We start from the raw sequence: 72089 nt of genomic DNA on the forward strand, positions 1-72089 counted from the left end.
TTCATATCCACATTTCAGAGGGAAGTTGGTCAGTAAGAGGCACATCTATCTGGGTCTTTCCCTGGTTTAGAAATTACTACTATTACGACCTATAATGGAGGGAGGGAGAGCTTTATATTGGAACATATACCTCAGGTTCTTGGGGAAGAAGGATATCTATAATATTTAGCAGGGAGCCCATCTGCTCCAGGAGTTTTGCCCAGCTGAAATGAGGTAAGGGTGTTAAGTAACTCCACGCAGGTGACATCTGCTTCCAGGTTAGAAAATTAGGTTGGAGCGTAACATTGTCCAAATAGGACTCAAGTTCTGCTGTAGTATATGTCACTATAGAGGCATATATGGATTGATGAAACAATCTGAATTGATTAGTGATAAGCCTAGGGCACGTGATAATATGGTCACTAGAATCATATAGTCTAGGTATATACTTAGCAGCTGAATGTTTCCTGGTCAACCAGGCAAGCATTCCTTTCCCTCTGTTCATATATGCAGTGCGTTTGGTGGAGAAGGGATTTTTTTAATCAACTCTATTCAAAGTCAGGATACTTCCTAGAGAGAAAGTACGTTTATTATCATAGCAGGGTCTGGGATAGTGGCAAAGACAGTTTCCAGCGTTGTCGCTTGGGCCTCAGCTCTGACTAACTATTGCCTTGATTGTCGTCTAGCTATTAGCCTTTGATAAAAGCCTTGGAGGTATCCCACACTACCAAAGGGTCAGCAGCATCAGTGTTGGTGGGCCGGTAGTGCTGCATAGAGGCCTGCAGGTGGGGCTCAGCACAGGTATCTGATATCCAGAATCTAGAGAGTTGCCACTCACAGTCCCCTGGCCTTGAAAGGGGTTTAAATGACAGAAGGAGCGGTGTGTGATACGAAATGCCTCTAGGTAGAATGTTAATGGAAATCATTGCTGAAAGAAGGTATGTTCAAGATCAATTCTGGAGAAGGTTTTATAGGAAACAGAGTGGCAAGTGTAAGCATTGTCTGTGGGGTGCTTCCATCTTCAGAGGTCAGTGAGAGAATAAGTTTCAGCCTACATAGGTAGACCTGAGGTGTCTCTACGGGAGGGATGGAGTTTGTCCAATGATGGAGACTGTGTCATACTGATGTCGGGAACAACCAGAAACCTGTTCACAGCACTTCCAGCCACCTGGGACATAGTATTATATAACCCTTGTGTATCAGTAGGACGGGGCAAGTATAAACCCACAAGTAGAATAATTTCCTCTTGAAATATCTTAGAATGGAGGATAAAGTACCTACCTTCTGGATCCAAAATAAGTTTAAAAACCTGAAATGGGGTTGATTTGTGAATAACAGTACTCGCCCCTCTTGCATTAATAGAGAAGGTAAAGTGTTAGTAAGCAACTCAGGATTTCCTAAGTCACAATATTCAGCTGCAAAGTGTATGGGTTTCCTAAAATATGCAGATATGACAAGTATATGTCTTAAGAAAAGTTAAGTCCTTGCATGCTCCATGATACTATTTTGAGATCTCCAATTGTGCTCACATAAGTGGGAAATAACAGGGCATCGTGAGAGGGAGGATCCAGAGAAGAGATGGAGTAATCAGGTAAATATGCACATGGGCTTGGAAAATAATACTAGAGGAAGTAAGAACAGACTGCAAAATGTGGTAAATATTACAAACAAATAAAAACAATAACGGCAAGAAGCCAATCCCAAAAACAACCATGTATCCTCTGGAGAATTGGAGGATACTACAATCTCTGAGAACTGTATAACCAAAATACAAGTCCGGCTTGGGGGATGAAGAACCAGTTGTTCAAACATATAAGACAAAATAAACAATGAGGTAGGTGTATGTGTCCATACCATAGGAGATGCTCTTTGGCAACAGTAAAGGCAGAATTATAATAAAAAACATTCAGGTGGTAGCCCGAGGGCACAAAACCTATTTTTATTTGCAGTATGTTGTGAAAATTGACTTGCACTGTCATGCATTATTACAGGTGCTATTACACCGTCAATTTACACAGCTCCTTACATAAATATATATATATATATATATATATATATATATATATATTGTACATTCACATTGGTCCCTAACCCTCAAGGAGTGTACAATCTAAGGTCCCTAACTCACATTCATACACATACTAGGGCCAATTTTAACTTAACAGCATGTCTTTGGAGTGTAGGAGGAAACCCATGCAGGCACAGGGAGAACATGCAAACTCTAGGCAGGCCAGGCGGAAGTGCTAATCATTTAGCCACTGTGCTACCATGCATTATGCTTTTTAAAATCGCTATTTGAATTTAGATAAATGGCAAACTTCAGATTAATGCTTCCAGTTGCAGCAGCACACTTTACATTCACAATGCATTTAGTAGGTGTAAGCAGACAAACCGAAGACCCTAGTACTGCCAGGCAGAAGTGCTAACTATTTAGCCACTGTGCTACCTTGCATTATGCTTTTTAAAATCTCCATTTGAATTTAGTTAAATGGCAAACTTCAGGTTAATGCTTCCAGTTGCAGCAGCACACCTTTACATTCACAATGCATGTCGTAGGTGTAAGCAGACCCTGTTGAAGACAATAGATTTTCTACTGTCTTTTTTTACCTGCACTGGAAAATGCAGCAAAATGCATAGCATAACATTCTGGTGGGATTGAGCCCACAGAGCACTACAGAACATCATCTTCTCTGCTAGAAACATGACCAGCATATCTGCATATTCTATGTAGTGGCTTACATATTAATATGAAACCACTGCCGCTGAATGCTTTTAGCATTATACTACCCAATGCAAATAGTGCATTGTGCATCAAATAACTTACTCCTCAGTGTTGATTCTAAACATCTCTTGCTAAGCCATCCTGCAGTGTGGTGGATCAAAGTCACAGTTTCCTCTATAAGCCAAGCTAATTTCCTGCCCTGGGGACCAGACATTTTTCCTGATTGTTATCTTCTTGGCCACTGTTTACCACACTGCCCTTGTGAGTTCCCCTGCCTCTGCAACCTATGAGAAAGGACTTGGTCACTGGGAGTGTAGCCTCCACTACTAGGAAGTGTCCATATCATGCACATGGTGATGTGGATGCCCGGAATGACCCCAGGAAGTAAAGAAAAGAAGAGATAAGGATTGTCCCTTGACTGTGGCTTTAGGTAAGGAAAATGGGCATCTGGATAGATTTTTTTTTTCATATCAGTGGCTAGAGGGGAAAGGGAAAGGAATGAGTAAATTCCTGGAGTTAAGTTTAATTTTGTGAAAAGTTAAGTACAAATATAATTTTACAGGTCCTTTGCAAATTAATTTGACCCATGTCACTGCTTTTTATAAATATACATGCAGCTGTACCAATCACCCAATGCCAATTGGGATTCCATCCAATTTCATACCACTTTTAAATTGCAGCATATTATTAGTCTCCCTAGATTCACCAGCATTTTTCACAGGTCACTTTGAGCCATGGACCTGTGAGCAGAGAGGCTTCACTGTATTGATATGTATTTCCTTGGTATTTCATACATAGTGTTACATGGGGGATCTATTTATGTGGATTAGTATTAATTATCCAGATAAGGTCAGCCAAAACAAGGACAGAACCCTATCAGAGTTAAATTAAAGAAGTGACCAATTGAGTCCTCAAAAGGCAAGAAAGGGCTAATATTAGGCCACGGGTTTCTCCAGCATGGAAGATGAAGTACAACGTACTATAAACAGCTGGATTCTATGCACTTGTTGCAATGTCTCCTTTATGTACACTATATTGCCAAAAGTATTGGGACATCCCTCCAAATCAGTGGTGTAAAGCATGTCTCCACAGGACTAGTGCAATGGATTTGTGTTCTCTGGAGTGATGAATCACTCTTCTCTGTCTGGCAATCCAATGGACGTGTCTGGGTTTGGTGGTTGCCAGGAGAACGGTACTTGCTTGACTGCATTGTGCCAAGTGTAAAGTTTGGTGGAGGGGGGATTATGGTGTGGGGTTGTTTTTAAGGCATCAGCTTACCAAGGCATTTTGGACAATTTCATGCTCCCAACTTTGTGGGAACAGTTTGGTGATGGCCCCTTCCTGTTTTAACATGACTGCGCACAAATGCACAAAGCAAAAAAGAATGGTCAAACATTCCCATAGACACACTTCTAAACCTTGTGGACAGCCTTCCCAGAAGAGTTGAAGCTGTTATAGCTGCAAAGGGTGGGACAACACAATATTGAACCCTACAGACTAGGACTGAGATGCCATTAAAGTTCATGTGTGTGTAAAGGCAGGTAACCCAATACTTTTGGCAACATAGTGTACATTGTTTTTTTTACAATTCCAAAAGTGGCAAATTTATTAAATTAAAGCCAAATATTAACCTAGAAAACAAAAATGTAATATAGGTTGGTTTACCGATTCTAAGATATGGTGTCAGACTGTCAGCATTAGTTTTTTAAGCTTGTTTCCTTTATTTTCACCTAGTAATCTGACTGGAAAGCTTGTTATTCTTACTAGGCCAAGCTGTCCAATAAAAAGTAGCAGTTAGAGGATTGAGACAAACCATTTATAAAATGGTCAACTTTTATTCATTTATGTAAAACCTTTATTCCAAAAGGAAAAAAAACTGTTTGCGGTGACTACTTATAAAATGTTAGCTGCAGTTCAGCTTCAATTTATTCATCAAGTCCATCTAAATCTTTTAGTTTAACAACACCCTCTCCACAGAACGACAAGGCTGCTGTCCAAAAATGTCTCTGCTGCTCCTCCATAGAGTGAAGACACCCTACAGCAGTGGTGGCGAACCTATGGCATGCGTGCTGCAGTAGGCACACAGCCCTTTCTGTCGACACGCAAGCCAAGTCGCCCTTTAAGCTGAGCATCGGATAACAACGCACATAGGGGCCAGTGCGCATGCTCAGAAAGGTGTAGCAGCACCAGGCGATGACATCACGAGCCACGACTCTTTAGCCGTGACTTGTCCGAGTTTTCGCATGGCCGGTCAGTGCGCTGCCAAGGATATAATAGGAAGAAGGGCCAGCCGCACACCAGAGGATAGATGAATATAGTGCGTATTTATTGATCCATATGACACACAAAACACCAGGACATGAATACAGGACTTAACATGTTTCACACAATCTTGTGCTTAATCATAACCTTAATTATGATTAAGCATGAGATCATGTGAAACACGTTTACAAGTCCTGTATTCATGTCCTGGTGTTTTGTGTGTCCTATGGATCAATAAATACACACTATATTCATCTATCCTCCGGTGTGCGGCTGACCCTTCTTCCTATTGCATCGTGTGTGGTGGCGAGCCAGAGCGTGCACCTGTTGTGGATTGATCTGGATTGTTTGCCTGAGTGGTATACCTTTTGTTTTTTGGATTCTGCCAAGCATATATCTATTGGACTGGCTGTGAGTTTTAATACATGAGATTTTAACTTGTGCAGTTGGTCAGTGGAACTTTGCCCCCTTGTGCTGATGGTCAGTGGAACCTTGCCCTCTTGTGCAGGTGGTCAGTGGAACTTTGCCCCCTTGTGCTGGTGGTCAGTGGAACTTTGCCCCCTTGTGCTGATGGTCAGTGGAACCTTGCCCTCTTGTGCAGGTGGTCAGTGGAACTTTGCTCCCTTGTGCTGGTGGTCAGTGGAACTTTGCCCCCTTGTGCTGGTGGCCAGTGGAACTTTGCCCCCTTGTGCTGGTGGCCAGTGGAACTTTGCCCCCTTGTGCTGGTGGTCAGTGGAACTTTGCCCCCTTGTGCAGGTGGTCACTGGAACTTTGCCCCTTTGTGCAGGTGGTCAGTGGAACTTTGCCCCTTTGTGCAGGTGGTCAGTGGAACTTTACTCCATTGTGCTGGTGGTCAGTGGAACTTTGCTCCCTTGTGCTTATGGTCAGTAGAAGCTCTGGTATTGTGCTTTTCTTTTAAGACAAAAGATGTAAATATATGGGTTGTTTTTTCTAAACTAAAACCTCAGTATTCAGGTTTAATTGCAGTGTTGGCACTTTGAAATAAATAAGTGGGTTTTGGGTTGCAGTTTGGACACTCTGTCTCTAAAAGGTTAGCCATCACTGCCCTACAGCCTGGTACACACGGTAAGTTTTTTTTTCATTGAGCCCAGAAGACTAAATTAAAAAAAAAACTATGGAGCTCATGAGGCAGTCTCTGTACTAACTGCAATGTTAGTACAGTGATCTCCCCACTGAGCTGGAGAAATAGCCCTCCCCCCTCCACCAGGACACACCAGTCAGCGCTTGCAATCATTGGCTAAAAGCGCTGATAGGATGTCGATCAGGCGCTGCTTTTCCAGCATGTTCGTTCAACAGAAGTTGGCTTCTGTCAAACAAGGACCTGTACACATGGGCCTAATGTCAGCTGATGTCTACTGTACCAGCTGATTTTGGGCAATATTTGGCCCATGTGTGCGGGGCTTAAGACAGGAAGTGTGTTTTTGGTTCAATACCTCCTTACCTTTTTTCTTCTTCATTTTATTGTTTAGTTCCCTTTTCTCTTGCTATACCTAACTGGAATCCCTGGCTTGGCTATCCAAAGCATGCTTCTTTCACTATTCAAAGTATGCTTCTTTTGTTATTTGTAATACCCAGTATCTGTTTGTACGCTGCATTTATGGTCTCAACATCATATCACTTTTCTTGTTCTATACAATGGGGGTAATTTCCTTATGTCTGTTCTTATTCTGTACTGTAATGTCTGAAAGATTTTCTTGTTCTGTACAATGGGTATACAAGAGTGGGGTATGACCAAGAGTATTTTGTTTGAAGGGAGGAATCAGAAGGTTAAGGAGAAGGCAAGATGGAGGAGAGAGCAGACCTCTAGTGAGGGGTGCACATGGTAGGCATATGGCGTGGGAGGAATTGAGGGCACACAAAACTACCCCTTCTCTCTGTGACTACCCTTAGTTGGGACCAGTTAAAAACTGAGTTGTTCTTCCATAGGTGTTGGCTCCATCCATATGTGTGGGATCAATACTTTCAGAGATTTTAGAACAGTACTTTACTAGGTGAACAGAAGGTTGTACTGAAGTGATCTACTTCTTACGGATTATAGAAACTTCTACACAAAGAGTTGAAGAAAGACACTTTGCCTCCATGTAGTACTGAGTATGATCAAGTGCAACAGAGTGGGTTCAGTTGCTTGAAGGTGGCACAGGCTATATCTGCGGGGTTCCTGTGAGCAGCTGGTTTGTGGATAGGAGTGGTGGTTCAATAACACGGGCCAGTTTGAATGGGTGATCAGGAAGGTTCCCCAATGCTCCAGCTAAAATGCCTCTTCAGCTCCATCTAGTGGCCATAATGCAGTTATGTTTTATATTGAGGTATTTCAGAAAAATACAGCATTATGGCCACTGGAGGGAGCTGATGGTCATAGGAGATAATCATATTATAAACAATATAGGGTTCATTTATTATGACTGTGTGAATGCTTAAGACATCCATATGAGACACAGATATCATCAATAAGGATACAAAGCCACTTAACATGAATTTGCAGTTATAGTATTTATTGTGGTATCCAAAATACAATTATAATTTCATGTTTCTTTAAGTTCATTTTGGAAATTTAAGACTGTGCAAAATAAGCACCAATAAGACTCTCTTATATATATCTGTCATATATATATTTAAAATATTTACACTCTATTAAAATCAATATTATTTCTTCTGGAATAGATAAAATTTTAAACACAGATTAGTGCACATTATAAAATACATATCAGTGTATGTATGTACTTCATTCAAGTTTTTATCTGCATCTTAAGACATAATTCTAGAAGAATCTATAGAACACTAGTTCCCCTCTTCCATAGTAAGTGCAGCATTATTTGGAAGAAAACAAGCAGAAGCTAGGCTCCGTTAAGCTGTAAGCAGCGCTTCACATTAGAAATTATTTGCCTATGTCAGTCGACTTTCACATTTCATTAATCAGATCCTAATACTTGCCAGGGGATTAGAAATTCAGCATTGAGCAAGAAAGGACTTCCAGTTTGCACACAGTAATAGATAATTGAACATTAGCAAGCAGATTTGCAGCATGGATGGGCAGGTCTTCCCCTAATGGAATGATGCTCGAACGGGACGACCCTTCAGTGGCTGTGGTGGACGATAGTTGTCAACCATGTGGCAGGGAGTGTCATGCTCATCGTTAAAGTAAAGGCCTCGAAGTGCTGACAGCTAGACAGAGTAAGAAGAACATGAGAGATGAAATGCAATGAGATGTTATAGGAAATCTGCAACATGTATTATCAGAGTCCCAAATGTGAACAGGGCCCCTTATCACGCTATTAATAGTTTCCACATATTTGCCAAGCATAACAAATTCTGGAGTTTCAAAGTATCATCCAATTCTAAGGTTTAGGACCCCCAGACAACATCTCACAATAGGTCATTGTGGTTCCCAGATCAGTATAAATAATTTATGTTCAATTCTGCTGAAATACTTGAAATAAGGGCTCTAATAAAACAGCAGAATGATAGCTGGTGTCCTCTCAGAGAGTACACTGACATTTGGCACAATATAAAAAAGGCTAAGGGGTCTCCAAACTTTTCACTAAGAGGGTCACTTTATATTTTACAAATATTCACAGGTTGAAAGAAATCAGTTTTATAAAGCAATGCAGAATAAATTAATTATGATATAATTCAGAACAAAAGAGAAAGAACTTCAGTAAAACAAAGCCCACCTATTACATCAGAGTCCCCCCTTACATCAGTGTCCCTGTCAGAGCCCCCCTTACAATAGGGTCTGTATCAGAACCCCTCTTTCACCAGGGACACCATCAGAACCCCTGTAGCAGCAAAGTCTGACTTAGGAATCTTCCCTTACATCAGGGTCCCTCACCATCAGAGCCCCCCTAGATCAGAGCCCCTCCTTAGGTAACCTCTTCCCCCTTACATCTAAGTCCCCTTCAGAGCTCCTTGTACATCAGTGCCCCTCTCACATCAGAGTCTATTTTTGAAGTCACCTCTTAAATCAGAGGCGCCATCAGAATCCCCCCTTACATAAAAGGTCCCCATCAGTGCTCCCCTTACATTCAGAGTTCATGTTAGGAGTCCCCCCTCCCCACCTCACATCAGGGTCCCCATCAGAGATCCCTTTACATCAAAGACCACTGTAGGAATCCATGCTCATACATCACATACATCAGAGTCTTTTGGAAGTGCTCATGCTCTTTTCCGGATTTAATGGCTGGGACTTGCAGAACAGTTAACGTTAGGCACATATGTGGTACTTCTTGGTGTTGTCAAAACGTGCATGACCATTCCCATAAATTCCTATTATCCAGGATGTCAGTCCATCATAGTGTAGGCCAATAGGAATGAGTGGAGCGAGGGAGTGGGCAAGCTTCAACACTACTAGGATGTGTTGGAGCTCTCTCCAATTTGGATGGCATACCATATGGTCCCCGAGGGGGCACGGAATGCTGCTATGGTCTGATCATATGCAGGCAAAAACCCTTTTTCATTTCCCTTTACCACTGTACTAAAGGACTCTAATTTAACATAAAATGGTAGAGAATCCAGCAGACTTAACAGGCTGTACCTGGGGCACTGACAAATGTGACACTTTAAAATATTACGAAAGCTCTGTAATCTGCATTGATGGAAGAGAAAAATGTACACTGTAATCAGACTATACTGGTGGTTAAAAAACACTGATGTCTCTATAAGATAAGGGAGGCCCCTCTGCATGAAAACTGACAGTCATGGCAGATGTCAGAATCTGAACTTGCACACTGTTATATAAGTGGATTAATGGCTAAAACTCCGGTTTACCTTACTGCACCCGGTAGGTGGGCCAGGGCAGATATGGATCAGTTTTGTTTTTCTCCAAAGGTTTTGCAGCGTTCTCAAGTAATCCTTATTACATTGGATAGACCTCTCTAGGATGTAACCACAATGCATAAGCATATGTATTTTTCTGTATATGTCCTATTTGAATTGCCTCAGTTTGAGGTTCCACCCTATTACAATTTCAGCCATATATGCTGTACAAACAGCTGCAGATCTAGAAAACCAATTTTGATGCATTTGAAATTCTCTGATCATTGTTCTGCATTGTGATAGCTTTAAACTCAAAAATTCCAGTCTAGACATACCTGTTCACTGCTCACAGTGATGGGCTCCCTTAGGACGTTCCAGACTACACACTGCAGTAGTGGTGGAGTCGTCAGAGATCCTTGATAAGTCCAAAAATCCAGAGAATTTGGAAGCAACCCTGAAGGATCAAAGTTGTGGAAAGGAGCCTCTTTTCCCTGAAATAAAACAACATTATATTGGTGTTATTGGTGTTATGTTGTTTTTAACATAAACATCTAATTGGTGTCAGACCAATACATTCTAGAGGTGGAAGCCATGTCTGCATTTTAAGCAATTTGCCAATGAGGGGACCAAACAATATTACTGGAGCAGCTAACAATGATGTTCATACATAAACTTCTCTTTGCAGATCAGAATACTGGTTTGGTGACCTGTCAGAAGTTTGAGTTGTACTAATAGTGGCCTTCAAACAATGGTCTTTATTCTGAAGGCACCAACATGGCGGGAGTGGGCACTGGGCATCTTTAATTTCACAGATGAGACTGGCATTTAGTAAGTAAACAGACATCATTCACTGCCCACATTTTAGATATTGGTCTCTTTAAGGTTTACATCAGTGGGGGTTTTTTTTCTAGGTTGGATGTGCATCTAAAGCCCATGTCAAGCACACATCAACAGATTCCCAATGGTGCAGTGTTCATTAAATCTGACTGATACTGTGTTTCATTTGCATTGTTGTGTGCTATATTTGCTGCACATTGCAGTTCCTATTCAGAAGCATTTGTAATACAGGCAAATGAGAGAAAATATAGTCTCTCTGCCACTATTGCACACAAATCCATATTCGTGAGCACCACTACAAAATGTTGCATTCAATAACAATGTCCATGTACACGACTCATACACTGTTTCCTTAAGCATTGCTCCACAAGTTGGTATATGGTTTCCTAATTTTTTGATATAGTACAATCTAAGTAAATACAAACAATTAACCCTTACAACACACATTCACCAAACTGGGCTGCCTATGAAATTTTGTTCACATGATGATCACAAAACCTCTGGTTGCTAAAGTGGAAGCACATCCCAAGCACATATAAAAAGTAAGCAAACATTTTATAAATGTGCTGCAATGATGTAAGGGCTAAGCCCAAACCCTTGTGGTAAGTGTTTCATGGTTGTCGCCTAAACTGTACAATCACAATCGCAGGAAAGATGCAGGCAGTTGTTTTCTTCACAGGCAAGAAAGGACCCTTCATAATTGACTCAGCTTAATGGGAGATTCTTAAATTGGTTGTATGCATTAAGGTAAAAAACATTCTGTGATAGAAGATCCCCCCCCCCACATTCCTCTTATACTAACCTGAGCCTGATCTCGATCCAGCAATGAGCAAGACAGCAGAGGCCATCGCTGCTCTCTCCCTTCTCACTGGGCAGATTTATAGCAGTAGGAACCATTGGCTCCCGCTGATGTCAAATTCTATGACAAGGGAGCAAAGGGCAAGGCTGAGCAACCCTGTCTGTGTCAATAGATGCTGACAGGGAGGCTCAGGAGAAAGCCCTCATGAGTGCTCCCATAAAAATCAGCTTTCTGGTATACCATTGCACAAAGCAGGTAAAATGACATGTTTATTATTTTAATATAAGTAAATGAAAGTTTAATTTTACTTTAATGATTGGACTCTTATACTGGTAGCTTAACACAAGTGACTCTTGATACACTGGTGAATCAGGAAATCTAAATGCATAATTACAGACTGGAAAGCATTGTCTTTGTTTAGAATCTGTCAATAGACATTAAACCTATACTTCCATTCAATTTGCAATGACTATGAATAGTTCATATAGCAGTATAAGATAAGCTAATATAAGTCACCATGGAGCTCTGTGAATTCACTTGGCTTGTTGTCTTAAACAATATTTGAAAAGCTCAGTAGATGTTACCTTTGTTGGAATTAATTTTAAGGCATCAATCACTGGTTGCAACTGTGGCCTGGCCTCTCCCACCTGAATATAGAAGAAACAAATGAGGATTGGGGTAATAAACCAGATATAGAGTTTACAGTATACTCATTTTATGAACTATTTGTTAAAGTAATAATTAGAATGTCTTTGCACATGGGTGAAACAGTTTGCATAGCGTTGAAAATAATATTAATTTGATTAACATAAGAAATATTAGCTGAACAAAATCATTGGTATCCTTGTTAGATCATCATAAATGTTGGTTGGTTGAACTTGTGTCTTTTTTCAACCAGATTAACTATGTAACTTTGTAAATGAATGTGCTATAGGAATAAAGCTCCCCACCATGTGCACTGTTCTACACAGCTGCTGAATTTCCACTTTTCTTTTGGTCTTTAGACACCTTTTGGTCACAGGAACACACAGTATGTGTATCATGTGTATGTGTATGTACAGTAAGAGGCATACCTGCTGGGAATGCTACAGAAGTACAGCAACTACATTACCACCAATTATACAGAGACTGTACATGCATCACCAAAACCTGCTTCCTACTACTACGCTAACACAAGCCCTATAGTGGTAGTGCATGCACCACTACCATCTGCTGTTTTGAGGGTGTGCATGTATAGTGAAAGTAGTGAGAGCAACACCAACAACTGCTATAACAAGCTGTACATGTACAACCAGCATCTGCTATTAAGAGGTTGTGCATGCACCACCAATACCTGCTAGAAAGAGGTTAAGCATGCACTACAAACACCTGCTAACAGAGGGTGTGCATGCCCCACTAACACTTGTTATAAGGACATTGAACAAGCAGCATGCTATAATGAGAGTGTACACGCATCTCCAACACCTTCTATGAATACATTGCAAATGCACCATCAATGCCTTCTATACAGAAAGTATACAATCACCACCAACACTTGCCATATAAGCATCAGCAACGCCATCTATGCATAGAGTGCACAAGCTCTACCAACACCTTTTGTACAGAGATTGTGCCATTAACACCTGCTATATGGAAAGTGTACATGTACTAGCTTCTGACCACTGAAATGCACATGGCAGTATGGGTGTCTGTGTACATTGGGACACACACCTGCTGTAAAAAGGCTTCTACAGAAGTACAACCACACCAGAAGCAAAAGGAGGATGTACATTCACCAGAATCTATAGAATTCCCACTACTACACCAACGTCTGCTATACAGAGTGTATCAAACAACCAACACCTGCTATACAGAGAGAGAGCATGTACACCACAAACAACTGCAATATATGTGTACTACAATGTACACACACGCCATCAACACCCGCTATACATACAGGCCATCAACACCTACTATACATAGGGTGTACATACACAGCACCAACACCTGCTATACAGAGGTTGAACATGTACCACCAACAGGGCCGGTGCTTCCACTAAGCAAACTAGGCAGCTGCCTAGGGTGCATTGCCACTTAGGGGCGCCAGCTCCACATCATGAATGATCATCCAGCTGTGTCTGGTGACAGTGTAGCAGCTGAGCTGCCGTTCCTTTCAGTGTTCCTCTCAGACTCAGTCCCTTACTGCAAGCCAGCTGGTGGCTGCTGATGATTACCGTGGAGTTCCAGCCCTTCTTCCCATTCATCAGTGAAGGCGGAGCTGTGCCTGCAGAGGAAGGTAATGTCTGACTCTGATAGCTCGTATCTGTGTGAGTGTGACCCGGCTGTCCATCCATCACATGTGCAATGTGTCAGTGAGTGATGACATCATCATGATCCCAAAGCCTGCTCTTCTAGTGCCTGCTGGGCCTGTTGATGTGTCAATGTTGGTGGTGTGTTGTGTCGGCTCTGTCACTGTGTGGGAGCGCTCAGTTCAAGTGATCTCTCTGTGTGTGGGGGCTGGGCTGCCTTCTGTCATAGCGTTTAATCTCCCCCTATTGCCTGGGAAATTCCAGCCTGGGATCTGTCAGAGTGTGGATCCATCATCCTCCACTCACTGCAACTGTCACCCTGCCACTGCCAGACACAGATACAGTTCATTCGTAACACTGATTTTGTCTTTAATATTGGTGCTGGTGGCATCTTATGGCACTTATTTTTGCAAATTAAAAAAATTTAGCAGTTTCATGTTTTGTTGATTTAATACTTTCTACAGTTTTATTTATGTATTGCAGGTACTTATATAGAGCTGTCAATTTACACAGTGCTTTACATATATATTGTACAGTCACATCAGTTCCTAACCCTCAAGGGGTGTACAATCTAAGGTCCTTAACTCGCATTCATACATGCACATATTAGGGCCAATTTAGACAGGATCCAAGTAACCTACCAGCATGTCTTTGGAGTGTGGGAGGAAACCAGAGTACCCAGAGGAAACCCACGCAGGCTCAGGGAGAACATGCAAACTCCAGGCAGGTGGTGCAGTGGTTGGGATTTGAACCAATGAGCCTAGTATTGCCAGGTGGAAGTGCTAACCACTGTGCTGCCCTAGTTTTTAACATTTTTCATTTATTTATTTGGGGGGGCAGGCACAAGTAACTGGTCTTGCCTAGGGTGCAAAATAGTCTAGCACCAGTCCTGACTACCAACACCTGCTCCACACAGGCTGTATATGAGCCCCAACTTCTGCTATGCAGAGGTTAAGCACACACCACCAACACCTGCTATACAGAGGGTGTACACGCACCCCTACCAAGAATAGAAAGATCTCTCCCTAACCAGCATTCTTAGGTAGCAATCTGTTCATCTATGGCTAGACATTCTACATATTTGCAGGTATCTCCACAGTAATTGCTAATGTCTTACTAACAATAAAAAGCAGAACTGAACAAAAAGGTAAAAATAGCTACTTAAGCATTCATAGAAAGTTAATGCATTTCTCCCATGGCGAGAACAGATAAGGAGTGGCATGGTTTGCTGGACATGTTTAGTCTACAAATACCAGGAAAGGTGACAGCAATTTATACTATACAAGAAAATCAAGATCTGCTCACACACTTCTCAGTAGAATGGCTCACTGCTTACACTGTACACATACTGCACAGTGAAAAGGGAAGGTCATGGCAAAAGCAAAGGGGCTCCTGCAGGCTTTATGTCAGGAGGAACAGTACACTTGCATTTTTATTATACAGAGTCCATAAAAGGCAAACAGTAAAAATGTACCAAGTGATACTAGAAGTATAAATATTCGATTTTTTATTAGAGTGACAATGTACCTTTCCCCAGATACTATGGCATTTATATTTTAAATTAACCTGTCTCAAACCTGGGCAATTCAATCTGAGAATAGAATTTAAAAAGACAAACAGAGGTTTACCCTTCAGTAGAACAGTAGAAATTGCATGTCAAAATGACCTATAGATCCAGAGATCTAAGAAACCGAAGCTATAAGCAAAGCTTACATTTTCCTTTAAAAGTCCCTTCAAAGCTCACATACTGCTCCTTTAGTGTAAGGAACAGATCCAAACTAACCAATAAATGAGCAAAAGGATCGGTGTAAGCACAAGAAAAGTTAGAAACTAGATACAACTTCATGGGGGAAGGTTGTGGTGTTGCGCTAATCAAATGCAATCTAACGAAATAAGTGAAAAAATATAATAAAAGAGGGGAAAAAAGGTAGATAACCACCAAATCAATAGTAAATGAGAAACCACAGCATAAACAGCACAAACACCACAGGTGCACTGTCGTATATAAAGCAACATAAAAACAGAGAACACGTCCTCAAATGAAGGTGGTGGATAAAGTGATGTGCTAGGGTTGTACTATAGGTGAACTGGAAAAAAAAATTGAGTCAATGGAATATAAGTGAAAAAATGAATAAATATATAAACCCGTATGGTGAAAAACAGCACATGGGTCCACAACAACAAATAGTGATGTGCGACTGTGAATATTTATTCAAAAATAAATATGGATGACATGAATGTCAGAAATGAATAATGAGTGAACAGGTGAACCCAACAAACAAACAAATCACTATAAATAAACACAACAATGTGTATAAACACAAATAAGGTGTAAAAGTCCTCGATCAGCTAATGCGTGTAAAGTCTGATAATAAATTCCCAGGTAAATTTGATAGGTGATAGTGAGAGTGATCAGCTTGACAAAAATCCTCCACTGGCTAAATTGCCTCCTCACCTCCACGCTGTAACCCCTAAGGGCCAACACACTTCAAAGGTGTTCACCTCCAGAGGATCAGCACCTGGGAATTTATTATCGGACTTCACACGCATTAGCTGATCCTGGACTGTTACACCTTATTTGTGTTTATACACATTGTTGTGTTATTTATAGTGATTTGTTTGTTCTTGGGTTCACCTGTTCACTCATTACTCATTTCTGGCATTCATGTCATCCATATTTATTTACTTTTGAATATTCACAGTTGCACATCACTATTTGTTCTTGTGGACCCATGTGCTGTTTTTCACCATAGGGGTTTATATATTTATTAATTTATTAACTTTGTCACTTATATTCCATTGACTCAATTTTTTTTTTGTTTTAGTTCCCCAATAGTACAACCCTAGCACATCACTGTATCCACCACCTTTATTTGAGGACGTATTCTCTGTTTTTATGTTGCTTTATATATGACAGTGCACCTGTGTTTGTGCTGTATATGCTGTGTTTTCTCATTTATTATTGATTTGGTGGTTATTCACTTTTTTTTCCCTCTATTATATTTTTCACTTATTTAGATTCCATTTGATTAGCGCAGCACCACCCCTCCCTCCATGTACTCTTATTATTTGGTTATATAGTTGGGTGCTAGCCGCTTTTTCTGTTGAGGGTTTCAGTTTAGTGTGGTTAGGGTTTTAGTGGCAGCGCGGGAGGTTCTTTTCCATTTTACTAGATACAACTTCAGCTACCTTTATCAACGGATCTGTCAATCAAGTAGTATTCACTGAATGTAAACTCTAGTTATGTATTTTTAACATCATTTGCTGTTTGCATTGCTCATGTCTGTGACAAATTTACTTTAAAAAGGACATTTGGTTATGGCCAATACAAAAAATAACTAACTATGTAATATCCCTTTTCACCTCTATTTATTAATATGCCAGATTTGCCAGAGTAACACTAGCTGACACATGTTCAGAATTTTAACTTATATTATGCAGCTAGAATACTTGATTAGCCCCAGACCACATGGATGGAGCTTATTTGTTGCTTTCCCTGACATTTTCTGAGAGTTTTGGATGAAGCCAGTACTGGGAACAAAGAAATATTGGCGAAATCAAATGTCACATGACCAACAAACCATGGCTTGTTTTATCATTTCAGCCTAATGGCATGCCAAGTTGCAATTAACGTTCAGTGGCTGGGACTAGGCTTTAGTGCATGGTACAAAACTGATTGAGAACAGTAGATTATTCTATTAGAACATCATTAATTTCAGGCAAAATCTGCTGAGACTGCTTACTTTCTTGTTATGAACCAATTATACTCACTAAATTAGTCCATTTAACCCATATAAACTAACTTGAATGTTGAAAAAGAAGACCACAGGTAAAAACGTAAAATGGAAAACGTGTGTAATGTACAAAACCTTATAAATACCAATAAAAAATATAACAGATCATGAATTAAGATTGTTGGCAGCCCCAATTCGTTGCCAGTTCCCACCAAGCTGGCCATGGGCACCACCCCTCTTCTTTTTCAGACACATCTGTAAAGAAGAAGCTCCATAGTGTTGTACTCAAATGTTCCTGGTCCACCTTCTTGAATAAAAGGATATCAACACTGATGGCTCTTTAAGAGTTATTTTACTGTAGTTTCTTCACATCTTACATCTTGAGTACAAAGTAAAATGGAACACAAAACACAAACTCGGAAAGTCCAGCCATCGTCCCATTCTGTCCACTGAGTCCCCCCACTATAGGACTCAACCCTGAGTCTCTCTCTCTGATCCCAGGCTTGAAAGCCCCTCTCCTCTTCGGGTTACAAACCTACATGGTGTAAGTCAGATGTAACCTGCCCCCATGTGCCTTCTACCCAGGACTCCACCCACACCAGGTTATAAATGGGTACAGATGCAACCCACAACTACACCTATGGGGGGGGGGGGGTCTCTCTAAAAGAGGTATTAATACCTGCTTATAAGATGATCATAGGTATCAGCAATGGTCCTACGCTTGGATGTTCCTTCCTTTCTCTACCATGAACATTTGCTTTCAGCACACATTGTGTGATAACCCTGAGTGATCACAACTCTTATCAGCCGTCACATTATGTTGGCTAAAAAAAACAAAAAAAAACAAAAACAGTAAACCTCTGAAACCGTGGTACTGAACACTGATGCCTAGAGAATACTAAGTATGGGCCTAAATGGCAAATTATTAAAGGCAAGATGACATGGGTAGATTCCAAGGGTCAGCCCAGTCAATGAAAGAGATATTCTCCTGGCTGCTACACTCAGTGCTCAGATTTGTTGGTCTCTCAGTAACTATCATCCATGAACTCTTCAGGAGCTATGACTGCAGTATGACAAAGGAAAAGTGGCTATAGATTAGTCCCTAACAGATAATTTAGAGCATCAATGTCAAACTGGAGGTTTATGCGCCACATGGTGCCCCTTTGCTCCTGCTCCGTGGCCTGCAGTGGCTTAAGGATAGAAATTTCAGAAAGTGAATGATTTATGGAAATTACATTAAATTTCCCAAAGATGTGCATATTTCACACTATATTATAGTACTGTCATTCCATTCAGAAAGAAATTATCCACAAGTCAACCAACACAGGAGTCAAAGGACCAATGGATATCCAAGGTGCTCATCTGCAAACGTCATGCTCCTGGTATAAACCACGGGGATAGTGTATCTGGTCACAGCTGTGCACCTGCTCAACATTTTACAAGGCAGGATACATTTGTAGCCAGATGGTATCTGAAATTGCCATGCCAGTGCAGGCAATGCAAGTGAGCGACTTTTCTGTGCCTACTGCAATCTTTAGCAATGTCAGCCTTGCCTGGGGCCCCATTCTGTCTTAATGCATCTTTCATTCCCTTTCCTATAAATGCTTGTAGAAGGACATGAAGTCAATATAGGAAATATTGCAAGACTTCATGATAACTGTATGCAAACAATTCTCTTCAAAACCAGAAACTTCTAGGTAAATATCATGTTTATATAGCAGAAAATTAATGTCTCACCCACTGGATTTTTAAAATATTTGCACCTTTACCTGATGCCTGTTTTTGCCCTTCAACATGTTTATTAACATATTATATGCAATACCTGATGTATGTATTTATGCAATAATCTATTTACAATACAAATACTGTGTATGCCTACATTAACTGGAGTGTATTGTAAACTGTTATGCAGCAGTGAATTGGCATAGAACTGCTTTTTACAACTATGATTTCCTCCACTAGTGTGTTTATACAATACATATTACACAAACTCAACTCAGTGATGTTATCATGGCAGAAATCGGTCGGAAATAAAACCACATTCCTTACATGACTCACAATATCACAGTTAAAAGACACCCTCTTACATTAACATAATATTTGTATATATTGTGAAGCTGGGACTAAAAATACATAAATCTTTATATGTATGGCCAGTTTAAGACATACAGTGGGGCAAGAGAAAGCCATGGGCACCTATTCAAGTAAGTCAAATGCAGTGTTAAATAAATAAATCTGAGCTGATTACTTACCCTTAGAAAGACACCAACTACTGCAAGACCATCGCAATGCTTTACGGCTTCACCAAAACTGCCATATTTAGTATTCCAGTGTACCAAGTGCAGCTGCCAGCAAGGGATAAATAAATGTGAAACCATTTTACAAAACCATTAGCACTAATACAGATAAGAGAGTAAATTGTGAATGGGCAAACTGTAGACTAACAAACTATGTTTTTTGTTTTTTTTTACTAAAATTGGAGAGTGCAAAATCTGGTGCAACTCTGCATAGAAACCAATCAGCTTCCAGGTTTTGTCAAAGCTTAATTGAGCAAGCTGAAGTTAGGCCCCTTTAACACGGGGTGGACCCATCAGTGGTTCTGCTTACTTAATGGGGGATTTCTCCACCGATCACTGCTGCAGAGCAGACACACACGCAGCCTGCTGTCCTCTATGGGTGGTCGGATGGAAACAGACTGACTGTGTTTACATCCAACTGTCATCCAATCTGATCCGCCAGACGGAAGGGGAATGGATCCCCATCCATCTCTTTTTGGCGGATCGGATTAGATGTCAGCGGGTGTAAATGGACACATGTTGGTTTACAACCGCCGCTCTAAAGAGGAGAATAGGGATTCCAATCAGGTCCCCCTGAAAAATGGGCAGGCGGACCCGATCGGAAAGTCCATGTGAAAGGAAAGGGGCCTTTGATGTTGATTGGCTACCATACACAACTGCACCAGATTCTCAGTGCACCAGTTTAATAAATCTCCCCCTATATTTCCCAGACTCATATATAATAGCTAGAGGGCCTCCTGTGAGCTCTAGTTCATTAGCACCTAAAATTCTAAATCTTACCTTGCTAAATCTGGACTGGGCAGTTCACAGAAATTATTCCCTAGTCCTTTATTTAACATGACATGCACACAATTTGTAAGTACCATTTTAATATGAAGAGGCATTTGCAAACTATAAAAAAACAAGACAAAGGCCCACCAGAGAACACAACTAAAAAGCTGAATCAAATTATGGTTTCTGATTTCTCTTTGATCAGAGTGGTGAGAAAGCTGTTGCCTACCTAATCCTGAAATATTAGTTTGGGCTGAAGTGGGCTTGACAAACAAATAGAAATACAATTCTGTGGAATTTACTATTTATATCTATCCCAAGTTTGGGTGTACTTTTTGGGTTAAGTACACCCAAATCCTAACTCCAGCCAAAACATATTATTCTAGTTTTAGAGTAGAGTAGTGAATGGCTATAACCTCTGTCAGGTTGACATTGCCATCTATACCTTTTATTGGGAGATTTTACCTCCTACTTTTTGCTTTGGTGTCACAACAGGAAACAAGGAGATCTCCACAACGGGGACACACAGAGCAAAGGAACCTGACAGAGGTTCTCACCTTTCCCCACACTACTTTAAAGGCATAGTCAAACATTTAATACATGCACTCACATTTATAAAACGTGCATTTATTCAATTTATGTACTGAAGCGACCATGATCAGTGCATCGTAGGCACAGTACTGTTCCCCATGCAAATAAAAAATGGCCACCGCCCAAGTCTATAACTGGCTTATATAGCAAGGACACAAACAGGCATCACAGTACTGTTCCTCATCCTCAGGTCTGTAGGGCAGTACAGATGATTTGTTATGGGGCTAGAAGATGCAGACAATGGACTACAACTGTTGTGATGTCACATTTGTGGTTTAACGATCTGTGAGTCCCTCTACTATGGTGGCAGATAAGACTTGTAGTCTTCCCATTATCAGATCCCTGTGAATGGATCTGTGACTTGATGACATGGCTATGCAGGTGGAGGTACACACAGACACGTTAATTAAAACTACAACAGGATGCACCAAGGAGGAGCACCCCACAATTCAGGAGGGGGTAGGAGGTTGGGGAATGTGAGATTCATATTATATCCTTTTTATAACCTGAGGCGTAACATGAAACAGTCTAAAAGGTGGGCAATGCCTTTACAATGCTTTACTACACTCTGTGCCCTGTTGGATAGATCTGTTAGAGCCCAACTCTGTGCAAAAAAGAGTCTAGGGGTAAAGAGAAAGCTTAAGCGGGCCATAGAGAGTTCAAATCTCAGCTTGTTCAGCAGGAACCGACAGAGATGCAAACCATGTATGGGCAGGCTGAATGAACGATTGATAAACTTGGGTACAACCAGCCTGCTGGATTTTACATGTGATTATTGCTAGTGGCTATTATAGCCACTAGCAGTAATCACTGTATTTTCCCAGTGGGGATGGCTCCCAGAGAACACAATGGCTCCGCATGAGGGATTGTGTTGACTGCGTTAATGGGGGAATCAAGATATTTTCTTTTCTGCGAATGCAGTTGCAGGAAATAAAATCGGTCCATCTATGGTTGGCTTTATACTCACCAAATACTCTGCTCCACGGGAAAACGGCCCCCCCACAGTATAGCGGTGGACTGTTCCTGGTCTGTGGAGCCTGCTCTGAGCTTGACAATGTCAGGAACACTCCACAACTCAAGACCACTGGAGCACAGGGGTACTGCACCACGGCATGAGAAAAGTTTTTTTTTTTTGGAGATGGGTGCTAAACTTCCCATTTCAGTGATTACAGTGAGGGAAAATCTTCACAAAGAAATAAAAATCTAATGGGGGTTCTAGGCAATCCCCATGTTGTCTAAAACTAAAACCTTTGGATGGAGGCACCTTTTAAATATGATCTTAACTTTCATTTTGAACTTCTGTATTCTGTAAGCTACAATATATACTGTGCTTCAACTGCACTAGACACAGTTTGATGTGGGGGGGGCTTAGGAGGGGAGATAGTGACATTTTGTCTGCACCTCTTTCAGTCACAGAACACCTTGCTTTCTGTGAAAAGAATGCAAGGCTTTTTTGAAATAGAGGATGGGTACAGTGAGTGACCCACTGTGATCAGTGTACTAGTGCTGGAACTACAAGTCTCAGCGCCAGATGTTCACTGCCAACAGGAGACTGCAAGGCTGTGTAGTAACACAAGCCATATGAATCGATTTTCTTTCCTTCCACCACAGTCAATGTTGATGGGGGGAAAGTCTCCTGCAACACTATTGTGTTCTGCCAGCAGGGGGGGCGTGGGGAGCCTTTCAGGCTGGCAGAACGCAATGATTATTCCTAGGGGCTATAACTGCTGGCAGTAATTATGCGTAAAAAAATCGGAAATGCTGGTGGTGCCCAGGTTGATTGATGGATCGACTGATCAGTACAATCAGACTGCCCATACATGGATCAAATCTTGACCCGTCCCTGCTGAACAGGCTGTATGGTCAGATTAAGATAATTAAACACTGCAGCAGCCAGAGTAAACTTCATTAAAAGGAACCTATTTTTACTGTGCAAATATACAAATATATATGGCCATACTTCAGCTTTGAAAGGATACACGGTATGTGTTTCATCACATTTATGCTAAAGCATTCCCATCATTCACTAACAGTTTGCAACCAGCTGAGAAATGACAATGCTAGCTTACCTCTGACTCATATTTCACTCCATCCACGGTGTGCTCGGAGCCTTGCCCTTCGCAGGATCCCCAGTGAAAGTGGAATTGTTTCAGTCTGTAGGTGCCTTGCAGAGCCCCACCTTTCAGCACTGTGATTCCAGAACAAACAGATTAGTGCCTACTTATCTGTGCCAAAGGAAATCCATATCCTCAAGTTCTTTTAATAAACACTTAAGAGACCATTGACCTATTAAGCATCTATACCTTCCAAGTTGACTGCTGGCTAATGAGTCACTCTCAATTAGTCAAATGAATTGTGACATGAATCTCAAGGCAATCTTCTTAAAGACATTCTTAGGGTTTTACATTGGTGAGGAGGTGAAGAGTCAGCCTGTGCTTCCAAAGTCACATACCCAGCAATACCCAGAACATTTCTCTTTACCTTCTGCATATCATAGACAGGTCATTATAATGTACAATCAACAAATAGACATGAACGTTTTGGGGCCAGCGTAGGTCAGGGCACTAAATAAATGTGAACCAGAACCATTAAGAATAATAGCAAAGCACTTGATTTAATGTGTTACATCGCATTTAATAAAGCACATAGGTGTAAATGTGCCCCTAAATGTTTGTACAATGTAAATATTATTAGGGGTCCAAGCACAGAGTATACCTTTCATAAATTCTTATTTGGTTGCTCATTTCCCATTTCTGGAACATAAATAGGTGTAAAGCCCTCCAGGTTAGTTAGGAAGTTTTTTTTTTGGCAGAAGCCGAGTAGCAGCCTGGGGATGAGTCAGCCTGGGGAGTGAGGTAGTGAGGTTACCTCAGAGCAGGCTGGGAGGCTCTATCAGGACAGGACTTTTGGTCAGCCCTCCGTCCTTTCCAGAAACCTGAGAGCCTTCTAGAAAAGGGGTGGAGGAGGGGAGGAGGCCCAGATCTGCAGCACAGTGACTAAATGGTTAGCACTTCTGCCTGGCAGTACTAGAGTTGTTGGTTTGAATCCTAACCACAGCACCACCTGCCTGGAGTTTGCATGTTCTCCCTGTGCCTGCATGGGTTTCCTCCCACATTCCAAAGATATGCTGGTAGGTTAATTGGATCCTGTCTAAATTGGCCCTAGTATGTGTTTGTGTGAATGTGAGCTAGGGACCTTAGATTGTACGCCCCTTGAGGGTTAGGGATTGATGTGAATGCACAATATATATGTAAAGCGCTGGGAGGAGATGTGCAGTGTCATGTGGAAGATGGCATGAGGAAGGCTGGATTGTGTAGCCTGGGAGAGGCTCCAGGGAGGAGGCCTACCTACAGGCTGGTTGTTGGAGAAGAGGACCTCCACTGTGCCACTGTCTCCTGGGGAGGACATCCTGAACAACATGGAAGGAGCCAGCAAAATGCCTGAAGGCAGCCACTAACCTATTAGGCTAACAGGAGAGAACAGTGTGAGTACTCTTACACCCCCTGGGCCAGATAAGGAGAGAGGGCAGTCAGGTGCAAGACCCAACTAGCTTCTTATCTGGGGCTGTTCCAAATTGACAGCTCTTGGGCCCTCTTACCCAGGGATACCCTCAGTGCAGCTGGGTGAAGAGGAGGAATCATCTGGGGTCTGAGGAGGTACACTAAAAGGGCATTGGTGCTTCTTGAGAAGAAACTGCTACTATACACATGATTGTACATAGTTGCTAAAGAGTTTGTCCTCGGTTTCTGCAGTTCCTCAGGCATCCCATATACCCTTAGACCCCATCCAAGTTCTTAAACCGTTAATAAAATCACAAAAACAAGCTCAAGTACTGTTCTTTGACTCCAGTGTGGAAAGTGTGGAAATTGTGTGTTGCTGGCCATGCATAGCTTAGGGTAACCCAACCTCCTACAATATAGTGCTGCATGGGGAAGGCCCAACAAAGTAAAAGTGATAAATTAAAACTGAGGATATGGATGAAGTTCTGGTGGACCAGGCATTCAGCATAAATGTAATTTTGGATAATAGGGGTCCATGCAGTCGGGTGATGAGAACATGCTGTCCACAGCAGCTATTCACGATTGTCTGCACAGCCAGTGAGGACCTGTGAGGATCATGGCTGGATACAAACAAAATACATTCAGCCACAATCACTACAGGAAAATGCTGGCTGCTGCCACTGCATTGTATGTGCTGAATCCCTATTTACACACACCTGTCATTCCAGATGCAGGAGTCGGCAGATTCTTTCCACTAGAAATCTCAGAATGTTTATCACCTGTGTGAGCAGACCCTTATAATCCAAAATTATATTTATGCCGTATCACTGGTCTATCAAAACTTTATCCATATCTTCAGTTTTGAATACAGCACGCTAGCTATTTGGAGAAGTTGGGAGAGAAACAAACATACTAACCACCTAAATATACTGCGAAGAGTCGGCAAGGAACCGGCGCAGTCACGTACATATATACGTGATGACTGCCTTTTTTTGCATTTGGGGTACTCATGCGCACACCCCCTGCTGACCCGTGCTGTGATTGGACACAGCTCAAGTTTGGCAGCAGACTTCAGCCAATGATTTCAGCTGAAACCTGCTGATCGGCTGTGTCCAATCACACACAGAGTTCTGTGTTTACAAACAGAAAAACATTGTGTATGTAGGAACAGTGATCGGTCTGTTTCTTCTCCCTGAAAAGTGGGGAGAAAAAAAACAGCCAGGCACTAAGTTAAAGCAGCACACATTACACAAATTACACTTGTTAGGCACACAGTTAACCCCTTCTCAGCCAGTTTCATTAGTGTCAGTGTACAGTATTTTTACTGTAGTAGTGTCACTAGCAATGTCAGTGTTAGTGACCCTCCCAGTCATTGTCTTTTAGTTCCAGGTTCTCCATCACTCCCCCACAGTCTCACTATAAGTCTCTGATTGCTGTCATTACAATATAGCATCTATAGCTGCGTAAATTCCAGTATATATACCATAGTTTGTAGATGCTATAACTTTCACACTAAATTTATGAAAATTTTTGATTTTTATATTTTTTCATTGGATACTTTTTATAACAGAAAGTAGAAAATATAAATTTTTAAAAAAATTTTTGGTCTTTTTTCATTTAACCGCCTCCCGCCCACCATATAAGGAAATGACGGGCGCAAGGCTGTTCTCTCGTTCAAACCGTGCGTGCGATCGGTGGTACGCTGAGTCCCTGGGACACAGCGGATCACCAATCAACGGAAAGAGCCAAAAGACATTTGCTCTGTCATGTGATCAGCTCTGTCCAATCACAGCTGATCACATGTAAATAAGGTTATCAGCATTTGTCTCCTCATGAGCGGTCACGCTGACATCTCGTGAGGAGAGGAGAGCTGGTAATCTGCATTCCTCAGAGGGGACATGTACACTGATCATCATGGCACTGATTATTAGTGTAGCCCCATCAGTGCCACATCAATGCCACATATCAGTGCCAGCCAGTGCCCATCTGAGCTGCCTTTCAGTGCCAACTATCAATGCCAGTCAGTGCCGCCTATCAGTGCCAGTCAGTGATGCCTGTCAATGCCCATCAGTGCCACCTATCAGTGCCCATTACTGCAGCCTCATTAGTGCACATCAGTGAAGGAGAAAAATCACTTTACTAAATTTTATAACAAACTAAGAAAACTTTTTTTTCAAAATTTTCAGTTTTTGATTTGTTTAGCAAAAAAATAAAAAAAAATGCAGAGGTGATTAAATACCACCAAAAGAAAGCTGTCTCAAAAAAAAATGCTGAAAATTTCATATGGGTACAGTTTTGCATGACCGCGCAATTGTCATTCAAAATGCGACAGCACTGAAAGCTGAAAATTGGCCTGGTCAGGAAGGGGTATAAGTGCCCTGTAGGCAAGTGGTTAAATAAAATAATTAAAAAAAACCCAGTGGTGCTCAAATACCACCAAAAGAAAGCTCTATTTGTGAGAAAAAAAATTATATAAATTTAATTTGGGTACAGTGTTGCATGACCGAGCAGTTGCCAATTCAATTTGCACAGTACTGAATGGCAAAAAAAATGTCGGCCATAAAAGGGGGTAAAACCTTCCAGAGGTAAAGTGATTAAATATCTGTTCAAGAGGAACTTAAAAACAATTTTTGCTGCAAAGTTGTTTCAAAGATGTGACAATACTTAAACACAATCAACATGGAAGACATCTTATTAATCTCCATGTTCCATATCACTAATATGGTATGATTTCTTTAATAATTTGTTGCAACAATACTGCAGCTCCATACAGTAAAGGTGTTGCAAATAAGATATATGAATTTTTCACACTTGTTGGTCTTACAATGACAATGTTGCAAGGTTTTCAATTATTTGGCGCAAAGTTATTATTATTACTGAATCCTCCTCATTGTGTATTCACAGTTGCCCACACACCAGGGGATAGCCATTTTGGTAACAACAGACTGTCCATTCAGTACACAGCTAGGAGAGGAGAGCTAAGAGAAATAATGTACAGAATTTCAGAAATGGTGCTTTTGTGTTTCTTGAACTCCAATATATATTTGAATCAGGCCTTTCCAGAGAGCTTTCCATAGATTACTTAAGACAATCCTATCCTACCCTGACAACTGTTTTATATTGCGATTTACAGGCCTTTTCTAATCCTTGGTTTACACTGCTGTGACCCCATTGTCATGCAATTTCCAGTGTGACTATGCAGTGCAGCTTGTTTACAGCTTTCATGCGACTTCTGAGTCTATGGGGTTCTAAGTTGCATCAAAATAGTGCAGGAACCATTTTCACATGAGTCGCATTGATTGTAACACCCGCCATTGAAATGAATGTGTTTTCAATTGTCATGTGACTATGTGTCGCAAATCACACGCCAAGTTGCACTAGTGTGAACTGGAGCTTATGGTTTTGTGATTTATTAAAAAAATGCTCTAACCTGCCAGTAAAGTATAAGGTTTCTGTGAACACTGATGGATATATCTTATAGTATATGGCAAAGGACTGCTATTTAATGTAAACAGGAATGCTGTTTTCACAAGACAGACCTGGAATTCCTAATAATCCCTTCAGGAATTGGTTTCTCCAAAGAAAATTGTACATCAAAAAGGTCATTAGTGGAATAATATCCTCCTGTCTCTTGCGACAAATGGAAGCCCTTTATTATACAATACGTGATCACCAGCCTAAAAGACATTTCATCTATGTGAAATGATACAGAGACTGTTTGAATGAAGTATGTCTATGTCAGTTTCACTGTACATCCAATTTAAATGACATAACAAGCTCGGCACTTCAAAGAATAGAGCTAAATTAGCCACTTAAGACTGTCCACGATACATCATTCTTTCACCAGTTACTATGAAACTTTTAAGCCCCATAAACACGATGAGAATATCGGACGAATGATTATCCATTTTTTTTGCATGCTAGTCTCCTTATTGAAAATGAAGAGGTTACTCAACAAATGCAAATTCTCAGGCGACAGAATATAATTTTGGATGTGGTGTAATGTATTATATTGTATTTTCAGAAGAAAAACTCTACTGATTAAACGAAAATCATACGATTTGGTATCATACAAGAAAATTTTTCGTGTTTGTCCCTTTGGATAATTTTGGATGAACTGTTGCGATCGGCTCTTCAAAGCTGTGTAGTAACGATCAGATTATCATACGATCACATAGAAAACTATTTTTTGTACTATTTTCTGATCATGTGTTCAAGGCAGTGTAGATCAGACTATATCTATAATAGACAAATAAATAATTACAACCTTGAAGAGAACTGGGACTACTAATAGGCTTTAGATTTTTAAGTATTGTGTCCATTTAATATAAATGGATTTACTGCTTAGAAGAACAGAGCTGAAAACATTCAGTAATACTTATGGTAAAGTAAGGTAAAACGAACTTGGACTACCCTTTAAAATCGAGTTTAGGTTTTCTAGTGAGGGTTCTTTCGATGCCACAGCATACAAAGTACCCTCCTCCTGTGCGCTTCCAACCTTTTAGTGACAGTTCAGAGAAGGCCCTATTTATGGTCCAACATAACTGTGCTCCAGCGTAGTTAGCTGGCTCTATAAAGACATGGTTTTACCAGTTTGGTGTGGAGGAACTCTACAGAACCCTCACCTCAAAACTACTGAACACCTTTAGGATGAATTGGAACACTAATTGTAATCCAGATGTTCTTGTCCAACATCCATACCTGAGCTCACAAATGCTCTTTTGGCTGAATAGGCTCAAATTCTCACATACTCCAAAATCTTGTGGAACGCCTTCTCACTTGAGTGGAGGTTGCTACAGCTGCAGGCTTACTCCCAAGAACTGCCCATGGTTTGGGAATGGGATGTCCAACAAACTCACATAAATTTAATGGTCAGTTGTCCCCAAATATTTGGCTGAATAGTATAGTAACCCAGAACAAACTGTTACAATAATTTGCAAACTGCCATGATTCACGACGTTCCTATAGTTTATTGAAAGCAAGTTAGGTGAGTGCTGATTGGTTGCTATGAATACATAAGACAAAAATGCAGAGGGCAATGAAACAAGAATATATTGTACCTCTTGTATTCTACAGAGTAAGCTGCTTGTTTATGGCATAGGTTGCTACTCCCAGCAATAAGCAGTGAATATTTAAAAAAATTATCTATGTAGCACATGAAACTAGCCCTACCCAGCCATACCAAGAAAACAGCATATCAGCATGGAACACACATTTTAAGATTACATCAATTTATTTCAACACGCTACTAGAGTAAGCAAAAGTATTAAAATATTGTTTCTTAAAACGGCACAGCTTATATTTTACTTAAAGCGATGCTAAACTGCTAACCAAAAATGTAATATATTGCAGCTTACCAATCATTAAATAGCTGCATTCATTTTCTTCTTTTAGGCCTTTTTCCCCTCAGGTTTCACCTGGTGATCTGGCCAGTAATGCACCTCCTGTATTAGCGTACCCTCACTCTGCATGAAGGAGCACAGGGGGCACATTTGGACAGCAGCATTGTCAGTCTGGGGAGAGGGAACAGTTAGATGTTCTAGCAGATTTAAATACACTAGCAAATTGAAGTAAAAACTCCAGTTAACACTTTATAAGAAGTTCCAGTAAAAGTATTTTTTCCCCTTTTGGGATAAATGTTTACATAAATAAAAGCTGATCATTGTAAGCACCCCTGTCAGCATTAAATGGATTGTCTCATCCCTGTAACGGATACATCTGCAAGAAAGCTTGTTATTTTGAAAAACAGCAGACTTACTAGCTGGGTCACCAGATGAAAATAGAACAAAGAAAGCCTAAAAAGAAAGCTAATACAAGCCATCACATCTAAGAAATGCAGGCTGCAATATAATAACTGTTTGATTATAGGTTTATTACCGCTTTAACTACATTTTGTTATGTTTAAATCTAAAGGCAGACCTACCAATTCAATTTGTCTTCAAACCTCAGAGTATAAAATAAATGTTCCCAACATGCCACACACCACTGGTGCAGAACTCTGATATTACTGTTCTGCCACCACCTAGGTTGACTTAGCAGAATAAACACCATTAAATATGCATGTATAAACTGCAATGCCAATTTCAGCTGTGCTACAAGTTTATTCTCTTGACAAAGAAGTGGGATGTCATGGGTGAGACATAACAGTAGACCCTTGTGATGGAATCTCATGGGATGAGAAGACTAGTTTTTGGTGCAAAAGATCCTGGCACAGAAGTGAATGCAATGTAAGGATTAGGAATACAAAGGGGCTTGTGGTGAGAATAATAGGGAAGGATAATATGAGCAATTACAATGAAATTATAATAAAATAAAATAGTAATAAACAAACTAGTAATTACAATAAAATTTAGTGTGAAGGTTAAGCTAGCCATACATGGGTCAAATTTTGGTTGATTCACAAGAAATTCATCCCATGTGTGGACCTACTGAGACCACATGGCTGTTGGTCAGCCAATCAGCTGCAGTCACTGTTCATGCATTCTGGCAGCCCAAGGTACCAGATGTCAGCAGCAGGAGAGTTGTTCATCCACTATGGAATGGAATCTATGGATGAAATCTTGATGTGCACAGCTAGCTTACAAGAAGATGTCAGATGGGCCATTCTGCCAATAGTGATAAATGCCAGCGGCACGATCACTAAAAAGGCTGCCTGTTTACTCCTAAGGAATTGCTCCCTATGTAACCAGATGCAGCGACATGACACTCAGTCAAACACTGTTAAATCTAAATTTCTACCAATGGGAGTGACATATTGCTGTCTAAGCCAGCCTCTCTCAACCAGGGTGCCCAAGCACCCTGGGGTGCCTTGAGGATTTTCAGGGGTGCCTTAGCAAAATGTCTATAAACTGCCCAAAACTTGTAAAAAAAAAGTCAGCGGGTGGAACAAGCCTGCCTTTTAGTTACACAAAGCCACAGGTTTTCATTGTGCACCATTACGACGACCTATCCGCCGGCATCCTGACAACCAATGACATCATCAGCTGATAAGGATATCGGCTGCCTGCACAGAATCCTAACTTGACCCTCCCCTGCCCCTCTCCGTCAGTGCTGGTGTCACATTAGCTCAGTGATGGAGAAAAACTGAGGGAGAAGAGAAACACTTGCATACTAGTCAGTGCCAGGGTGCAAAAGTGTATTAGCTTTGGAAGAATAAATCACTTCTAATGTTGGGTGCCCTACATGTGCGGTGCCCTTTTAAAACTATGGACAGTCTAGAGGAACCCCATTTTAGAATGGGGTGCCTCAAGACTGTCCATGGTTTTAAAGGGTGCCTTGACTGAAAATAGGTTGGGAAACACTGGTCTAAACTGCAGAGGGAGTAACATCTTAGAAACAAATAGCCAGCCTCTTAGTGATTCTCTCACTGGGGATTTCAACAAATGGCTAGCAGCAAGATTATTAGCGGCAGAGTCACATGTCCGAGATCAGCTTTAGTGTTAGATTGAGATTATATGAAGGTTATTTGAAGGGTTACAGGAAGGATAAGTGTTAGACCTGGGATTTCAAGAGGGGTTAGTGCAGGGGTGGGCAAACTTTTTGACTTGAGGGCCGCAATGGGTTCATATATTGGACCCAGGGGCCGGACCAAGAGTAGATGAATGATGTGTATGTGTCATCCATAGTAAGTATAGTAATATTCCCCCATAGTAAGCATAGTAATTAATCCCCCATATAGTAATTCATCCCCCCTATAGTAATTCATCCCCCCTATAGTAATTCATCCCCCATAGAGTAATTCATCCCCCATAGTAATTCATCCCCCATATAGTAATTCAACCCCCATAGTAATTCATCCCCCATATAGTAATTCATCCCCCATATAGTAATTCATCCCCCATAGTAATTCATCCCCCATATAGTAATTCATCCCCCCTATAGTAATTCATCCCCCATATAGTAATTCATCCCCCATAGTAATTCATCCCCCATATAGTAATTCATCCCTCATATAGTAATTCATCCCCCCTATAGTAATTCATCCCCCCTATAGTAATTCATCCCCCATAGTAATTCATCCCCCCTATAGTAATTCATCCCCCATAGTAATTCATCCCCCATAGTAATTCATCCCCCATATAGTAATTCATCCCCCATATAGTAATTCATCCCCCATATAGTAATTCATCCCTCATATAGTAATTCATCCCCCCTATAGTAATTCATCCCTCATATAGTAATTCATCCCCCATATTAGTAATTCATCCCCCATATAGTAATTCATCCCCATATAGTAATTCATCCCCATATAGTAATTCATCCCCCATAGTAATTCATCCCCCCTATAAATTCATCCCCCATATTAAGTCCCCAAGTCCGACCTGTGTCAATTCACTTACCTTTGCTCCGCGCGTTCCTCTCGCCGTGGTCCCGCTTCGTTCCGGTGTAGCATGAAAATCTGTCTCCTATGAGGATCTGTCCCCCTCGACGTATCTGCGCATGTGCCAGTTTCAGGCATTAGCAGCCGATCGGCGATCTCCGGCACATGCGCAGATACGTCGAGGGGGACAGATCCTCACAGGAGACAGATTTTCATGCTGCACCGGTCTTCAGGGCGGACTGTGAGAGGAGCCTAGCGGAAGCCTAGCTCCGCGGGCCGGATTAAAAGGTCCGCCGGGCCGTAGTTTGCCCATTGCTGGGTTAGTGTAATATCCTGTACACATAAGAAAATCAGACGAACATATTCTTACGATGAACAATCAAGCAATTTTCTGATGGTGTGTACATAATTTTCGACAGCCGAATCAGACCTTCCAAAAGAAAACTACCCAAGGGACAAACTGCTACATTTTTGTTGTACAGGAACAGAATGAACGATTTTAGTTTAATGTGTACTGTCTTCATAGGAGAAAAATTAGATACGAAAGACCACGCATAATCGAAAGATGCTTATGACCCAGAAGAAACTGAAAAAAATAAACACCACAGAATAATCGTAAGCATAATAGCCATTAATATCAGTAAACAGTGGTGTTCAAACCCCCCCCCCCCCAAAAAAAAAAGTACATATGCCACTGTATCACAATGAATAAGTGTGTTTGCATGTTGTAAAAAAAAAAAACATAAATTAAAATTGTATCTTTTCAACAATAAATGTTATTAACTATATACCATATTAAAAATATAACCATCAAACTAGATGCATAACGGCAATTGCTGCAGTTTAATAACATTTGGAAATGGTATCCATAACTATTTCGACAATTCGTCACAAAAGATCCGTCAATGGGGAGATAATTATGGCACTGAAAAGTGTGGCTACAGAGTCGCACGTACATTACATCACTTCCGTAGCTACGCTACGACGTTTGTATGCAATGCCTTTTTTGTATGATATTTTTCATGCAGCAAAAGCACACCGCTTTCGACCACCTGCGAACAATTGAGAAAACTTAAGCAATCGTCCAATTTTCTTATAGTATGTACGAGGCATAAGGTTTGGGTTACAGGGAGGAATAGTGGTAGGGTCACAGGGAATTGGAGTGTTAGGGTCACAGAGGAGGTTAGCTTTTAGGTTACAGAGAGGGTTAATACAAAGAAACTTTTAAAAAAGTATTTTTTTTTTAAAAAAAAGGTTCCTTACAAACCCTTCACGATATAATCCAACCCATGCTCCTTCTCTTCCACTGAATACTTACCTTTGGGTTCCCTGGGGTTACACCCCAATGTTTTGGGTTCCCTTGAGGTTCCATCCCAATGTTTAGATATGGCTGTCTGTCCTCTTCATCCTCTGCCCGCACATAAACATTAGAAAGACAATCACTTCTATGGGGCAGGGAGATGGGATCCAATGGCAGAACTTAGTAAGATTCAGTTGGGGAGGGAGTAGGTAAGGTAGGGAAACTTTCAAAAAATTCTATTTGAAAATTTCCTTACACTTTAAGATTTGGAGCCTAGGTCAGGGCATCGTTGTCTGCACCACAAACTACTAGTGTTGGTTTTGGCTGCTCATCTTCAGTAATATTTGTTATTATGGTGAGATATCTGCTCCTTTATGCTTATCCTTGGGTGCATATACTGTACATGTCAATTACATAATTAAACAAGCCCAACACTTTGAATTACCGTATTGCTCCTTGGTGTAATAACCAGGATCTCCATTCTAAAGCCCAACCTGTGACCAAAAGCCTTCACTTACAGATGACTGGCAACCACAAATAACATGCCTTTTACTTTCTTGCCCTCTGTCAGTCAACAAAGTATAAACTATGTGTAGTCGTGATCTATGATGTACAATATATTCTATGACAGCTTTATTATAGCTATTGGAAATTATCTATTCTAAATGTAAAATCATCTTTTTTTCCCAAGCTTATGTAAAGCACTAAGATGGTTTTGACAATAAATGTGTCTGTCTGGTGATAGCCCAACAACTGAACTATTATTTGTGTCAGTGCACCGCCTGTACCAGCAGATAACACCAAATTGTTTGAATAAGCTGCTCCGATACTGGCAGTCACGTACAAGCTTGTACCTATTGTTCCTTGTAATGCAAACATACCAGGTGAAAATAATTTTCTTCTAAAATCAAATATGGCCCATCCACGTTTCAGAATCCATGATCCTAAATTTCATATTTACTACTAGGTCTATAGTTTATTTTCGATAACATACTGTATTTTAATAAAAGAAAACAAAAATATATAAATAGCATTATTAATTAGTTTTCATATGGTTCTCTGCACATGGAATGGAAGTGAAGATTCTAGTATTGACAACATACTCGAGCCTGCCAAAGGTTCTTCAAGTATAATATGCATCTAGCAAGTATCTTAGGGATAATACACTTTGAACTTTCAATTAGTGGACAAGTGCTCTGATAAAAAGAAATAGGTAGAATTTTCCTGTGCAGCCTGCAATCCACAGTTTGAGATTTGCATTTTTGAGAGTTTTGTTGCAGAAAAAAAACACTAAAACGCTCCTAAATGCTGCTAAACACCTGCACAAAAATGCTCAATATCAGTGTTTTGTTCTGCCAAAAGAAGTGGTTTTTTTAAGCCCAGTGCGTATGGACCCTAAAGCTGACCTACAAGCAGATATACACAACACAAATGAATGCAGTGTTTTATTCAATACATAATTAAGGTTTTTTTTAGATTTAAGTGGTGTTAGTACCTAAATCTGACTTGGTATTAACCTCTACAGATTGGGAGAGGAAGAAACTGCCCAAAGCGCCAGTCAGTTGTGCTGAAGTAGTCTTGTGATACCAAGGGGCATGCTGATAGGAGAAGAGTGCAGAACGACGGAAGGGTGAGCTAATTCTGCTGCTTCTCTTCCACTGTGCAGTTACTGGCTTGGGAAGGGACAAGACTTGAAAGTGACCATGTAAGTCACTCCAAAAAAAGAAATGAAATAATTGTTGCCTGTAAAATGAACAGTTGTTATGCTCACCTCTCTGAAGGCTCAAAGCTCCTACCTTCTCTGCGTTCCAGCACTACAAACTCTGGTAAAGTCTTCAGAATTTGACACCTTCAGGAGTGTCTTCTGCCTGTGTCCCCTGCTGTGCTCTATAGTCCATTTTCTGACCCGTACATGACTACAGAACACAGCAGAGGAGGGCAGTACAACGTGTGGTAGGGGACCAGACCATCCTGTCCCTGAAGAGACTAATGAAGGCTGCAGTGCTGGAATAACTATTTTATGTTTTTAAAAGGGACTGCCATTGCTTCAGAAAAGCAGAGAAAAATCAGGTCTCTTGCCCAGCCAGGTAGGACATGTTTTTCTCAGAAAAAACAAGATGGACACAAATACAAATCCTTTGGCAGATTTATTTATCTGTTTGCCTACAGTTCAGGTTTAACCAATGTAACATGTACAAAATGTTGTGCAACTACTTAAAAACTAGAAATTATATGGCAGATTAGGTAAGCATATTTTTAAATAGTTTTTTTTTTATCTATACCACAAACCAGTTCTTTGAAATACTTAATTATATGAATACTCATAATCTATAGAGAGATTAACCGAGAAATAAATTGTGTTCTGCCTTTATTGTGTAGATCTACTTATGATTCATTTCAATCAAACGTTAACTGTAATGACTGGATTATTAAAAATAATGTAAAAATATAGAATGACAATGTAAGTAGGTACTGCTGAGGCTTATGGTGGTCATACAATGGTTAATATTCTGATCAGTTGACTATTTACGGTGATCAGATTATTCTAATCACTAACGTCCCATGAAAATATCGGTTGAAAAAGTTAGTTACTTGCTGGAGAAACAATTGAGTACTGACCGTGATACTTTCATTTTGGTAATGGTTTAGCAATTTTGGAATCTTATTATAATTGACCCATTGAGGGCCCACCTTACAGTGGGGAAAACAATTATTTGATTCCCTGCAGATTTTGTAAGTTTTCCCGCTTACAAAGAAATGAAGGGTCTATAATTTTTATCATAGGTGTATTTTAAATGATAGACACAGAATATTAACCAAAAATCCAGAAAAAACACATATACAAAAAGGTTACAAACTGAGTTTCAGTTCAGTGAGTAAAGTAAGTAAGTATTTGATTCCCTGCCAACCAATAATTCTGACTCCCACAGACTGGCTATGTGCTCATGTGGTACACAGATTAGTCCTGTCAATTTAAGAAAATTGCAGGCCTGCACAAGGCTGGAATGGGCTACATGACCATCAGCAAGAAACTTGGTGAGAAGGAGACAACTGTTGGAGCAATTATTTGCAAATGGAAGAAATACAGAATAACCATCAATTGCCCTTGGTCTGGAGCTTCATGAAAAATATCTCCTCATGGGGAAAGGATGATCATGAGAAAAGTGAGGGATCTGCCCAGAACTACACAAGAGGAGCTTGTGAATGATCTCAAGGCAGTTGATACCACAGTCACCAAACAATCCACTGGTAACACAATGCGCCATCATGGATTGAAATCCTGCAGTGCCTGCAAGGTCCCCTTCCTCAAGAAGGCACATCTACAGGCTTGTCTGAAGTTTGCCAAACATCTAAATGATTCAGAGAAGGATTGGGAGAAAGTGCTGTGGTCAGATGAGACCAACATTTACAGTAGCTCTTTGGTATTAACTTGACTTGCTGTGTTTGGAGGAAGAAAAATTCTGAGTATAACCCTAAGAACACCATCCTTACAGTCAAGATAGAGGTGGAAACATTATGCTTTGGGGCTATTTCTCTGCTAAAATGGTACAGGCTGACTTTGCCACATTGAGGGGCCAATGGAAGGGGCCATGTATTGTAAAATCTTGGAAGAGAACCGTCTTCCCTCAGCCAGAACACTCAAGATGGGTCATGGATGGGTCTTCCAGCATGACAATGACCCAAAACATACCACCGAAGCAAAAAAGGAGTGGCTCAAGGAGAAGCACATTAAGGTTATGGAGTGGCTTAGCCACTTACAGAGATCTGTAAAGACGAGTGGACCAAATCCCTCCTGAGATGTGTGCAAACCTGGTAACCAACTACAAGAAACGTTTTTCCTTTGTGCTTGCCAACAAGGGTTTCTCCAAAGTACAAGTCATGTTTTACTTGGGGATCAAATACTTATTTTACTCACTGAACTGCAACTCAATTTATTACATTTGTATCATGTGTTGCGGTGGGTATGTGGTTGATATTCTATCTCTATAATTTTTTTAATACACCTATGGTAAAATTATAGACCCTTCATTTCTTTGTAAGTGGGCAAACTTGCAAAATCTGCAGGGAATCAAATAATTATTTTCCCAATTGTATAGAGGCATTACAGTAATAGTGTACAGGAGCAGATACAGCAAGGGAATGAATTTCACAGCCAGGTAAATAAGCCATCTTTTTCTTTGTTTTTCCCATACAGTGACATTGTAGAATTCAGGCTGCAGCCAGGATTATTCCTGATGAATATCTGCTAATAGCAGGACTTTGAAGAACAATGTTTTGGCCATCTGACAAAATAGATGTTAAACAGGTTATGCAACAGCATAATACACTGATATTGTTAGAGAGCACCAAGTAATCCTGTCTACCGAGGCACAGTTCTCCCTGTCTGGCCCATTTAAAAATGAAAAGATTAATGTGCAAAGTGTTATACTTGTTCTAAATAATCAAATATTTTACTGACCTAATTACTACTAACTAAATTTTGATTGGTTGTTCTGGGTTGCTAAGGATTCCACACTTTGGTGTTCTTTGGACATTCTTATTCATGTCTAGTCACCAACCCTGGATGTCATATCGTATATGCAATGGACCCTTAGTTGATGATTGAATGTGTATTAAATAGATGCATATTTACTAAGAAACAGAGACTGTTCACTTTTTAAAGTGCAAATGTATGAACCCTAGAAGAGAAGGGTAGCCGTGTGCAGATGATGTGGCATATTAAGAGAAATCTATTTTGTTGCAAGTGTTATCTTTTCTTGTTGCTGTTTATACACATCAATCTGCCATGAAAAAAGGGAAGCAGATCCCCATAAATCACTGATCACCATTGGGACACAATAACACCATTGGAACATTACTTCAATAAAGTATACAACATAATTAAAGAGAGATAAGGTGAACGGCCACTATGGGGTATTGTACATAGGAGCATTAAAAGTAGAGTTGAAAGTTTGGGAATCAAAGAAAACATTACCTCAATTAACATTGTGATTAATACTGAATTTTCCTGCTGCCATTTATAGAATACCCTACATTAGCTGGAAAACTATCAAGTTTTTTTAGTTTTTAAGTTTAAAGTAAGTCCATGCATACACAGACTTCATTTGTTTGATTGATAACATTCTTATAAAAAAACTGTTTTTGCCTGATCATGCTAATCCTTTCTAGGTAACTATGAAGAGACCAGCAGCGGTAGTCTACGCAGATTACTAAGCAAAGATTCCCTTTAACATAACTGACTTCTAAGGATTTCTAGATCTCTAATGTTGGCCTAACACCTGTAGAATTTCATTTGAAAGATGCCATTTTCAGAGCATTCATTTGATTAAGAGTTAAAGGGGACGATCCAAGAATTGGTTTCGATCAGATAGAGCTAAAAATGTAGGACATGGATGGAAAGTTTTCACTTAATTTAATGGAAATTAACAAATTTCTAATTATTGAAAAACCAAGAAAAACCATGAATAGTCTTATGTGCATGCATTTATCAAAGATATTCCAAAAGTAAAACATTTTAGGAAAATCGATCAATTAACATGGTTCTCAATTGGAATGTCATTTGAAATTAGTCAAGTCACCAAAGAGTGGTTGTATGAGCGATTTTTTATGCTTTCTCGTCTGAATGTATGAATGAAACTCTATGGATGTAAGGCCAGCCACACCATCAACCAAAGAGTGATTGTACTATACCCCACTGGGAAACATAAGAACTATCACAATCATTTATATTAAATACCATGCAAACAATAGGGCAGTAAGAAAACAGTTAAACATGATAAATATAATCTAATTGGAGTAATACTACAAAGTACATCTTCAATATTATTTTCCATTGTATGCAGCAGGAACCCTGTCTCTCTACAGATTCCATTAGTCCGTTCAATGATAGTACTAAGGAACAATAATTCAATTTTCTAGTTTCAGTTAAGCTCAGTTGAGGTAAAATTATATTATGTGGTCCAGTAAGTTAACTACCTTCCACCCAAGACTGGTCTTAGGCCATGTGTGCTTGTACGGCTGCACAAGGGACATCAGATTGTTAGCTCTTTTGGAGGTCAATGGTGACAGCCTGAGACTGATGTGATTAGCTCAATCTCTGGTGCCATGTCAGCAATTCATTATTCAATAAAGTATTATGAACCATTTAAGAAAAAAAATTGTGTGCAATCCTGCTATCTAGAAATGTGCTTGTCCACCATCTTAATTCAAAGACTACAATCATAAATAGAATAACTGCAGTCACTTTTTGTAATAAACTGGAAAGGTATTTTCAGTAAACGTGCATTTGCACCATTAGCAGAAAAATATACTGTCAGCAAAGCACCCAATAAATAACTTACTAGTATGTTGTTGATTATTTACAGCAAGTAGTCAAAATGAATGACCAGAATACTCTTGTACTAGAAGGCATCAGAACTTCACAGTCAGTCGTTCCCAAGAGCACTGTTCAGTAGCTTCAATAGTCAATTAGACAATTCATTGCGCATATGCAAATGATATCAAACCTTTGGGCACCTCCAGTTAAATCTAGCAGCAGTACTAAAGATGCATCTCTAGGATTCTAAAATAACTCTGGGATAAAACATCAGGAATGAATGGCCTTCTGCCATGGAAAACCATTGATTGTGTTTTAAGGGGCGTATTGCCCCCCCTACCAACAAAAACATATAAACCCCCAGTTACCCCACATGAGCAGCAGAATATAAAAGCACAGTTACTACAAGTTATCTCTAACCTAAGGCAGAAAGATTACCCACAATTTTACTGATACTAGAATATCCCTTTAATTCATGCATGCAATTGCAAAAGTGCAGTTACTCTCTTTTGGATTTCTTTTCTTTGATCAGTTTGTTCAGCCCAAGTCAATGAAATAAAAAAATAATGGTAAAGTCAGAAATGGAGTTTTTTCATATTATCACAAGGAGACAGCCACTGCTTGATATTTATGATGTATGTGACGTCACTGGTATGCTCAGAGCATCGACATAGCAACTAATGGAAAAAAAATGAGATACTATAAATCATCAGCCAAAAAAACAACAAAAATGTCATATCAGACTGTATGAATTATTCACAGACATTTGTCCTAGCCTTGTGACTTGACAAATCGAGTTCTGACAGCTGATTAACAATGTTCTACATGTAAAGAGACACAATGGATGGTTAAATAAACACAGACAAGGTCCCCATTGTTATGAGCTGAAAGTCACAGGCAAACACAAAAAGGGGAGAAGAGGAGGAAATCAGAGGAAGCCGCACAGTGGAAGCCATACACAAATTGTATTTTTGTTTTCTTATAAACTAGGAAATGAGCACACTGGCTGAACCTTCATAAAAGTTGTCAAAAATAAAATATTATGAGCAAGTGAAAAACAAAAAACTGCCTGCAACACCAATAACTAGAAATATGTTTGTTTTCTATCTTAAAGTGGTATTAAATCCAAAACCAAAAAGGTAATATATTGCAGTTTACCATTCATTAAATGTGGTAGCTGTATTAGCTTTTTTTCCCCTCTGTTTTCACATGGTGATCTGGCCAGTAACACACCTCCTTTATTAGAGTGCTCCCACTCTGGATGAAGGAGCACAGGGGCACCTTTGAACAGCAGATTTAGAAACACCATTAAACAGAAGCTAGCTAACACTTTTTAAACAGTTGCAGCAAACAGTTATTTTTACTTTTAGGATAAAGGTATTACATAAAGAAAAGCTGATTTTTCTAAGCACTCCTTGTCGGTGTTACATGGTTTGCCTCATCCCCGTAACTGCAAAAGAGCTTTTCTGTAGAAAAACAACAGACTTACTGGCTGGATCACCAGATGAAAATAGAAGAAAGAAGGCCTAAAAAAGAAAACTAATACAGCCATCACATCTAAGAATTCGTAAGCTGCAATATAATAAAATGTTTGCTTTGGGGTTTAATACTGCTTTAATATGTAAATCAGGAGCCTTCTACATGGATATTAAAAAAGGCAAGAGCTGCCATAGAGTGATCACACCTGGGAAGTATACAAGTCAAGGTCAAATACCTAAATTAGGACCCCACCACAGGATTCTACAACCCAAGGAGGTGCTGTATTAGCCCTGGTTCACACTGATGGGATTTCTGATGCATTTCAGAATGCATGGAATCGCATGACAAGTGAAATAACATACGTTTCTATGGAGGCCATTCACATATATGCAGTGCGATTCCGATGCGTTTCTTAAAAGGGTCTGATGCAAGTTTAGTGCAGTGCAGTGTGGTGTGATTCACATCTGCATAGACTTGAATGAAAATAGCTTATCTGTGCTAAGATAATACAACTCCAGTACGTTTTCTGTGAGCCTTTGCTTTGTTCCTTATCGCCCATCCTTGGTCCATGTCAGGAGAGAGAGAGAGTGAGAGTGACCGAGAACACTGCCAAATCACACCAGAATCACACCTGAATCACTGAACTACCCCTTGAAAATCGCACTGAAACTGGCAGAAAAATCACACCGCATCTATGTGAACCTAGCCTTAGGAGGCTGCTTGGGCTGTGCAGGGTGACAAGGTAATGAGACTGTAGGGGGCGCTGTGTGAAGGGATTCATAATACAGCTTTGCCTTGGGATTACTGATACTGCAGTGCAATTAAATCATTTACTGTATCTACATCTTGATTAAAAATGTATCAAGACACTGCTAAAAGTATTCCAACACTTATAAGTTCAGTTTCTGGACATCTTTTCTACTCATTTCAGAAATTATATAGCTTAATGCAAACTAAACACACGGTTGGAATAAAAAGGTAAAAAGGTAATAAAGGTAAAAGCGGTCTAATTTACAAAATAATTTGTAATTCTCTCCAATTACTTTCGTGATCAATACACCTTTGTCAGGAGATTAACAGCTCTTTTTCTGGAACAGAGGGAATAAAGTGGTGTTACCCCCTCACCCTATCCTAGCCACTGGTTAATGACACAGAACAAGACATTAAGGTTTCATGCACTCTAGAAGCTAAAAACTGCTTTAAAAAAATGCTGGTTAAAAAAAGCTAATATTTTTGTGTTTTTTTGCTGGCATTTAGAATTGTTTAGCACAGTTAAAAAGCTACGTTTAGTAGTGTTAAGAAGTGGGGCTGCCTGTGTCCTTAACTACCAGTGAATGGCTGGTTGTTAAGGAGCAGGTCAGCAAGCTAGCCACAGCTTCCTTAACAAGAGATGATCATCAGCTGTCTGCGGGGTTTCCCACTGACAGCTGCATGTAAATTAAACAATTGCCGGCAATAAAAAATTTAGAAAAAAAACAGTGTGGGGGTCCCCCCCAATCCTTAAACTCATAGCAGACATGGAGGACCTGTTAAGGGGAACTCCATTCCAAATATTTTTTTTTAAATATTGTGGGCATCCCCCCCAAAATCCATATCCGAGCATGCAGCCTGGCAACCGAGGAAAGGGTGGGAACAAGCAATCGTCCCTCCTCCCGAACCATACCAGGCTACATGCCTTAAATATGGGGGGGGGGGTGCTGTGGGGCAGGGGAGCTTTGGGGGGGGGGGGGCTCGCTTGTCCTTTCCTTTCCTGCCAGGTTGCATGCTGGAATAAGGGTTTGGTATGGATTTTTGTGGGGGACCCCAAGCCTTTTATTTTGGAATGGGGTTCCACTTAAAACCATACCAGACTAAAAAGGACCCCCATGATGTCTTTTTTTTTCAATTAGTTATTGCCAGTAATTGTTTTGTTTACATTCAGCTGTTAGCTGGGAACCCCACAGACAGCTGAACACTCATCCATTGTCAAGGATTTGGCAGCTGGCTTGCCATTCACTGGTTAAGGACGCCGGCAGGCCCCACTTATTTAAAAAAAAAAAAAAAAAAAAAAAAAAAACAGCTGGGCACAAGTATTTAGCAGAGTTTAGAAGCGTTTAGGAGCTGTCAGCATTTTTTTTTTCTACCAAAAAAATACTACTCAGTGGGCTTTTCTCTGCCACTAAACTCTCCTGCCACAAAAAGCTGCTAAAAGCCTATGGGGTTGATTTACTAAAACTGGAGAGTGCAAAATCTGGTGCACCTGTACATGGTAGCCAATCAGCTGTATCTTCAGCTTGTTCAATTAGGCTTTAGCAAAATTACCTGGAAGCTGATTGGTTTTAATGCAGAGCTGCACCAGATTTAGCATTTTCTAGTTTTGTTAAAATCAACCCCAGTGTGTTCATGAACACATAGGATAACATGCAGGGGAGTTTGGAGGCTGTAAAAAAAATCTGACATCCCTAACAGTGGCGTCAAAAATGCCCAGTGTGCATGAAGCATAATACATATGTGAATGCATTATATATAAACACAAATATTTTTAAAAGAATACACAACTGCATAATTTCATTCTTCTTGATACCTGCCTGAAGTTCAGCCTTTTCTCTTTATTTACATTGACTCTCATATTCATTAATCTAAATGAGTATGCAATAAATTCAGGTGCATAGAACTGAAACATGACATCTTACGCAAACCAATCCAGATACAGTATATAAGAGCTTTATATGCAATATTCATTTTCAAAGACATTTCAGCTAAATTGATAGAAACAATTGATTACTGTCCGTGATACATTTTTTATTTGCACGAACATACAATTTTGAGGACAATACGGCTACAATCACCTCCGCTAAATTGATGTAATACATAACTCTTCCTTGATACCTTATCAATGTAACCCAGATAATTCACTATAAAATACATGCCCCTGGCAGTCATCATAGCCTAGTTACTCATTTACAGAATGCACATCGCTTGGCCACAATACTCTTCATAATCCATCATCTGGTATATTTCCCATGATAAATTAGCCAGCCTGAGAAATGCAAACTTTACAGACAGGAGTATTGCTTTGATTTATTGTAAAAATTGCTTCAATGTAAAATAAATCTTATAGCCAGGTGACAAATGAGGAGCATATTATGGAAAGGCAAGCAAGTGATGAGTACACTGGTGCCTTATGACTTGTTATATGACCGCATTTCAGTAGAATTAGAGGGCAGCCAATGACTTTATACAGTATTAGCTACCATGTACGCGATCGGTGATGGCTATGGGTTTTTTAGTTTTCTTCTGTGACAAGAAATTATTTGGGTACAGACATATATTGCACCCCCCCCACTATACAAATGAATTTATTACCTTAATATAATCTGAAATATCTAAATTTTCCTACATGAATGCTATTGAAATCATCATACACAATCTGTTTAGTGGTCATTAAAACATGGATAATTTCAGGTATGGCTATAATATACATAGTTAAATTGGCCCAACTTGGTCCTATGTAACTAAGTACACTTACCGGCCACTTTATTAGGTACACCTTGCTAGTACCGGGTTGGACCCCCTTTTGCCTTCAGAACTGCCTTAATTCATCAAAGCATAGATTCAAAAAGGTGTTTAAAACATTCCTCAGAGATTTTGGTCTATAGTAACATAAGTTGCTGTTGCCTTTTTATCTTGAACCAGTCTGCCTATTCTCCTCTGATATCAACAAGGCATTTTCATCCCGCATAACGGCTGCTCACTGGATGTTTTCTCTTTTTTGGACCATTCTCTGTAAACTCTAAAGATGGTTGTGCGTGAAAATCCCAGTAGATCAATAGTTTTTTAAATACTCAGACCTGCCCATCTGGCACCAACAATCATTCCACTTTCAAAGTCACTTAAATCCCCTTTTTTCCCCCATTCTGATGTTTGGTTTGAACGTCACCAAGTCATCTTCAACACGTCTAGATGCCTAAATGTATTGAGTTGTTGCCATGTGATTGGCTGATTAGCAATTTGTGTTACCAAGCAATGGAACAGGTGTACCTAATAAAGTGGCCGGTGAGTGTATATACCATACCTGGCCCATGCTCCTGAAAGCTGGAAATTACAGAACTAGACACAGCTACTTCAGTGATCTCCACTTGCTTCCGGGTCCTGTGCCAAGCAGCTGCATTCCTGCTTACTAAACAAAAGGTCGGCCACTTGGCACAGGTAACATTCAGAGCATTCTCTGATTAGACAATGCATAGAGGTGGGACAGTGACATCATTCTTCACCTAGTCCAGAGAACGGTTTGCATTCAATCAGAATGTGGAAAGCTGTCTCTGAATGGTGCCTGTTCTGAGTGGCCGACCTCCTGCATTCACAATACATCAGGTCAACCACTATGTACAAGACCTGAAGGCAAGTGGAGATCACTGGAGTAACAGTGTCTACTTTAGTTGTTTCCAGCTTTCAGGGTCACCGACCAGGTATGGATATACATAATTACATTGGTTCAAGCTGGACCAATGTAATTTTGTATAATATAGCCAGAATTCAGAACTGTCATATCTCAATTACCAAAAGCAAAAAGTCTTTGGTTTGGTAAATTCTCCACATCATATCCTCTTGCATACTCGCCAGCCATCAAAGGAGATAAACAGAGGAACTGCAGGTTGCTGGTCTCCCACTCTAACTTTGGGACTAAGTCTTGAAATCAGAACAATTACCCAGAATATAAAGTCAGAACTGCACATCTGCATAATCATTCCAGATCAGTGCTTCAGAAAGCCTTGTAGGCTCTGGATCTGCATAACAACCTAAAAAGTAGCATTTTAAGAAGAAGTGATCAGAAATAACAGCCTCAATATTCTCTCCATTCTGGTTTCCCTTAAGCTGCACGTAACACCTGCAGAGAAGGTTCTCTTTCATGAATATAAATTTCACTGTCTTATATATACTCTCATTTTGTTCCAGCAGACTACACTTGTTTTAGGGATTGTGCCAACAGACTATTTAGGTCACACCAAACATGTTCTGCATTCAAATGCAAGTCTATGGGAACTCAAAACCTGCTTGAAGCTGGTCAGCCTCAGGTAAATGCACATTTCAATGAATTGTGAATGATCTCAAACTGACACCAATGCCACAAGTCCAAAGCTTATCAACACAGGTATCCAGGGGACAACTGATCCCATTGTTCCCTGAATGATATGGACCATTAACATCCATTAAAACCTTTCCTATCAGTAAAGCTGCCCATAGATGGATCTCCCAGATGGATCAATCTAACAACTGACTTTTGCTGAACAGGATGTTGGAAAATTTTTAGCCGATCAGTGTATTCTGACAGTGAAGGAGTCCCTGCTGTCAGAATACAATAGCACCTGGATTGTGTGGATGGGGGAATATGTTTGTTTTTTCAGTCTAGCTGACCCAAAAAATACAACCCATCTATAGCCAGCTTAAGATCTGACCCTGACTGAGCATGCACAGATCCACTGCAGAGCATGTCATGTAGATGGACATTATTTACTGCATTTTCAAAGCATGTCAAAAGCAGGTAAGCAGTGTCCCATATACTTCAATAGTGTAGTCTGGATGAAAGTTCTGAGGACAAGGAAAGTTCTCTGTTAGACCTGCCTTGCGTTGCACTTCTTTGGATGAAGTAGATCCTGTTGAAATGCCTTTGAAAGATGGTCAAATGCAGCCCTTTGCGACAATTTGCATTTGAATGCATGCATCTGAGCAGCTTTGCATTTGAATGCAAAAAGGCAGAGTTTGACAAACATCCATCTACACAGGCCCATAAAATGGACATTTCAGATAAAATAAACTACATTGGCAAGATCGCTTGTTAACTAACATAGGCAACATCACTCATGGCAAACTCTCTTCTTCTGACATGTTTTTATTGAATCTCTCAGCAGGAGCGTACTCTGTACAGCGAACATAACTAACTGTAATAAGCTGTGTAATGAAACACTCTGATGGTTGGTTTTATTGCAGCACCTTTCTTTACCATCCAGAAGCTTGTGTGGGGGTACTGTGATCTGACACAGGGGGGTTTCCTACTCACTCACAATTTTTTTTACACTTGCCCAGGTTTAAATTCCCCTCAACCTTAGAGAAATCAATTAGCACAATCATTTATTGTTCGCTTTATTGCATTCACTATCAGCTGTGCATCTATCTGGGGAACTAGCAAGCTGTTATGAAAGCCGCATTACAAAAGCTTCACATACCGAGAGCATTCAGCGAGAAATACACCGTTTTTATTATAATTACAGTTTTGTCTATCACTGATGTGTAAAGCTGAAATATTCTGAGAAACACATTCACCAATCTAGCTACACGGTTGTTTTTATCCTCTGCAATTAGGAAACACAACTCAAGTCCCAGCATCTTGGAATGGCATTTCCAATATTCAGTTCCCAAAAGGGGAGGACTATTGCACCATTGTTGGTGTCAGCAGGGGGAATGGTGACCTATTGATGGTGTCAGTGGGAGGAATAGTGTTCCATTGTTGATGTCAGTGGGAGGAATAGTATCCTATCAGTGACTTCAGTGGGAGGAATAGTGCTCCATTGTTGGTGTCATTAAGTGCAATAGTGCCCCATTGTTGGTGTCAGCGGGTGCAATAGTGCCCCATTGTTGGTGTCAGTGGGTGCAATAGTGCCCCATTGTTGGTGTCAGTGGGTGCAATAGTGCCCCATTGTTGGTGTCAGTGGGTGCAATAGTGCCCCATTGTTGGTGTCAGTGGGTGCAATAGTGCCCCATTGTTGGTGTCAGTGGGTGCAATAGTGCCCCATTGTTGGTGTCAGTGGGTGCAACAGTGCCCCATTGTTGGTGTCAGTGGGTGCAATAGTGCCCCATTGTTGGTGTCAGTGGGTGCAATAGTGCCCCATTGTTGGTGTCAGTGGGTGCAATAGTGCTCTATGCTTGGTGTCAATAGGAGAAATAGTGCCCCATTGTTGGTCTCAGTGGGAGCAGTAGTGTCTCATTGGTGATCAGCATATGATTTCAGCATATTGTGTGGCACATTTTGCTGTTGCTATTTAATTTGTTCTCATTAAACATACATTCTAGTTCCATATAGGTTACATTTGTAATGTACCACAAGCAGCAGGGCATGTAGAAGCTGCTACCAGGTCAATGACCTTTGAACCCTGACCTTGCATCACAAATCCTTGTGTCTTTCCCCATAACTGATGCAGTGGAGTGGAGGAGACAGCATGAATGATATAATGAAATAATTCATCATAGGAAGAAGGCTGAGCTTCCCAGGAACTGTACAATTTCATTTGTGTGCTGGGGAGTCCATCTCCACTACTGCAGCCCAAAGTAGCTGTACAAAGACTCTGGCCTGCTGCCACCCAGTAAATTGATAATTTATTAGATCTAGCACCTTCGCACATAATATAAAGAGTTTTCTAGTATTTAAGAGTACTATATTGAGTTCGGCATTGTGCCTACATTTTCCTCCAGAGTCCAGGGAAGTTTAGCTATGCCCTGGCAATAAATGATATAACCTGAAGCAAAGTATTTATGTGTTCCCTGGAGAACAAAACTCCATCTACAAACCTGGAGACAGATATTTTGCCCATTGTCAGGGCCAGCTGTTCATTTCATTCCATCTTTTACATCCAATAAACTGAATTTCATCTCAAACTGTAAAAATTACCAGTACTGGAGAACTATTTTCTAATAGCCATAGATATCGTAGGGCTATATTATTGCTAATGATACATAGTCAACTGGGCTGATACAAGGCATGATCTTTACCTACCATGTACTCTACACAATAAAAATGATACCTATGTTGTTATTCACACACCCTCCCAAAGTAGTCCATCAAGGCTCTGATATATCAAGCTGTCAGGTAACTATATAATAACTATGACTACATAAAGCTAGCAACTTCACCCTTAGTCAATATATATTAATGACAATGTAGCCAAACAATGTAGCCTTCCTGTCACTTCCTCCTGCTGAACAGTGATACCCACTACAGTATAATTGTCCTATTTAGACACACCACACATATAATAGATACATATTAAACACCACAATTTGCATGTATCACAAATGTATACAAATACAACATTCCGTGAAAAGATTTGTACAGGCTTAATGTATCTAAAGCCAAAACATTTAAAGTTTTGAATAGAGTAGGGAGTAGTAAAACTGCTGCAATTTTTCTTTTTTGGAAAGTATCTCACTGGGGAGATTACCCAATCACTACCTGTCAAGGAGACAGTTATATAGTTAGTCTGGATGAAAAACCACAAGAGGCCATCTAGTTCAACTATAAAAATTAAAGAAAAAAATAAATCTATACCCACAGCTGATCCAGAGGAAGGCAAAAAAACTCCAGCAAAGTATGATCCAATTTGCTCCTGCAGGAGGAAATAATTCCTTCCTGATCCCCCTAGAGGTAATCAGATATTCCCTGGATCAAATTTACCTATAAATGTTAGTATCCAGTTATATTCTGTGTATCTGAGAAAGAATCCAGGCCTTTTTTTAAAGCAATCCACTGAGCTGGCCAGAACAAACTCTTGAGGGAGTCCTTTCCACATTTTCACAGCTCTTACTGTGAAGAAACCTTTCTGTATTTGGAGATTAAATCTGTTTTCCTCCAGACGTAAAGAGAGCCCCCTTGTCCTCTGATGACAGTAAGGCGAATATCTCTACACCAAGTTCACTATATGGACCACTAATACATGTTGATCATGTCCTCTAACCTTCTCTTCTCAAGAGAGAATACATTCAGTTCCTCTAATCTTTCCTCATCACTGAGCTCCTACATGCCTCTTATCAGTTTTGTTGCCCTTCTCTGCACTGTCTCCAGATCCCTGTTTATTCTTTTTGAATGAATTGGTGCCCAAACTGAACTGCATATTCCAGATGAGTTATTACTAATAATTTGTACCGGGGTAATAGGATCTCTCTCTCTCTGGAGTCTACACCTCTTTTAATACAAGAGAGGATTTTGCTCACTTTAGAAACTGCAGTTTGGCATTGCATGCCATTATTAAGCTTGTGATCTACCAGAACTCCCAGATCCTTCTCCACCATTGATTCCCCCAGTTGTACCCCCCTAGTATGTATGATGCATGCATATTCTTAGCCCCCAAGTGCAGAACCTTACATTTATCAACATTAAACCTCATTTGCCGCATAGTTGCCCAATTAAACAGTGCATTGAGGTCGGCTTGTAAATTGGAGACATCCGGTAAGGACGTTATTCCACTGCACAGCTTGGTGTCATCTGCAAAGACTGATATTGTTCTTTTACTCTCAGACCCTATATTGTTTATAAATATATTAAAAAGTAAGGGTCCCAACACTGAACCTCGGGGTACACCACAGGAGACACTACAAGAAGTAAAAGGAAGTTGCTTTAAGGCTGGGTTCACACCTGAGTGTAGCAGGAACTCATGTTCCCGCTTGCATGAGGTTTTTTGGCGCATTTTAGAGCATTTCCATTCATCATGTATAGGCAGCCCATTCACTTGAATTGCATGCAACAATTACCCCTAAAGAAGCTCCAAAATCTTTTTTGGGGTGGAACATGGCATGTTTTTTCACTGTGCATTTTGGTGTGTTTGTAGCGTGTTTTCTGCATGGCAAAATGCACAGCAAATGCGTGCCTGTACCCATGCTTCAGGTGCGAGTAACAATAATGGCATTGCAAACAATGTGCATTTGCATTGCGTCTTCAAAACACACAGCAAAATGCACATTTTCTCTGCGCTATGTCACACATCCTAGAAAAGCCAAATGTGAATGAAGCCTTAGGTGAGGAAAATTGCCTCTTAGACAGTTTTCACTGGAACAAAATGTCCCCACTGGAAGATTTCCCCTCAATCCTTGTTCTGGTGACAGTCGTAAAATATTGATTTTTATCATGAGCTTGTATCTAAGCTGGAAGGAGCAGGAGGGACGCAAATATCAATAAAAACCTGACAAGGGTTTTAACACTTAACTACTGACACTGGCTGCAAGCTCACTGAGTTACTATAATTATACATTGATATATTACTCTGGCAACTTGAAATCAAATTGCGCATCAGTTGGGGGGTCTCATTCTCTCATTTATTTTACATTAGCAGAGTGAGGGTGGCAGATCCAAGCAACACCAATGCAGAGATCTCTGAAAGATAGAGCCCAGTAGAGAGGGATGAAATAGGAACCTTTGGCCTAGACGGCAAACACAACTAATTAGCTCTTTAATACTTGGGACAGATTTTTGTAAGCTAAAGAAAGTTTACCACACAATGATCGGTGAGTGTGATAAAAGGGTATGGTTTATTGTGACTAGGAATGGGCTTGATCAGAACCTATGGTCAGAAGTTGTCAGTGCCAGGCCTATCATTTGTGGGTAGGGGATTCACCACCCCTCAGCTGCACATAAACAAAGGTGTGTGGATACTCCTGATATTATTGACCTAAGATGGCCTTGTGGCCATATTGGGTCAATGTTGACCCAATATGGTCATATTAGGGCAATTGTGTCACACATCTCTACGTACCTTTGTGCATGTGCAGCTTAGGGTGTGGGAATCCCCACCTGTATCCGATTGACCCAGAACTGACAACTTCCAACAGGGTTTGGACCAAACCCGAACTCATCCCTAATTGTGACACACCATTTTATCTCTTCCAACATCAGCTCTCTTTGCTGCTGTGGTCTCCAGTCCGATGACATCTCAGAGACGCAAAAGAGGTTGGCGCAGGAGGATTTCCCTATACCAGAAGATGTTTCTAAAATGGGACAAGTATCTATAACATCCAGCAGCTTTGACTGTGAAACCTACTCTGGTCCATATCTACATGGCAAAGCATCTCCACAAAGGGCCACCAGCCCCACAAATCTTACTAGTACTGGCCCAGTCCTCCACAGCCAATATGTGATTTAGTCTAACAGTATCCACCCATAAATGAATAAAGTTCCTGTCAAATACACATTATGAGCAACTAGCTTAATCATTGTTCAGCCTGTAAATTCTCTGGGTACTAAAAACACACAATGAATGAATAGGATGTATTCATTAAAACCTCAGTAAAGCCCCAAAACAGCCACCTGTAATATGTTTGACAGGTACACTTTAACAGTTTTCTCTGCTAGAGCCTGCATTGAGTAGGGGAGTATAGAAAGTCATTTGGGGTGTCAGGTTTTGTCTCCCTACAGGTAGTGTAAACTATTACAGTAGCAGGCTACAGATTTGAATGACTTTTGTGTACACATCATATCTATTACAGATAAGCCAGCAGTAACCTTGAAAAAGGTGTGCACCTGTAAACTTCATAATCCAGCCTTGACAGGTAGAACAGGTATAAGCATGAATCATTCACAATATTCTGCATAGCCCACGCTAGCTCAAATCGATGATACAACACAGACCCTGCATGTTTTTTTTTTGTTGTTTTTGTTCCTTTTGTAGCAAAAGATCCGCAGATATAGCAAGCTGTTCGGCTTATTAACACACCAGTCTACCCAGATATTTTACTGCTTACCAGACACTTAAAAAATCAAATCACTCACTGGTATTTTTTACTTAAAGTGGTTGTAAAAAACAGGGCCTCTTTAAGCAAAACGGAATGGTCAGCTATCGGTCCTCAGCCTATGAGTGGACAATAAAGTAGATGCAGCACACTGATAAGGTCATCACTCTGTTCTCTCCTCCAGTTAGCATGTTTACTGATAGAATGTGTAAAGCTATAGAGCCCTGATTGACTCAGAGTCCTGCCCCTTTCCCAACTGTCAGTGCTGCAGTGCAGTGGATTGCAGAAGACTGATCTAAATCATAACAATTCTGCTAGTTCTAAGTAAAAATACCTAACTGGGTGAAATGTCATTTTTCAGATCTACCTAGAGCTTAGCAGTAAATAAGTCTCTTAATTTGTGTATATTTAGTGCATGCTAAAAACCTAAATATCATATGTAGAACTTCAGAACTACCATCATCACAATTTCCTGCTAACCATTATAATCTCAAGAAAGGTCAATGATCCAAACCATTCCCACTGTATGATAATAAAACTGACCTGATCTGTCGTCAGAATCCTCAAACTCCACGTTGAAGGAATGGCCATTATTTATGATGAGTTTGGCAGTTGATGGATCATACTTAATGCTCAAAGAATGAAGTGAATGGTCATGTTTGGCTTCACTTGTGATAATGTCAATTGGGGACTGGTGATCACCCTGAGCAATAGGGAAGGACATATGCCAATTGTCGGGTCCTAAGACCAAAAAAAAGGAAGAACAAAAGTAAACTGAAATGTTATTTCATATTCAGTACATCGAACCTGTCATTCTTTCTTAGTGCACAAATCAAAAAAAGAATAAAATCATTTGAATTAGTATGATACAAATCTGGGTTTATATTGTAAACCTGTTACGTGCCGTAACAGCAGATTTACAATATAAATTCATATATTTGTATCATACTACTTTAAATGACTATTTTATACAATTTTCGTAGAAATGGTCCTCTGTCTATCAGCATGGGGACTGAATGGCCATGAGAGGTCAGAAATGTCCTATAAAAACTGAAAAGGTTTCTCAAGGTCATAATTCAATGAAAACTAGCATGTTGCAATAGGCTTCAAAGTTTAATCAGTACCTGTTTAGTTAATATTGTATTTGCGCGAGTCTACACTGGACAGTCCACACTATTATTAACTCATTCAAAAGACATTTCTGTACTTTGTAACCTGGGAAAAAGATCCTCAATGGGGAAGCCTTGTTCTAGTATAACATTACAATTGTTAATACCAATTGTCCCAAAATAGGTCAGTTTCATGCTATCAATAGGACATTTTGGTAATAAATTTTTGTTTGTAAAAGAACTTGTAATTGTACCAGTGATGAGATGTCAAGGTCAAACATGATGAAACACTGGACTCTTTTTCTTTATTTATTTTAATGGTGATGTATATTTTTAGAAAACATGGAAAATACTCTACATGAAAGATAAATATTTTCCGCTTAATATGATAATATAGGGAAGTGATGAGAAATTCTGTCTAGTGTCATGTTTTTTGTAGGAGGACACACTTCCAGCCCAAGTATCAGATAAACTGATCTTTATTATTGAAAGATTTCCAGATGCAATTAGTTAAATTTTTATTGCTGCTGCTGCAGTCCAGAGGGGATTCTACAAGTTAATGAAAAGGCAATCCAGTGTAATGAATAAATCAGGGCACTCTATTTCTGGCAAGGAGGCTGCCTGAGAAACTGATACTGCCATATATACCATACTGAAGGTGCAACATTTAAAAATAGAGCCTTGGTTGATCTCTTCAGTAATCATTAATGCTCTTTATGGATCTTTAAATAAGTGACTATGACACCAGTTAGCATACCAAGACCATTTCAGAAGAGCTTTTAAGTAGGTATCAAGGAATGGGGGGGCACCTGTCCTCATCACTCACCATTGTCAGGACCATATCCCCAGGAGTGTGCCATGATCAGAGGCTCTCTGCTGCTCCTGCTGGTCAAGTCCTTCTTCTGGATGCCGGTGAGTCAGTGTCAGCCACCAGGCTTCTTCTTGTGGGCTTTTATAGGGTCCCACCAGCTCCATCTCACACAGACCACAGCAGGTGGGTTTGGCTCTCAGAGATCAGCCTGTTTAAGGGCGGAGAGAACAAAAAATAACCCCTTCTTCATCCTCAGGGTGAGTATGATGCTGTACTCCACTGACAGTTCCTTCCTCAGCACTCCTCCCATTTTTGATCTTTAACTTCTGTATACACAGTACACATGCACACCACACAAAGTCAGCAAGGCCATTCACCAGCACCCATAACAACGTGAGCCTTCTCCTGACCTGGCAAGTTTATCCTGTCAACAGCAACACATAAAACTACAACCAGCAGAACTATTATCATGAAGGACAATGATTTCACCTTGCATACTGCAGCAAGTCAAGAAGACTATCAACAACCACAAATCCCAACCATACACACAGGGTACCTACTAGGCTGGAGAACACAGATCTAAAATGTAAAGCCCCATTCAAGACATCATCCTGTAATTGCTAGACTTGGTCCTTTGATCCCATTTACCTTGGCACTGCCCAGTCTTCCATGCATGTGGAGTTTGGGAGATGCAGAAACACTTCTTCCCCTCTTCACAACATAAAGTAGCATGTTCAAGGTCAAGTGTAGGTTTATTATGAAGATGTCCCTTGTAGTTCAATGTGGTCTCCTTGAAAACTTGCCAACCTTGTCTGATCACCCTCCCCCCAAACAAAGCTTCAATGAACCTCAATGGTCAACTTGGGGGCTTCAAGAGCTACAGAAGTCTGTGTTTAAAGGACACTTGCAGGAATCCAAAGCATTCCATTCGAAGAAGAGGGGCTTGTAAGGTACCCTAAGCACTGCATCCAAGGAGCAGAGGTTCTCTCTTATTCTTAAGCATTCCATCCAAATAAGAGGGGGTTAGAAGGTGTTTCAGGCATTGCATTCCGAAAAGCAGGGGGTTATATAGTAAGCTAAGCATATGCATCCAAAGAAGAGAGGGTACCAAGGTGTCCTATACATGGCATCCAAAGAAGAGAGGGTATCAAGGTGTCCTAAGCATGGCATCCAAAGAAGAGGGGGCAATACGGTATCCTAAGCTTGGCATTCAGTGAGCAGGGGTTATAAGGCATCCTAGGCATTGCATCGAGAGTTGGAAGATCCTGTGAGCAACACAAATGCATGCAACATCCAGGCACTAGAATGAACACAGCAATGGCATCTGACAGCTCGTGTCTCATCCACTGTCTAAACCTGCGCTCCTCCTCTCAGCATCCATCTCACAGTAACTGCAAGAACGTGTAACATCACATCACATTAGCATTGGGAAGCCTTTCAGACACTTGCATGAAATCGTCATCCTCAAGCAGCTAAAGAATCCAGCCCCCCCTCCTGCCCCGAAACGACCCCTGCTTCTCCCATGCACCTACCTTGACTCCCATGGCTTGACATGATCCAAAAATAATCCGTAATCTCACGCATTGCCATAAATCATACATTGACCTTGCTGCTCTGAGACGTGGAACTGCGTTTGTGTGATCTGTTTTATTAATTAGGATGGGATTACACTCCATCGATGGTCGTCTGCTGCCCCCTGCTGGGCGAATTGTAGAATAGCGACCTTCTTGTTCTGTTCGGAGATGTCATCTATATGTAGCTCAGCATCTACATCTACCGTCTATAGAGAGTCACTTCATGGATACCACACTACACAGCTCATTCGTTTCATAGCTTCTGTGTGTTCACATATCAGAACACTAAAATCAGTCTGTTATTTTTCTCACAATATACTCCATGGCCTCTACTCCATGGCCTCTAATCGACTTTTCTGCGGCTTTTGATACTGTTGACCATCACCTCCTCCTAAAAAAATCCACACTCTTGGCCTCCGAGACTCTGCTCTCCTGGAAATTCTGAAGGTCCTCTGCACACTGGTATATAGCTTTTCCAGCAGACTTTGCTATAGATATTTGGTTCATACATATTGCAATACATGTTCAAGCTGGCCAACTGCATCAAAGTAATCCCTCTATGGCCAGACCTACTCTGCTCTGCCTACGCAAATGCTACTGTGGACACAATGCCAATATAGGGGAAAAGAAAGTGGGGGACAACTACCAGGTTTAGGTCTGGCTACTGACCCACAATGCAACAAACAAGATATACCTGTGCTCAAATCCAAATCGCTAGTACATGCATCTATCAGGTGCTAAAGGGGTGTAACCACATATTAACACTGCTATGGTTCTCCTCCTACCTACCGCAGCGTTCCGAGCTCCTCCTCTCCTCTCCCCCTTTCTGTAGGGGTCTCTCAAGGTTCTGCCATTGGACCCCTTCTCTTCTCCATCTACACCTCCTCCCTTGGTCACTTGATAAACTCCCATGGATTTAACTACATCTCTATGCTGATGAAACACAAATCTATCTTTCTACTCCTCACCTCACCCCTTCAGTCTCCTTGCGCATTACTAACCTAAGTGACATATCGGAATAGATGTCACTCCACTTCCTCAAATGAAATCTTTCCAAAACCAAGTTCATACTATTGCCTCCAGCCCGTGCCCCCCCCCCCCCCAACTTCTTCATCAAGATCAATAACACAATCATCAGTCCCTCCCCTCATGCCAGGGTGCTAGGTGTAATCCTAGACTCCCATCTGTCCTTTCAGCCCCAAATCCAATCACTGTCCAAATCTTGTAGACTCCACCTCCGCAACATCTCCAAGATACGCCTGTTCCTAACTTCTGAAACTACTAAGAAACTTATTCACTCCCTTGTTATCTCTCGCCTTGACTCATCCACCTTACTAACCATTTCATATCTGCCACCCCTCTCTGCCAATCCCTCCACTGGCTTCACATTGCCCAACGGATAAAACTCAAAACACTAACAATAACTTATAAAGCCATTTGTAACTCTGCCCCAAATTACATCACCAGTCTTGTCTCCAAATATCACCCAAACCGTACTCTCCGCTCCTCACATGACCTCCTGCTCTCTAGCTCCCTTGTCTCCTCCTCCCATGCTCATCTCCAGGACTTCTCCAGAGCTTCTTCCATCCTCTGGAACTCTCTACCCCAATCTATCTGACTATTGCTTACTCTGCTCACTTTTAGGCAATCTCTGAAAACCTCTCTCTTCAGGGAAGAAGCTCTAGCCATGTATAAAACCAAAAAATTAGTTTTGTTTCTAAATCTACCAAATTTCATGTAGTTTGATTCAGTAAATTTGTTCAATTAATTTTCGGGATTCGTTTTGGTAATTCGTATTCGAATTCAATTCGAAAACATTTTGACCAAATTCAAAAAGTCGTTCACATTCGAAATTGGTGCAACCAAATACAAAAAGATTTCAACTGAATTAAAAAAAAGTCGACCAAATCCGAAAAGTAAAACTGGCAATACACGTGTAGATTTTTGTCTGAGAATATTTGTGTGATTTCCTGTTTGTGGGGTTAAATTGATGTTTGTTTTCGATGGCAGTGACGGAAAAATTTGAAGGGACAGGAAGGAAAACGTTTCTTGATCAAAATAATTGGCGAATGTATTTGGTAATCGTTCAGAAATTACATTCATTTTAAAATCGAATGTTAAAAGCAAAAAGACAATTTTCAAACAACCTTCGTCCAATCAGCAAATGTGCAAAGAATTTTCGTATTACTTTTTTGGCCAAAAATCTTCATGTCCATGGCCAGCTTAATGCCCCGTACACGCGATAAGAAAATCGTATGAAAATTTTCATACAAGGACTGAACGTCCGATAATTGGACACAGATTTCGAGAGCTGATCATGACAATTCATGCGACAATATCCGAAGGGACAAGCGTGAAAATTTTTCTCGTACTATACCAGATCATACGATTTTTGTTTATTCAGTACAGTAGTCATCTGAAAATACAATACAAATACATGACATCACTTTCAAAATTATTTTCTTTCATATGACAATTTTCTTATCTTTAATAACCTTTTCTCTTTTGCTGTGAGACTAGCAGGCGAATTCTGATCCATCCGAATCGCCCAATAATGAAAAAAATTGTCTGAAATTAACTTTGGAATGAAATAAACCGCACATGTCTAGTAAGCTCCAAGGAACAGGGCCCTCCTAACCTTCTTGTATTGAACTCTATCGTTGCTGTATTGTCTCCCTTTATATTGTAAAGCACTGAGCAAATTGTTGGCGCTATATAAATCCTGTATAATAATAATAAATTATTATAATTATGAATATTATTATTATTATTTGGGATTTATACAGTGCCAACAGTTTGCACAGCACTTTAAACAGCTAAATATGCAGATATATTGGGGGCTGTATTACCTGGTCTGTCCATCCAGTCCTGGTTGAACTATAAAAGGAGACCATAAAAGATTGATGAAGTCCTCTTTCTGATCTCTCCTCCTGTCAGCATGTTCCTTGTGAATGGAGGACACGTTTAAGGATTTATAAGAGTTTGAAATTATGTAAAATTCAGGTATTTATATTAGTGGCATTTAAAACATATGTAGTGCTATCCCCTTGAGGACTGCTGGATTTTAATGGGTCCTAATCTCTGCACAGCCAGGCAACACGCATTTTCCCCACTTTTTCTCACAGAGTCAGTAAAACTGTCCTTCAGCTTGGTTTTGATGTTTTATTAGGGATTAACAACTTGGATGAGGTCTAGGGGTATATGGGATGTCCAAATAACTGTAAAACATGACGACAACTCAGCAAACACTATACACTGTACGAAAACGTGGACCATAAAATAGCAACTGTCTCTTTAAGGAGCACTGATGTCCCCTTGGTGTACCTCCTTTAAGGACCCCAGATGAATCCTTCCTCTGTCACCTGGCTTTCCTGAGGTTATCCATGGGCAAGGGATTCCAAGATCTGCAGTTAAGTAGTCCGGAATGATAACTAGTTGGGTATTGCACCTGACCGCTCTCCCTTTTCTAGCCCAGGGGGTGAAGAAGTACTCACACCAGGGGCGGACTGACCATTTTGAAACTCGGGCACTACCCAGGGTCAGTAGAGGGCCCCATGAGATGCCCCTGGTACCTTTTTCATAGGCTTTTTTGAGTTTGGGCAAGGACACAAGGGCCCCACGATCCCCTATTGCCCAGGGGTCCCATGAGTTGTCAGTCTGCCCCTGACTCACACTGTCCTGTAGCTTGGTGGGTTGCAGCTGCTTTCAGGCCTTACGCTGAGCTGGCTTCTTCCTTGCTGACAGGATGTCCTCCCTAGAAGATGGTGATACAATGGAGACCCTTCCATCCAGCACCAACCTGAAAGGTAGGCTCCCTCCCTGGGGCCCCCTCTGAGGTTACCCACTCCAGCACCTTCTCTCAATCCATCTTCCAGCCGACTCCAAAAACCCTGCTGCACAGGCTCCCTCACATTTACGGGTTGCTCTTAACCACCATGCCAGGTCTCTTGCCTGGGGATTTTATCTAGCTAAACCTAGAAGTCATTACACACGACATTGTTTTTAAATACATAAATACATTTATTTTTACATAAATGCATAACTGCATTAATAGTTTTTGTTTTGTTTGTTTTTTTTGCCCAGAGGCAAGCTTTAAACTAATCCATACATGCAGTTAGAAGTGATCCTATGTTAGCATTGTGGAATTGCAGTACTGGTGTCCTGGCTTAGTAGGGGCCAATGAATCTTCTTATGGTATTTACTGTATAGAGCAGTGATTAAAGGTGATCAGCACACAAGATCTAAGCCAGTCTATGAAAATTGTCAGCCCTTCTGCTAGTTATGTTGTCAGGGTCACCTTTCCTTGTCAGGCTTGTGATGCTTAATAATGTAAATCAGTTGTAATATAATGGTTATTATTAATTACATGATCTTGAGTAGGAATGAGGTCTGTGATAGTAAATGTCTATAAAGAGAGTTTACTTTAAAAAATGCTGCTGGCATAAAGAAAAGCAGTCTCCAAAACCCCACCATGATGCTCGAATGCCCATTGCTTCTGGAAGACTAGCTCTTTAGGGTTGGAGACCACGCTGGATTGACTCAACCAGTCACTGGTCATGGGTGAGTGGTGGAGTAAGCGATTGAGAAGGTTTCCCTTGCAATGATTTGTGCCAAACTTGGAAGAGGGTGATGGTAAGCCCTTTTTGGGGCCTGGACTGCTACCTTTGGATGTGGCCTTAAGGTTGTTTCCACATGTAAACTAGGAAGAGTATAGAAAGGAGTGCAAGTGATGGTAGGGAGGTGGAGGAGGGCAGTCTAGGGAAATGGTAGCTGGGCTGATTTGTGCAGGATGAGGGGAAAGGGGTGAGCCACTCTGGGAGAAGGAGTGATGCTGGCGGGGAGAGAGGGGAAAAGAGAAGGGGGAGATATCACTGGGGAACTTGACGGCGAAGGGGGAGTCAACATTTCTGGTGGATGGATGGGTAGTTGGTGGCAGGAAAGGTAGTGAGGGGGAAACATGGAGAGAAATAGTACTGACCAGATGGAGTTTCGGCTGTGCTCGCTGAGGCAGGGTTGAGAGAGGCAAAATTGGCGCCATGGGATTTAAAATTACCAGGTGTGGAGGCAGTTTGTGTGCCTATATGGAGGATATCAGATAGATCGCAGGGATATGTGGAAGGGGTATGTTCCTTGACGGGGGGAAACTACCAATGAGACCCACAAGAGGATGTATGTGAAGAGGCTAGAAACTGGGAATAAAGGATGACAAATGAAAGTGTGTGTGTGTGTGGTGTACAAAATGAAAAAAATCATACATATAACATCCACATATAAGACCAGTGATTAGAGGTACAAAACAAGATAGAAAATACTAGCAACAAGAAAGAGAAACACAAATATACAAAAGAGATGAGTAAAAAAGAGTAATGGTGACTGGAAGTGAAAGAATGAGAATAAATACTACTACTACTAAAAATAGAGAAAAATAAAGATCTAACATAAGTAGGTAGATAAGCCCCCCTTTAATTGCCCCTAACCATCCTACCCCCCCCCCCCCAACCTTCCTTACCCTTACTTGTCATCCCCCCATACCTCTATCATTATGCACAGAACCATTTTTCAGCTCCTGAATTTTTTACTCTTACAGATCTTTTCACTATAGACACACCTGTTTAGGATTCTTCCCCATTTATTAGCATACAGGAACAGGTCAGTCACAAACCAATATTAACATTGTTCTGTTAAGCTAAGGTACTTATAATATGCCTATACATTTTATATTTTATAACAGGTACTTACATAGTGCCATCAATTTACATAGTGCTTTACATATATACTGTACATTCACAGTCCTTAACCCTCAAGGAGCGTATAATCTAAGGTCCCATCTCACATTCATACATACACATATGAGGGGCAGTTTATACAGGAACCAATTAAGTTACCAGCATGTCTTTGTTGCAGTGGAAGAAACCAGAGCTCAACCATGCAGCCACAAGAACAAGCAAACTCCATGCAGGTAGTTCCATGGTTGGGATTCAAACCCAAAATCCTAGTGCCTGACAGGCAGACGTGCTAGCCACTGTTAATTTATTTTTTTTATTTTTTTACTTCTATTACATCATGATTCCATATTAATATCCAATTGTACCATCTAATTTTTATGATATATTTTACACAATCTATTTGAATGATTTCCAAATGATGCTTTTAGTTATCTTTTTTTCCATTTCTATGTATTTATAGATTTTTTTTTATATTTTTGTACACCTTTGTGTTTGTTAAATAGCCTTGAAAAAGGGGGAGTCTTTGTTCCCCTGAAACACATTAACTTGTCAAACTTGTTGCAGTTTCTATTAAACGCCTTCAAACTCACTTCCCAGCTTGTATTACTGGACGATGGAAGCTCCTTTCTATACTCTTCCTGGAAGACTAGCTCTGGTATTGATGAAGATGAAGCTTGGCAGCCCCTAACTGCCTCCTGTATATTCCTGCTGGTCAGTGAGGCAGCCCATCATCATAATGGATGAGCAGGAGGAAAGAGGCCCGACAAGATGGTGGAGTAAAATGAAGTAGAGGAATGGAATGCAAGGTGGTATACAAAGTAAATTAGATTGTTTATAGCAGTCTTTCTGAAGGTTTCAACAACAGAGGAACCCTTAAAAATAATTTGCAGGTCTCAGGGAACCATAGAAAAAAAAATGTTAACGGCTTACGGTACATAAGCACAATCAGTAAGTTGTAGATAAGAACGTTTATAAATAATAAATGAATAAAACATTTGGCATATCGTTAACACCCCCTGCTCCCTCAGATTTGGAGGAAGACCCCTTTAGTAATACAGATATTTATATAGTGCTGTCAATTTATGCAGTGCTTTACATATATATTTGGTACATTCACATCAGTCCCTAACCCTCAAGGAGTGTACAATCTAAGGTCGCTAACTCACATTCATACATACACATACTAGGGCCAACTTTAGACAGGAGCTAATTAAACTACCAGCATGTTTTTGGAGTGTAGGAGGAAACTGGAGTACACGGAGGAAACTCACACAGGCACAGGGAGGACATGCAAACTCCAGGCAGGCGGTGCCATGGTTGGGATTCAAATTGATGACCCTAGTACTGACAGCAGAAGTTCTAACCATTTAGCCACTGTGTTGCCCATTGCTGGTCAATGGAAGAAGGGCTCCTTGAACTGGTAGTCAGTAGAATGGTTCCCTTCCATTAGTGGTTAGTGAAGAAGTAGTTCCTTACACTGGGTGTCAGTTTAGTGCTTCTTTGCATGGATGGACTGTGGTAACAATGCCCCTTACATACAAATAAGAAAAAAAAAATATCGGTTGAACCAGTGGATACTTACCTGAGGTATGAGAGGAGAGGCTCCACTGATCCCATGCTCATGAATCTAACGAGTGACATTGGTGTAGGAACTACGCCAGCACTATCACGTAGGAGATGCACAGCACAAGGAAACATTAGTAACGTCTGTAGGAACCCCAGGTTTCCATGGAACCTTGGTTGAGAAAGGCTTGTTTAAAGGTTCAAATATGCGAACAACACTTTTCATGATTACAGGGGTGCTGTTTTTAAGGTTTTTAATTTCTCCGTACCTTTATAGTCAAAGAAGCTGCCATCTTAGCATCTGTTTGATCTGCAGTTGCAGTGGTGCTGCACGTGATCATTTATGACACCAGTTGTTTTATGGCTTGACAGTTCAGTTGACAGCACAAGCTACTGTGACAGTTATTCACAGCATGCCTTGAATGTAACTGTTTTTGTAAATATTTAAAGTGGTTGTAAACCTCAGACATGAAATATGAACAAAGCATATTCCTCTATAGTGTGTACTTGTCTCAATCCAGAACACGAAGGCTCCATGCACACTGAACGTTTTAATAACGCTGGTAAAGTTAGCTATGTAAAGTTTTTCAGTGGTTTTTAGTGTTTTTGTATTTGCATTTTGCCGCTTCTTTTTGCGTTTGCGGTTTTTAGAGGTTTTTCTTTTTTGCCACAAACTTTTTTTGGTCCAAAAACACTGGTTTGCCGCAATTTACCACGCTTTATTGCATTTTTCAGTGTTAGATCTTTTTTACAGCTAAAAAACTCCTTGAGAAACCCACTAGGTCTGGATTTTTTTTCCAGCGAAAAAACTCCCCTGCCAAAAACCGTTGATTACAGTCTGTGTGCATAGACACATAGGATAACATGCTGGGGAGTTTAACGGCTGTAGAAAAAACCTCAAAAGCCAAAAACCAGCAGCTGTAAAAATGTCCAGTGTGCACAAGGACGAAGTGTAATATCTGTCTGTTCATTCCTCTGCTATCAGCATAAATCACTTCTGACAAATTCTCCTGACACCAAGAAAAAAAAAAAACGGTGAAAGGGTAACAGGGGCGGACTGACAACTCATGGGGCTCCCGGGCAATAGGGGATCATGGGGCCCCTGTGTCCTTGCCCAAACTCAAAAAAGCCTATGAAAAAGGTACCAGGGGCATCTCATGGGGCCCTCTACTGACCCCGGGCCCACGGGCAGTTGCCGAGTTTCCAAATGGTCAGTCCGCCCCTGCAGGGTAAGGGACCTCCAGCAGATTGACAGCCTCAGCTGTTTCTGTATGCTGTGTGAAGGGGTTGTGTGTTTTCTCTACAATCAGTTCTCAGAGCTCTCCTCACTGAGCTCTGCAGTGTGTAATTTCAGCTCTCCATCCCCTTTTTTTCTGAACCCTAAAACAAGCTTTATAAATTCTGGACTTTAAACAGCTGTAGAGAAGAGAATACTGCAGATAGACAGGTACAACTTATGTAGGAGGCCAGTCACTTCACTGGGTATATGTGAGGGTTTACAACCACTTTAAAATGATGGGTTTAGATCCAATTTAGGATAATATTTCTGCTTTAACTGTTTTTTCCTAATAGGAATGCCTGTTGCAGATTAGTATTACAGCCAGACACAGCCAGACAGCTAGTATTCGGAGTTCATTAGTGTTGGCCTTTATATTTCTCTAAATAAAATATCACTGTTTTTTTCCAAGATAGAATATGGACAAAGATTTGAATATATTTTTCTATAGACTTGTGAACAGATTTCAAAGGTCAGATGGTTGTAATTGAAAATTCAGCTACTGTGTTGTATCTGATTACAGTGTAATCCCTTTTGTGTACTTACAAGGTGGTTCTGATCATTAAAGACTTTTACTCTAAATAAAGTTCATAATCACGAGCTGTAGAAGAGCCAATATTTGAGCAGCTCCTGCACAGAAGGTGTGGCGGTAAGGACAATTATGACCTGTGATTTCGACAGGACTGTATAATTCCCAGATAACTACAGGCTTTATTTCTTGACATTTCCTGTTTTATATCAGTCCAGCTTCACATGGTTTTATTTTTTTTCTTCAAGAAAGGTTTTTTATTAACAATAGGCATATATAAACAGAGCCAAATAACTGAGAAACCAGAAAGAAGTATACAATATAATACAGACTACAGCATCAAATCCTGACAATAAGAGAAATAAAAATGAGCCAGGGAAGGCCAACAAAGACTGGACCTGGACATGGAAGTGATTTTCTGATATTTGTAGAATTCAAAACAGGAAAGCCAGTAACAACTTAAATATTTACATGGATTTTTTGTCCAAGTAAAAGGTTCTTTAATTTAAACTTGGTTATATTGCAGAGGAAATAATTGCATTGAATTGCTTAGTTTACTGTTGAACCCACCTTGGCAATAAAATAGAGGAAAGTTTTAACAAGCCATTTCTACTGTATATAGTCTACACATTTAAAGGGAGAGCCCAAGCATAAATTAACTTTTGCACAACAGGGAATTCTAAAATATAGTGTTGATTCCTATGTGCTTATAAAATTACTTATATATCCTTTTAAAGTGAACTTTGTTATTATTGTTGCTGTTCCTTACTACTGTTATTCTTTAGAGCAGACCTTCACCTCCTTTTTTTCTCCCACCCTCCTTATATAAAATCACAATTATATTTTTTAGGTGGGGAATACATTTTTCAGTGTTCAGACAGCACTTCTAGTTTTCTTTCCTTGGAGCGAATGATGTCTCCTGCTGCCCGGTGCATCCATCCAAGAGCTGTGGCGCATCTTCAGGGAACCAGACAGTATCTAGAACACTATGGAGCAGGGTCGGACTGACCATTTGGAAACTCAAGGGCCCGGGGTCAGTAGGGGGCCCCATGAGATGCCCCTGGTATCTTTTTCATAGGCTTTGAGTTTGGGCAAGGACACAGGGGCCCCATGATCCCCTATTGCCCGGGGCCCCATGAGGTGTCAGTCCGCCCCTGCTATGGAGTTGATTTACTAAAACTGGTGCACTCGGAATGCAGCTGTGCATGGTAGCCAATCAGGTTCTAAAGTCAGCTTGTTCAATTAAGCTTTGGCAATAAAACATGGAAGCTGATTGGCTTCTATGCAACAGATTTTGTACATTCCAGTTTTAGTAAATCAACCCCATTGTGTGTGAACTGTGGTGCATGTTCAGGGAATCATTTAGGATCTAGAACACATTGTGTGTGAGCTGTGATGTGTTTTCAGGGAACCAGACAGTATCTAGAACACATTATACATGAGCTGTGGTGGGTCTTCAGGGAACCGGCCAGTATCTTGAACACATTGTACATGAACCGTGGTGGGTCTTAAGGAAACCAACTGAAATCTAGAATACATGAGCTGTTGTGGGTCTTCAGGGAACCAGTTAGTATCTAGAACACATTGTACAGGAGATGTGGTGGGTCATTAGGAAACCTGCCAGTGTATAGAACACATTGTGCATGAGCTCTGGTGGGTAATCAGGGAACCAGCTGGTATCTAGAACACAATGTACATGAGCTGTGGTGCATCTTCAGGGAACCAGCCAGTATCTAGAACACATTGTGTGTAAACTGGGGTGGTTCTTCAGGGGGATGGCTGCAAGAACCTGGAAAACACACTCAGCTGTTGCTACTACAGTAATGGCCACTAGCTTCTGGGTCCCATGCGGAGTGGCTGCCCTGCTGCTTAATGAATGCAAGAGATCACTCGCTCTTCACAGGCGCCAATCAGAGAACACTTTGTATTATCTCAATGAATGCAATGTGGTCTTGATTGGACAAGATGGAGATTGTGACATCACTGCCCCTTGTCTCCACCTTGTTCAACTATTGATAAAATCCAAACTGTTCTTTGAGTGATGTTTGTGCTGTACAATTGACCTTGTGTGTTCAGTAAGCAGCAGGGCAGCCACTCAGCAAGGGACTAGGAAGCTAGCAGTGCCTACAACAGTGATTTCCAGCTTCCATGTGGATTGCCCAGGTATGACACATGCATATTTACATTGGTCCAAGTTGGACTAATGTAACTAGGCAAACATATGCATACTTAATGGAAAGAAAAGGCTAATTATAGCTTTGCTTAAATTCTCCCTCCCCGTCCTCCTATCTATCCTGCATACACTATCAAAAAGATTTGTGTACTTATGTATTGTTAATCTTGTTGGGCCACAAGATCCAGCAGCTCCAGCAATTCTGTGTCAGTTTGCAGCTACTGCAGGAGAGAGGAGAAAGCACTGGGTCATGGGAGCCTATAAATGCTGTCACAGCATCCAGAAATTACAGCCATTGTCCATCGTTTTCCTGTAGCCAGAGCTGAATCAAGCAATTGGACTGGATTAAAAATAGGTAAGTAAACATATCTTTTTTATACAGGGTATGCAAGATAGTAAGAAGGAGGGGGAAGGGAATGTTTTTAAGAATAGTTAGAGTTAGCCCCTGCTACCACCTGAAACTTCAGCTCTAAAAAGGATAAGTAAGGTCAAATATCTTTTTTGGCCATACTTCTCCTTTGGGTCACAGGAGTGCACTTCATTTTGCACTCCTGTGCCCCATATTCAGCTAACAGCAGGCTAAAGTCCTCTGCTGGTTCAGACTCTGGAGGGATCCACCCAAATGCTTGAATGGCAGCTGGGTCAACCTCTCAGCGAACCACTAAAAACCTGAGCAGACAGCGGTGATTGACAGTCACCGGTTCTCTGCTAACTGAAGACCAAGAGCTGAGCAATCAGCAGTCGATGCTTGTTTTTTGTGGTTTTTTTAGTGCCATTTACAAACTCAAGCAAAACAGATACAAAAAGTTGGAAGTTCCTGTCCAACCAACCTTCGAACTCTCACAAACAGAGGAACACTAGGTACAGTAGATAAGAGAGAAGGCAGCAGCTGGAGGTGATGTGAGCTGCCTATTCATTAAAGAATGGAATTATTAGCGCTGAGAGAAAAAATGGATGGCCAGTAGTGATGGGCTGCATGTTCGAGTCAAACTTAAGTTCGACTCAAACAAGGGCCGTTCATGTGTTCGCTGAACACATGAATGGTATGGGCGTTCAGCGGGCTAGTAGCCCACCGCGTCCCACAATGCACTGCGCCGACAGTACATTGTGATTGGCCAAAGCATTGCACCTGACCACACACAACGTCACAAGGGGGCAGGGTGATCCCGCCCTTGTGACATCATCACCCTATTTAAGAACTGTCATTGCTGAGCAACTGTCAGACAGTCGGGAACGTTGAGAGCGGAACAGATTTTTTTTTTCTTTTTCCCAGTTGAAGGCGGGCATCGTGGTTAGCGTAGGATCTACTTCAGGGGACATTTTTAATAAAGGACTTTTCAAAGACTGTCTTTTTTAACACTAAACTTTTTTTTATGAATGGGTAGCTATACCATGTATCGCATAATCATTCACAGGAGAGGTCAGGATCTGGGGGCCCCCTTGTTGAAGGGGGCTTCCAGATTCTGATAAGCCTCCGCGCTCGCAGACCCCCACAACCCTGCCCACCGTCCAAAAGCACCCCCCCTAGTTGAGGACACGTGGCCTGGTATGGTTCGGGAGGGGGGCGCTCGCTCATCTGCCCCTACTTTTTTGACCTACCAGGCTGCATGCTCAGATAAGGGTCTGGTATGGTTTTTGAGAGAGACCCCCATGTCATTGTTTTTAAAATTTTGGTGTGGGGGGGGGTCCCCTCAAAATCCATACCAGACCCAAAGGGCTTGGTATGCATGGGAGGGGGGACCCTATGCCATTTTTTTTAATTGTCGGGCAATTCCAACAATTCTTTTGACATTGAATGAATGTTTCATTACTAAAATACTGCATGATTTAATAATATAATTCATGTGGTATTTTAGTAACTGACTGGTATCTTACCGCATACTCAGATCTCCATGATAATATAGCTCCCTCTAGCTTAGCTAGGTAGGATTTTCTGTTAGACAGAGGTTGGGTAGCAGCCTGGGAGTGAGGCAGGAGCCCACCTCAGGACAAGCTGGGAGGCTCTACAGGCCGGGGCTTCTGGAGCCATCCCACCCTTCCAGAGAAATTTCTGGAAGAGGGTCAGAGCAGAGGAGGAAGCCTAGATCTTCATGTTTAAGGGAACTTGGCCAATCCCCAGGCAAGAGATCGGGCATGGTGACCAAGGAGGACAACCCTTAAATGTGGAAGAGCCTGAGCATCAGGGGAGTCGGGTGGAAGATGGACTGAAGGAAAGTGCTGGAGTGTGGAGCCTGGGAGGGGGCCCCAGGGAGCGGCGCCTAACTACAGGCAGGATGCTGGAAAGGAGGCTCTCCACTGTCCAAGATCTCTTAGAGAGGACATCCTGAGCTTCAGGGAAGGAGCTGGCCCAGCAAAAGGCCTGAAAGCAGCTACCAACCCACCACGCTAACTGGACAGGACAGTGTGAGTACTCCTACACCCCCTGGGCCAGATAAAGGGAGAGGGCGGTCAGGTGCAAGACCCAACTAGTTATCTGGGATTACTTCATTGTTAGATCTTGGAATCCCTTGTCCACCCTCAGTGCAGCCAGGTGAGGAGGAAGGATTCATCTGAGGTGGTATACCAAGGGGGCTTAGAGCTCTCTAAGAGAGATAGTGCTCTATTTGCTATTTTCAGAATCCACGTCTTTTTGTAAAGTGTACAGGTTGCTAAGAAGTTTTTCCTCAGGTCTACAGTTCCTTGGGCATCCCGTATACCTCTAGATCCCATCCAAGTTGTTAACCCTTAATAAAAACTAAAAACAAGCTCAAGGACTGTTTACTGACTACAAGCTTGGAAAATGTGTGTAGCCTGGCTGCGCAGATCTTATGGGGACCCAGAGAAAATCTGGTGGCCCCTCAAGAGGGTAGTGCTACAGTACAAACACCAGGTAATATTTTTTTTCCATTTTTTTTAAATTTTTAATCAAAGTTCCAAAAAAACAGCTATTAAACATTTTAAAAGAAAAACATTAAAGAAAAGCGAACACTGTCTTCAGCAGTTGGGCCATTCCAGGCCCACTGAGGATACACCACTACACTCAAAAACATACCTCCAAAACAAAAAGGAAAGAAGAAAAAAATACTAAAAAGGCCAAGCAATACAGCTGACTGGGTACCATCCAAGCACTATACCACTTGGTAGCAGTAAAAGAATGCATTTTCACTGAAGGGGGTATCAATTCAGGAAAAAAATACCATGGTAGGAAATTAGGCATAAAACCCAGTCGGACTTTGAGCATCACAAAGCTGCCCTTGGAGTAATATACAGGGCATGCCACAGGATACTTTGCACACAGGTAATACTCTTTAAAGACAGATTTCCTTTAAATCATTGGGACATATTGTTGTGTCAGTCTGGTCAATGTAAGTAAAGATCACAGTTGCTCAGCAGTGTTCTCTGTACTGCCAACTAAGGCAACGTATTGAAAATGTATTACTTTGACATCTTTTAATTTTCCTTCACATCAGTTTCATCCCAAGATCCAGTAGGCCTCCCATCCTTCGTTATAGCCTACTTATCTATGGACAGTCCACATTGACAGAATACAACGTAAATCTCCAATACACTGATCATAATGACAGATGTCTGGCATGAATTCTATAACACGTCTAATACTGCCATATAAGGAAGACAATAATGACCTACATTACAGAAGACAGATGGGAGCTAAGTACAGCATTAGACACACAATGACATTCTCCTCTGAACTGCCCCCATCCTAACAGACCATCACAAGTGTGCATATAAGTCATGGCCAACTCACCCAGACATTATATTGTCTACATACTAGGGGCCATACCAACCAAGGAGAGTCAAAATATTAGCTTTTTTTAAATAAATCCAAAAAATGTGTTTATCTCATCTTACATTTTTTTTGTGTGTGTGTGTGTTCATAGTCCACTGCTGTTG

General features: G+C 40.8%; 1 protein-coding gene across 2 annotated transcripts; it reads right to left on the reverse strand.

Moving 5' to 3' along the window:
• Window positions 1-7455: 7455 nt before the first annotated feature.
• Window positions 7456-57016, reverse strand: LOC149460443 (carbonic anhydrase 2-like). 2 transcript variants are annotated; one of them, XM_089679713.1, is made up of 8 exons: window positions 56890-57016; window positions 55373-55565; window positions 53981-54178; window positions 23123-23241; window positions 19647-19739; window positions 11957-12019; window positions 10072-10227; window positions 7456-8146 (listed from the first exon to the last, which is right to left on the reverse strand). In XM_089679713.1, exons 2-8 carry the CDS (start codon window positions 55404-55406, stop codon window positions 8027-8029), a joined length of 783 nt encoding a protein of 260 aa, XP_089535839.1. In that variant the 5' UTR covers window positions 55407-55565; window positions 56890-57016; the 3' UTR covers window positions 7456-8026. The 2 variants fall into 2 exon arrangements, with proteins under 2 accessions (XP_089535839.1, XP_089535838.1); XM_089679712.1 differs by lacking the exon at window positions 56890-57016 and adding an exon at window positions 56006-56702.
• Window positions 57017-72089: the final 15073 nt, after the last annotated feature.

This window comes from Staurois parvus, unplaced genomic scaffold, assembly GCF_062004578.1.
Source record: "Staurois parvus isolate SC_StPar_1 unplaced genomic scaffold, SC_StPar_1.0 ptg000230l, whole genome shotgun sequence".
Taxonomy (NCBI): Eukaryota; Metazoa; Chordata; class Amphibia; order Anura; family Ranidae; genus Staurois; species Staurois parvus.

What these genes read in the sequence shown, in the direction of transcription:
- LOC149460443 (XM_089679713.1), bottom strand. Translation starts at nt 55,406, where the DNA reads ATGGCACACTCCTGGGGATATGGTCCTGACAATG. An exon ending in GGGATATGGTCCTGACAATG is followed by an intron (nt 54,179 to 55,372) that starts GTGAGTGATGAG and finishes TTTTGGTCTTAG; the next exon opens with GACCCGACAATTGGCATATG. An exon ending in TAGTTGGTGTCTTTCTAAGG is followed by an intron (nt 12,020 to 19,646) that starts GTAAGTAATCAG and finishes TTCTATATTCAG; the next exon opens with GTGGGAGAGGCCAGGCCACA.